This window comes from Lotus japonicus, chromosome 4, assembly GCF_012489685.1.
Source record: "Lotus japonicus ecotype B-129 chromosome 4, LjGifu_v1.2".
NCBI classification, from domain to species: Eukaryota; Viridiplantae; Streptophyta; class Magnoliopsida; order Fabales; family Fabaceae; genus Lotus; species Lotus japonicus.
The window spans coordinates 44,058,015-44,130,103 of NC_080044.1; the positions used below are offsets into that span (position 1 = coordinate 44,058,015).

Genomic DNA, 72,089 nt, shown 5'->3' on the forward strand with positions numbered 1-72,089 from the left:
TTTCCTGTTCTATGTCTTCATCATTCAGGAAATGTTCGGCGACAAAGCTCGGGGGATCCTTAGAGCCAATCAGTCCGGCGGAAGTGACCTTCTTGAACGCCCCCATTGGGCTAAGATTTAGTTGAGGATGGAGGCGCTGAACTTGGGCTTTGGCAAGAAAGAAGCTGTGACCGTGCTCGAAAACGACAGCTGTAGCAGCATCCAACCTTAATTTCTTCTCGAAAGCCTCCGATTCGGATCGGGCTTGGCCCCCTGCCGCGATCAAAGCTTTGTCCTTCTAAACCACTTCGGCACGGAGGGTTTCAAGTTCTGCACCCATAGAGGAAATGGTTTGGTCTTTGGAGACAAGCAAGTCGTCCTTCGTATCAGACTCCAGTTGTGCCTCCTGTTTGAACTTCTCAAGCAAGGTTTCCAGTTCCAAGATCCTTTTGTCCCGGAACTCCAAGCTGACCGCAGAGTGATTGGATTGTTCTAACAGTTTCTTGGAGAAGGCGGCTTCTTGAGAGGCTAGCTGGGCCGATAGCACCTCGCGCTCTTCAACGAACTTGAAGTTGAGGGCGCGAAGGCGACTCACCTCCAGCTGCAAAGCTTCAGAATCTCTGGCGGCCCACTTAGAGCGGTGGTGAGCATGGAACAGTGTCGCCAGGGCGCCGTCGGACACTCTGTCCAAACACTGCCTTTGAACCACTTGCTCCATCCTCTCGACTTGTGCTAACGAGAGGGAGAGAGTGAGTGGCATCCCAAGTTTCTCGGCAATGGGGGATTGAGGTGGCCTATAGCCCAAAGGCGGCAGCTACGTTTGACCAGCGGGGCGTCTTGTGGTTTGTCCGGCGAGCGGCGGGATAACAGCTCCACCTGGGGCGACGGTAGGCTGAGGCCTTTGAACAGCTCGAAGCGGCGTGTCCGCCTGGTGGTGCGAGGTGCTGGCAGAGTTGACTCCAGGGGAAGCTTTGTTGATAGGCTCACCCTGTACGTCAGAGGAAGAGGCTCGAGTCGTTTTTGGCGGTCCGCTGGGCTCACTGGAGGTGGGGGTGGCAACTGGGACGTTTTCTCCGCCAGAAGGGGAAGTGGCGACCGAGTTGATTTTCTTCTTGAGCGACGGTTGAGAGGCATCTTCACCGGGGCTCGGAGGCGCTCGTTTCCTGTTCTCACCCTCAAAGTTAGAAAGGGAAGGTGTCTGGTCGCCCTTCAAGTTGACTTGAGGGGGAAATGGGACATTCTTCTTCTTTGCAAAAGCAGCCAGAAGGTCAGCGCTGGTAAAGTTCATTTTTGTTGTTCAGAAGACAACAAAGAAAAGTTAGTAAACTGTAGGAAGCATGAAGTAAACAAAGCACAAGGAAAAAATCAAGAGAAGCTCAGGCGACCTAAGTATTTGGGAGTTAGCGAATCTCTAGCTCCCTCGATCATACGAGCGCAGTCTAGGACCGGAAGCTTAGCCAAGAAGTTGATAACAATCTTGTCTACCCGGGTCAAAGAACTCTCGGGCGGGTCGGTGATCCTAGACGTTTCGTTTGTCCAGTAAAATGAGAAGCGGGTGGTGTCGTCCCTTGATGTGAAGACTTCAGGGTATTCGTGGGACACAACGATTTTGAAGTATCTCCGGGCGAGGTCATCCGTGATAGCAGTCCAAAGGAGGTTAAAGCGCTTGCGGCCGGGCCTAGCTTCCAGAGACCCAGCTGCGTGGTGGCGACGGTTGGATAGTTACGTCGTAAAAGTAAAAGAAGTGGGGAGGCTCTGGCTCTCGGTGGATTGCGTCGCAGAGAATTTCAAAGCATCGCAAGGGGGCCCAGCTGTTGGGATGAAGCTGAGAAGAGGCGACATTGATGTCCCACAGCCCAGAGCAAATGAAAGGGGAGAAAGGGAGCCTAATTTCCAAATCGGTAAACATGTATTCGTACATGTAGAAAAAACGGAAGTTGCACACGTCATTGTAGGGGCGACGAAACCATGGACGCTCGGTAGCCGAGCAACCACCGTAGTAGAGGATGTTGTCAAGAGGTGTGTCATGGCAAAATCCACCGGACCTTGAGAAGAGGTCGGAAATTAGTCTCCACCTCTCAAAGTAGGATGGTTGGTTGGGAGTTGTTCCAGCCGGAAGGCCCCTCGGGATGGGGGTTGGTAAAGATTCAGAGGACTTAAGTCGGAAAGCGGGAATACCCTCCGTGTCGAGGGGAACTCCCCCAGGTGGGGGAAGGTTGACTGAGGGGTGTACCGCAGAGGAGAGGCTATGGTAACGCCACGGGAAGAGCTTTTGCTTTGGCGTCTTGGTGCCATGAGGAAGGGGAGGTACGAGATCTTGGGAGAAATGAAAATGACTTTGAGGTTCTAAGGAACTCACCGGAAAGCGGATCAACGGGGAGGCAGCCGGGAGGAAGACACGCGTCGTGGGCGCCGGAATAGTGGGTTGTTGCAGAACTTTTTTGTAAGGAAAGGGTCGCTAGGAGTCGGGGTTGCGAAAGTAGTGAGGGGTAGGGGAACAATGTCTTTATAGGAAGGGGGTAACTGTTGAAAGGGGGTGCGTGTAAGGTTTCAGCGGGTGGTTGTTGATGAACGTGGGAAGGTGGTGGAAAGTCGTGCACCATGATGATAGGGGAAATGATTACTGTTGAGAAAATTGCGGATTTTGGGGAAGTGGGAGCGGCGCATTAAATGGGAAGTCATAACGGCTGATTGGTTTAAATTTAGATTGACAAGCTTTATTGAGATTTGAGGGGATGTTTCAAGGGCAGTGGTTGGGATTCTGCGGATTTGCTGACCTTTGCATTTCCTCAGCATATTACAAGCGGCCTACACGTGTCAAGCCACCGTGATTCACTGCGATCGCGGTAGTGGCTGGGCGAGCAAGTCAATCGGTGTCGCCACAAGCCCATTCGTGGACTTGTGGACTCGAAGGAGTCTATCAAGAGAGTCAAAATTTAGCTTTAGCTTTATTTATCACGCCATATTGGCAACCTATCTTGTTCACTAGCCTTGACATTAGTTAGTTTTTCTTGTGATTGTCGCCTTTGTTTTAAAAGACACCCTTAGCCCTCATGCTTCGAGTTCGGTGTCTTGTGGACTTGTGGACTGGGCGAGACCCCAGAGGCCCTCACCCAGTGATGCTCGCCCAAACGCGATGCACAAGCCAAAGGTCTGGGCCTCCTCCGAGAGACCCAACCGGCCCACTAAGGACAGTTAGATATGTCAGGCCCAACCCCTAGCCTATAAATAGGGGGCGATTACCAATTATAAGGGACTCTTAGCTCATTTGATGAATAACAAACTTGAGATTCAGTTACACTCTCTCTCTAAGCGGTTACACGCTCTCTCTCTCTCTAGATTCTCTCGGTGCAATCCTCTCACTCTAGGTACTATACATTCTTTCTATGTTATTGGCCGGAATAGACTTGAACATCAAAATATTCTTGCAAGTTCCACCTGGCGGCGAAGGAGCTGCTCCAAAACATGGAGACTCCGGATTAAGCCATTGTTACTTAGCGAAAGCTCGTCTTTCTTTTTCAATCAACACTCAGATCACATGAATAATTTGATCGGATCCGTCCAATCAAGATGCATCAATAACTTAATAGAAAGCTGATCCCACCCGTTACCATTCTACGTCAATTAAAGCAATAAACCACCCTTTCATTACCATTGCTTTATCTCCAAAGTCTTTCTCCTTGTCACTAATCTGGCTTATATCCAAAATTAGTAGCATGCGTTAGTTTCTTATTCTAACCAGTTCGGTTTGGTCATATCCATGCATAGAAATCTCTATCTGCCAAATAAAGTTGCACACGTCCTTATTACAACAACGCGTGACACCTGCCGGCCGATCTAGCATATTCATTCATCTGCACAATAATGATGTACATGAATATCATTTTTATAACTATATTTAAAAAAATGCTTAAATGAACTTTTGGACCCCAAGTTTACATTTTTTGCGATTGTTGACTTTGATCTTATTTTTCTACGAACCGAGACCCTCTCCTGGCAAAAAGACCAGCCATCTTCTGCATGCAAATTGCCTAGAGAGGGTCTCGTTTTGCAAAAAAATAAGATCAGAGTCAACAATCGCAAAAAATGTAAACTTGGGGTCGAAAAGTGTATTTAAGCCTTAAAAAAAACAGAAATAGCCTTCACTGATACATGTTCGAGTTGAATAGAATTTTAATTTATATAGGAGATAAGATTCTTCCTACTAAGTATTTAACATAATTACATCTAAAAATTCAAATCTGAAAGTTATGCTTAAACTAGAAATCTGAAAATTCTATTTAAAGTAGAGCAACTTGGTACGTTGATCTACACATGACTTGATGGGTTTCATAACTAAACCTTAGTACTATAGATTATTGGGATTAAATATATATATGAATATATTTAATAGATGCACTGTATATTTGCACTATACATTTATCTTATATATGTTTAGTTAAGGAGACACTTTGCTTGCACAAGGGATGTTCTTGCTATGAGATCATGCATGTGAATTTGCTTGAAATCATGTATATATGAATATGAATATGAATATTCAATTATGGTTGATTTCATTTATAATTTAGTAGTTGGTCATATAGAGGCTTCTGATTTCTTTAATTAATTTTCATTCATATGTATGTGTTGTTTTCTATGCTACCTTCTGGATAAGCTCAAGTGTGTCATTCATTCACCAACTCGATCAGAGGAAGAATCTGCAGACTTAATTAGCCAGCTATTGAAATTAGTTAAAAGAACCTTTTTACTTAACAAAGGTTTAATTACACGGTTCAGATATGAAAGCAATCATCAATTTCAAGAACACAACTTTGAAAAAGTGAGCTAGTCATGAATCATGATCGGTCGTCCTTCCATGAAATTATACGAATCTAGTGTGTCTTCTAGTTCTATGGCTCTGTATACCCATGACAGCTCAAACTTGTTTGATCCTTAAGTAAATCTTTTACCCACAAGGAAACGACCAATAACTTATACTATGTTGCTCTCAGTCGCAGTCTCTCACATGAATGACACAGTCTATATTGTCCTTTTTTCCCACATATTTAATTTGCTTTCCTGTTTCAAAAAAAATTGCGTTTCCTTCTTTCCATGGAAATGAAGAATCAGATCGAATACAGATAGCAAAGTGGAGTAAGCTCACATCACGGGATATATACGGAGCATCTTATTGAGATGAGTGTTTATTGTGAGATATTATAAGATTAAATCGGGACCATATACTTCGAGTTATTAATTTGGTCCACCAGCCTCATTCTCTTTAGTCTCCTGACCCTAAATTGTAGTTCCCAAACTTTAAATCCTAAAATCTGGCCAAAAGGAGTCGTGCCGACCTGAATGAGTTGGGCCAACATGAACAAGTAGAATTGACTTCAACGGTTGGGTGACCAAAACTCGGCCCAAAATTATGACACGAAATCGAACATGAGTTGCCCGATAGGTCAGAACATGTCAGACCGACCTAAACCCTAAACTCGACATGATCATGTTGAAATGAACCAAACAAGCCTTTTCGACCTGAAGGAGTCGGGTTGACCTAAACAAACCGGGCTGACATGAATGAGTCAGGTGATATAAATACGATCCTAAACTTTAATCCCTAATCCCGATCTAAAACCTAATCTCTAAACACTTAGCCCTAAACCCGCCCGAGCGGGTTGAGCTGACCTGAAATGGTCGGGCCAACCCTAATGAGCATGCCTAACCTAAACCCTAATATTTAAACCCTTAACACTAAATTCAACCTGTACCAGTTGGTCTGGTGTCAGGTTGGCTGAGTCTACGTCGGGGCATGTAAACTTGGGGGTTAAGAGATAGGTCAGGTGAGTCGACACTGAGCTGGACAAGTCGGCGCAAGGTCAGGCGAGTAGGCACAAACTTAGGAGTATTGACGTTGAGTCAGTGAGAAAAATGGGGGGTAAAATTTAGGGTTTATGACTAATTTTAGGGTTCATTTCAAGTTTAGGGTTGAAGCAGGATTTTAGGGTTAGGTTAGGTTTAGGGTCCTAGGAGGATTTTAGGTTCAACACTGGTCAGAGCAGGATATAACGTGACGACATCGAGTTAGCATGCAAAATGGGCGGGTTTGATTTAAGGTTTAGGGATGAATTTAGGTTCAAGTCGGGTCTAGAGCCGATGAATTTAGGTTCAAGTCGGATCTAGAGCCGATTTGAGGGTTCGAGGTCGATTTTAGGTTCAAGGCTGATCAAGTCAGGTGGGCGTCAAGTCAGGTGGGCAAAATGAGCGAGGTCATATTTAGGGTTTAGAGCCGATTTTAAGGTTAAGGTCAGGTTTAGGGCTAATTTTAACGTGAATGTCAATTTTATGCTTCAAGGCTTGTCGACAAGTCGGGTGGGTCGACATCGTGTCATGCAAATCAACGACGAGTCAAGCATGCAAAATGGTTGGGTCAAATTTAAGGTATACAGTTCATAGATGATTTTAGAGTCCAGATTAGGTTTTGTGCCGATTTTAGAGTTCAGTGTGTGTTGGCGTGGAGGCGGGTTGGTCTGGTCAGCACCAAGTCAATGGAATTAGTAAAATTTAGAAATTATTTTTTGAATTTAAGAAGAAACTAACAGACGAATTTCACAATTAGAAGACACATAAGGAATATTTAACTTATCGTTCTTATCTCCTACAATCAACCTTATGTTTATTTAAATGATCTCCTATTTGACACATAAAATCACTACTACAACCACAATTGATGAGTAGTTGAGAGGGATGAGGGATCCTGCAACATCAAAATAAATTAGATATTTTATATGGTTTCCCTTTGAAGTTGTAGTATCATTATTATGGTGAATGCAAGGTTAAAGTTTTTTTCAAATGACAACCCACACGCCAAACACATATTATTGTATTCAAAGTCTTCTAATAATGTGACCCTTCTCGATCTTTTGCTCTGTTTCTTATCTCACTTTTTTTGATAGCCATAATTTTGACTAAAATTTTATCAGTTTGGTTTTGAATTGAGTTCCACCAATTTGATATGATTGAGCTTCATGGAGAAGACTTCACATCATATGATGATGCCATTTTTGTCCATCTCTTTGCAAGTGTAGTTTTTATTTTTCTTCTTGATCCTTTCGTTGTCCTTGGCACATGACAACGAGTACGAGTAGTCCTTATTTTATTTTTTTCACATTGTCCTAGCTTAATTCCCCCCCCCCCCCCCCCCCCCCTCTTAGAAAAGGTTGTTTCTTGGAGTTGAAACAAAGAGACTATTTTGTTTTCTTTCTGCTGAATTGGGATATATACACGAATTCGTTTGATATAATTAGACAATCCAAATGAAAGAGCCGTGACACAAAGATGAAGGACATTTTTTCTCAGAAATCAATTGAAACTGCCTTTTAGCAGTGTCCTACACTCCTACTAGTGTCGGTGAACTTCAAAATGATTATTAACCTACCTTAATTATTAATTAGGAGTGATTATGAATTGGATTGATTGATTTTGAATTGGATTATTAGCCTACTTTAATATTAGTGAAGTTTAGTTTCAAGTCAAATTATTGTGAAATTGTATTTTTTCACCAGAGGTGGGGGTGTGCACTCTAAATGATAAAAGTGAAATGATTCATATAACATTATAAAAGTGCATTGATAATAAGGGTTGTGTAAATGACCCATGAGAAAGTTTGGGTTAAATAACTCATTATACAATCACATTGAACATAAGTGAGTTAAAATTTCTATATTTTATTTATTAATTTATTTCCAACTCACTTATCTCCAATGTGATTCAATGATGAATTATTTAACTCAAACTTTGTCATGGGTCATTTAGACAACCCCTAATATAATAATAGTTCATTGAAATTGTTCAAATATTTTGCAATTTCATACTAAATTTTGATTCATTCACACGTCTTTTCATTTCTGACTTATTTTCACTATTTGTTTTTTATATCACCTATCATGTCTATTATTTCTCTTTAATTTCTTTTTTCCTATCTTAGTGTAAGTGTAGTCAAGTTTGAGCTAACACTTATTGTTTCACACTTTACCTTTTTAAATATATGTTTTCCTATTCAGATCTTACTGAGAGACATGTTTGGAATCTTCAAAAGCTCAATCTTCCCCATGTTTTTCAGAGTTTACTTAATTGATCCATCTTAATGTCGTAAAGCCATAATGAGAGCTTTCTTATAGCCGCACAATTTATAACTCTGGCAGAACTGATAGAGTTGTTTGTATATAGGAGTGTTGTTTAAAAGAATATTCTCTCTTCTCTCATAAGTCAAGTAGAGGGGCTACTATATTACTTTTAGGGTTTAACATTTTTTTCTTCTAATTATAGTTTAAGTGTGCATGTTTTTATTCAGTTTCTTATGTATATGAGCATTGTTACAGCACACTTAAAATTTTATATTTGCATGTTATATTCCATACATCATTTGAAAAAAAAAATTGACAACTTTTCTACGTAATTATTTGCAAGAAATTAAGTGCACTCTTGAGTTGTATAGTACTTTTTAAAAAATAAAAATATAAACCAAATTGTATACGTACTTCGTATAAATAAATTTTCAGATATTTGTTTTCTTTTTCACGAGATTTAGACGTATTTGTCAAGAAGTGTAAAAGATTTGGTATTGTTGATAAGTTCTTTGAACCCAATTGGGCCTTTAAGGTTTATGCAATGTTGGACTTTGTTGTTATTGACAAAAAGAGAGACTTTATTGTTGATAAACACATTTTTTTTTCTATTTTTGGTATTTAATTATGATTCCCGCATTATTAAAGCACAAATTAAAATTACGGGTTAGATAAATTTTGTCATTTAAAATTCAATGTTTTTTTATCACTATTAAATCATGTATTTTGCAAACTAGAGGGGAGGTTAGTGTAATAATGTTTAATCTCAGGGAAAGTGAGTGCAATTACTCCAAATATAAATATAAAATATTTCACGTTCTAAATTTCAAAAAAAAATATGAAAAATTAGTATCTTATAAACTTCAAGAGGATCTCATTGTTTAATCAAGTTGAGATAAACTTAAATATTAAATTTTCAAAAAGAATAAAAATAAAAAATTTCAATTTTTTCCTCTTGGAAAATGAAATAAAATGATCAAAATAATAATACAATAGTTCCCTTTCATGAATAAAAAATGAAATGATTGACATATTTGGAGATTGATTCGTGAAACACATAAGTTGCATATTATACCTCATAAAAAAATCAAAATAAAGGCTTACGTTTTTTCGAAACAAAGTTTCATTAAAAACGATAGGCTTAATCCTCAAATTGACCCTTGTGTTTGTCTCGCCGTCTGAAATAGGTTCTTCTCCGGAATTTTCTTAGCAAAAGTTCCTCGATTTTGAAGAACATTTCTACTTAGTCCTATCAGAGGCCAGAGCTCTAGTGAGTGATGACATGTCCTGCTGACCGTGTTAATGAGACTTACATGAAATAAAAAAAACTACACATCAGAAATTTAAATTAAATTACCAAAACAAAACCCAAATTCCCCCCAAAATTAACCCCAATTCTAAATCCCTAATTCAGAAACACTCCAAATTTGTAACCCTAAATCAAACACAATCCCTTATCATGTTCTTCCATCTTCATTGCACTGAAACTCCATATTCATCATCTCATGATTATCGGTTTCCTTTGTGCTCGTCGTTCCTCTTCTATTCTTGGTTTCCTTTAATGGTCGTGATTACTCCTTCTGTTTTGCTGGTGTTCAATTGTTTGTCAAAGTACGTAGCACCACACTATGATTTCCAGAGTGTGTTGTGTTTTTGTTCGATAGTGGGTTTTGGTTTTGGGGTTTTCTTGGTTTGGGTTTTCTTGGTTGGGGCTTTCGTGGTTGGGGTTTTTCGGTTGTCTGCATGTCATGTGGGTTTGGGGAAGGGTGTTTTTGGTTGAGATTTTTGTTTGTGGTTTTCATTGCTATATTAGACATGAAACTTGACTTTGTTAGAGTCTGAACAAACTTTGTGGTTGCAGGATGGTGTTTACTTTGGTTGTTTATCATGGTGGCTGGTTTGGAACTGCTCCTTACTAGCATTACTTTGGTGGTGGACAAAGTGTCTATCGTGATCTCGACGAGGATAAATGGTCCTTCTTTGAGATTGTGGAAATTGTCAAAGAACTAGGATACAAGGAGACTGAATTATGGTGGATAATCAATGAGGATTATGCTCGCCATGTATTCAGGAAGTATAAAATTGATAGTGATGCTCTAGAATTGGCTAAGTATGCTGTTCAAAATCGAAATGAAGCCGTGATATTTGTTCAAAATCTATCATAAGCCCCCTATGCAAGTTCGTAATTTTGAAGAGGTTCTCCACTTCTCCTTACCCAAGTCACGGAAAATGAGAAACCTGACAAGAAGAAGGTGCAACCAGTAAAGAAAATAAGTATGAGAAGTTCACATCGCTTGCAAGCAGTGGTGATGAAGTCACAAAATCAAGGCCCTCCTCCTGTTGTTGTTATCTTTGATGATGAGCAGTTGCCTTAATGAAGATGCAAATGAGATTCAACTTAATGAAGAATCCAATGCCAAGGAGGTCGGTGTTAATGAAGAAACCAATGCAATGTGGTTTTTTATTCTATTTTTGGTATTTAATTGTGATTTCCACATTATTAAAGCACAAATTAAAATGACGGGTTAGATAAATTGTCATTTAAAATTCAATGTTTTTAATCACTAATACATGGTTATGGCGCACGTACAGGAGACGTCGGCTCTTCGTTTTGGTATGAGAATTGACTTGGGTCATGGAAGCTTTGCTTTAAGGTGCCATTTGTTCACATTTCAGACACTTCTCTTAGAGTGGCCGATGTGTGGCACAGTGATTCATGGAACCTAGCGACCCTGAGTACTATGCTACCCCTTAATGTAGCCCACCAAATTACTACTGTAGTTGTTCCTAGATCTCCAAATGGGAATGATGTTGTTCGGTGGAGAGCAACCGATTATGGTTCTTACTCTACAACATCCTCTTATGCGTTCCTTGTTGATTTTAATGTGGCTGATGCAGGGCTTTGGAAACACATTTGGTAGAGTACAGTCCCAGAGAAAATCAAGTTCTTCTTGTGGTTTATTGGTAAGGAGGCTCTTACTACGAATGCAAAGAGTCACAATAATCATCTTAGTATCTCAACAGCGTGCTCTCTATGCCTTGCAAAAACTGAAGATTTTGATCATGTTTTCTGCCAATGTACCCGTTCACATAACCTCTGGTCCTACTTCATTTTGACTTTGCCTCCCCTTACCGTCTCTCAATCGTTTCGTCACTGGTTTACTGGCTTATTGCAGCAGCAAAGACTCCTTGCTCTCACGGTCATATGGTGGTTTGGAGGTGACAAAACATCTGTATTTTCTTGGATAGCCCTTGGCCTTTCAATAATGTATTGCAGCTGATTCATATGGATATGCATACCAGCGTCACAACGGCGGGTTCCAGTAGGACTAGTGTTGTCGCGACTCCCTTCGCGAGCACAACTGTCCATGTCGCCGTCAATGGCACCTTCCGTCCTGATTTCAATCGAATAGGTCGCGTAGCGGTTGTTCGGAGCAGTTTCAACCATGGAAGCTCCTTTCTCTCATAGTTGATAGCAGTGGAGCTAAGACTCAAGCACGTTTGGGAGCTGGGTCACAAGGTCATGTCTTGTCCTTCTGGTTGCTTGAAGGTGGTTGAGGTTCTTCTGAATGGTTTGGGAGCTGGTTCACAAGGAATTGCAAGTTCAGATGATTGTTAAATGGGAGTGGGATGTTGTTGTGGTCTATGTACCACGTGAGAAGAACAATGCAACAAATTCTCTCGTTGAGCCTCTGTTCGTGGGCCTCACGAGATCCCCACAACTCCTTTATCTTCAAAACTTATTTGACTCTTCTATTGCAACAACGATATGATCGAATCTTGGACTTAATAACCTCAAGATTTTCTCCATTTTTTTATCCGTGAGAATCTCATTACACGCCTCCATCTCGTTGGAGAGAGATCACACTTCGGTGAATTAATAAGCCATTGTTTCATGTGCCTCCGTTCGCAGCAACTCATATGCTCTCCACATTTGCAACTACACCTTCTTCAATGTATCGCCGACCCAACATTTTTCCAGAATTTTCAAGGCTTCGTTCGAACAAAATGGTGAGAAATCTTATCACAATTTGTAGAATCCACACCATGATGAATCAAGAACAAAGCTTTGCAATCTTTCTTCTTGGATTCACGATGAGAATTCCTCCATGCTTTTGTTGGATTCCCTCCCAATTCTTAAACATCATTGTCCAATCGTGATATCAAAATTTGACACTCATCTCAATGAACCACTTCTCATAATTCTTCCCACGTGAAGAGAAGTTGTATAATTCTAATTCATTGCTGCCATTATGATGCAGAAAAATGATCACCAAAATGGGAACCAAGCTCTCAATCCACTTGTTAGAATACCTCTCACTTAGGTGTAGTGAATTATTTACAAAGTATCACAATTCACACACACGGAGAGAATGGAGAGAGAAAGATTTAATGCAAATGAACGCTCTGTTATCATTTCACATTAGAACTTACTTTTATACTCTGATTTATAGAAAGTACTGACAATGCTACGACTTATCGTACACAACTAACCATTGACATACACCTTATTAACCACCTAGTGATCATAACTGAATTAATTGCTAACTACAACAATAATAAGAAGGACACAACATCTTGTAAAAAAAAAACTTAAGATGTTAGATGTATGCATCTACTGAACAAAAATATATTGTCATCAAATATAAATCTTTTTAACCACACACGACACTCCAACAATCTCTTTTGAAGTATGAGCCCATCCATTTGTCTAGTATGGCTCACCCACAAGGGGATACCTTTCATCGACGGGCAAAACTAAAGGCAATCGCAAACCTAACAATATCATCACCCACAACTCAACTTCCCAAAATACCCTTAAGTTTTCAAGGTAATTACTTCAGAATTCGGTTTAGGTTTTGAAAATACCCTCTTCTATAAGATTTTTCAAATTTTAAACACTAGATTTTCAATCAACATTGTATTACAAGTAAAAGAAAACTATGGATCTAATAATTAAGAGATTTACCGTTAAATAATATAACTAATCTACACTCAACAATGCTAGTGATAAAATATTTGCGGGATGAAACCTAACCACTTAATATGATTTCCAACGCAAGAATTTATTTATCAGAAGAATGTGCCATGGCCTTTTCCTACCCAATAATTGGAACCTTGAGAATGCAGGCAGGCAACCAACTTCAGTTAAAAATAATAATTTCATTGCATCTGAAACTACTTTCATTCTAGCTGTGCAAACAAAAACCATGTCTAATCTAATCTAATGCCTTGCAAGTTAAAACTTGTTACCTGCATGCACACGCATACACATACATTACCCCTCAAATTGACAGGTGAAGAACCAACCATACTTACCTGAGTGATGCCATTCATGGAATCAATGAAAAGAAAAGGCAAACATCCAATCTAACACGCAATTTTGATTATTCCCAACAAACAAACAAGCATCACTCTCACAAGCACGCTGAATCAACAAACCATTCTCAATACTCTGCACCATTTTCGACCATTGACATTATAAAAATTGAGTGAAAGAAGCCATCATCATCATCACCATCATCAGGGTAACAAAGAAACAACACCCATCCAATTAATGAAAGAATATAATATATCAATAATATATATAATTTCTGATAGAGAAATAACAAAAATAAATAAATTAATAAAATAAAAGAAAATCCCACTTCTACCCATGTGGCCATGTACATCAAGTGAAGGTAAATCTGCTACAACCAGATTTCTTCAAGAAATTCATAAGAGAGAAACAAAAATGTAATTTTATTAATTTTGTTTTTTTTTATATCAGAAAATTTGTGGTGATTTTTTTAAGTACTATGGACATTGATGTGGAGGGCAATTTGGTAAATTCATGTTGCTAAGAGAGAAGGACCTCAACTGTTGAATTCTTGAGGGTGAGGCAAACAGGGCATGCTCTGAAATGCGCATCGCATTCTGCACAAATGCACATGTGCCGACAAGGAAGAACCACCACCGATGCCACGCGCCGCTCACACCCTCTGCATTTCGGACGCGCCGCCGCCACTCTGACCGGGTCCACGTGCGCCGACTCGCAATCCTCCGCCTGGCCCTCCACAGCGCACGAGACACCGCCTCCACCTCCTCCGCCGCCGTTGTCGTCGCCACCGCCGTGGCACATTATTGTCTGCTGAAGCTGTGCCTGGAGCGACGCCGCCGTGATCTCTTGCGCCCTGGCCTTGGCCTGCCACACCTGCGCCTCCACGCTCAGCTGCGCGGCGCGTGCTTGTAGCTCCGCGTTCCTGCGCGTGGCTTTCTCCACCTCGGCTTCCTTCTCCCTCAGCCGCCGCACCACCGTCTCCTCCGCCGCTTGTAGCAACGCTCGGTAATGCCTCTGCCTCTTCTCCGCCAATGTCCGCCGCAGTTGCTCTCCCTGGTATTCCCACATGACACCATCACTCTAAAATTCCTAATAAGGAAGATTTGATTTTTCTTCATGGGCTAATCAGAATGAAGAAAAATTCATACCTGTGCTTGAAGCAATTGGTCTATTTCATCCCTCTGTTGTTTGATTTGTGAAGCAAAACCTTCAGATAATAGAGATAGGAATGCAGAGGAGTGACACCCATTTTGTTGTTGATTTTGATGAAGTCTTTGTTGTTGTTGATTTTGATGGTCATGAAAGGATAAGCATAACCCAGTTGAAACCCCATTTTGTTGATGATTATGGAGTTGAGAGAGGTTTATAAGTTGTGGAGGCTGAGATTGCAAAGAGAATTGGTTCATGATACCATTACTTGGGGTTGTTGATGTTGTTGTATGGCCAATTCCTGTGACTTCTCTGCCTCTCTTGCGGGAATTAGTACCTGATATGAAATGAAAAACATGAGATAAGACCAAAGTTTTGATGTAGAAAATTATTTGGATTGTGTAAATTGAATGAAAGAGAGGGTCTATATCCAACTATTACCATTGTTATTGTTGTTGTATAGCATGTGGTGAGATTGATCAATTAGTCCTCCAGGTTGTGGTTGTAATGAGTACTCATGATGTGCTTCTTGCCCGTTTCTAGAGAAGATAGATGAATTGTAATCTATAGAATTGAAAAGGGTACATGAATATGCAAGGTGAAAAAGAAGAAGAAAAATGCAAACCTGTTGTTTAGAAGGAGGACATTGGATGGATATTGAGCCTGAACGGCCATGAATTCAACTAAGCAGCAAAAACTATGTTTTTCTTCTTTGATGTTTGTTGTTGTTTTGAGGGAAAAGAATGAAGATAGAAAGATGAGATGAGATGAGATGAGAGGGTAATGGTATAGTAGAAGAAGAGGTGGGGATGAAATAGAAATAGAGATGCGAATGAAGCGAATCAGTCCAAGAGAGAGGCACCTTAATATTCTGCTGGCTCTCTCTTTTCTCTTCTTCCTCGGGTGGAGTTGGCTTTTCTTTAGAAGTGGTCTCTCTCGTGTTTGTTGTTGTTTCCTTCCTTACACCAATAATAATATCATTTAAATACTTTCCCTCAAAATATGCCCATCAATTTTTTACTATAATTACTTACTAGTTACTACTTACTACCACCATTTACATTCACAAATAAGAATTAATTTGATCATCATAGTAAATTAATTAATAATAATAATAGACAAAGAAGAAAGAGAAAGAGAGAAAGGTGCATGGGATTGTGTGTGTGAATCGTTGGTAAATGGGTGATGTATTGTTGTTGGGGGTATGTATGCAGGTTTATGCCGCTACCGCTGCCGCTGGAATTGTTTGTACTACATGACATGTCCAGGGAGTTCTATAACAAAGGTGCATTCCCACGTGGAATGAATAATACTAGTAGATCTCTATCCATGGATAAAAATTTAATCACTTATTTTGAGGATTTTTACTAGATTCCTTAAATTTATCCTCTTTTTATATATAATTCATTAATATGGTGTGTATTTTTAAACAATTAATAATATGGTTTAAAATTATACTCTATGATTTACCTTTTGTTCACGTAAACCTTATGAATGGTGATAATTAATCATCAAAAATGAAATTTTGTTACTGTAATTAAAATTGTTGACTGTGATTTTATGCTTTTAATGTAATAAAATGAGAATTTTTTTTTTTGGTTACAGGAGGAAAATTAATAATTGAGACTGTTAATATTTTCAGCCATATAAAATTAATTAGTAGTATCTAAAATTTTCTTGCCAATCATTCAACGTGATCTAGTCCTCTGAATCAAATTCTGTTCCCCTGTAAGACCTTTGTTTCATAAAATTTTGAACGAAAAATCCAATCATTATTTACTTGGGATAAAAAAATATATTATCAAGTAATTCAATGAAAATATAGAATTAGGTTAGAATTCTTAATATATATTCCATATGCTTTTAAAATATTTTTATCAGATTTTGAGAAGACTACTATTGATGAATCAAATCAATTTTCTTATTTAAAGCATGGAATTTATTAGATATTTAGAATTCAAAAGTGTGTGATTCAATTTTCTAATATAAGGCATGAAACTGATTAGGTATTAAGAATTTTCTGTTATTGTTCGTATAAAAAGAAATACTTTTTTCCCTTTATGTTTGTCCAAAAAAAAATATTTCTTTCCTTTTTTAATGAAATCATACATACATTATCAATAAATCAATTATAGTTGTTTTATATGTTAGCTTTTGTTAATATCTAAATACACTATTAACTAGAAATTAAACCCGTGCGTTGCACGGGTTCGTTTTTAATTTGTATTTTTTAATTGTAATATTTAAATTTGCAGAAAGGTAAGAAATCTATTATTTAGAAGAATATTTAGAATATGTGTATAATTAAATATAATTGAGTTATGATATTCTCACACTTTCTTTCTCTAATAAGGGAAAAAAGGATCAAACAGGTAGAATTTTTTTTTTGCTTCATCGGAAGAAAAAATAGGTAGATTTCTATTGAGATTGAAATGAGAGTAGTTTTTTTTGATATAAAAGAAATTTAATTACTTAATTAGATTAGTATTGAAATGAACGTGGTAGTCTACTATTTTTTTTCTAATATTGATTTAGTCGTTGCAATGATGTTATCAGTTGTGCTAATTTTTTTTATCAAGATTGATGTGGTTGTTTACCATTGCTGATGGCATAAAAGTTCTTTTAAAATCACTTTCACGAACATAAAAATAGATTCTATCTAACTGCAAGATGGACGTCATTTGTTCCCTTTGAATGATTAAGTTGCTATTTTTTTCCATAATATGACAATATTGAGGAGTGAAAGATTCCTATTTCTTATCAAGAATATAGTGAGTACTACATTTTACACTTATCTTTCTAGTGCAGTATATAAATTTATGTGGCTCACACTTTGTTACTGATTTGTGTCATATAAATATATAAATGATGATATATTTGTATGATTTCAATTGAATGAGAAGAATTGTTTAGTAAATTACCATATATGTGAAACTCACAGTTTTATTTTCCAATCATCTGCAACGGGGATATATCACTAAGTAATGTGTGTTTCTTGTTGTTGATGATCTTTCTCATGCAATAAAGAAATAAGAATGAGTAATTTAAAAAAAAACAATTTTGAAATTAACTAAAATAATTAAAAATGACATACTTGTTGAAGTAGTTAGAGACAATTGTCATTTTTTCTCACCAGCAGCTGAAGTCCAAGAAATATGAATAATTTGAGTTTGTGAGTGATTTCACTGGTTTGTTTATATAGAGATATAATAGATGCATGGTTCAATATAATACATTTCATTTTTTATTTATTTAATGTAGATAGTTGAATAGCCTCCTGACATTAACAATTTTATTCAGTTTTTGACACTGGTATTGCCATCATGCTACTATTTTTAATTTAATGTTAGTTTTTATTCGGAGTTACTATGTTAAGGAATTCTAAGAGTTTGTGAATTTAAGAAAAATAGACATATATTAATGTAGAAAATTGGACAGCAAACTAAGACCATTGCATATCAAGATTAATTTTGGCGGAAGTATGCTTTATTGTTAATAGTTTTTTTTTTTTGGACTAAATTGATATTAGTTAAAAATTAACATTAAATTTGATTTTAATTTAAGGTACTATGCTAAAACCATTTGCAGATATAACTTTGTGGTCTGTTACACTTTTGGCATGGATGTTACTCTTTTGCTTATACATTTGATATTTATTAAGTTTAAAACTGAAATCATTAGTGCACAAGTTTCCACTACCTGTTCATTCACTCACTAAGCTATCTCATTAAAACACCAATTTTTTTACTAATGTATGTAGGTTCTCACGTGTATTTGTACTTAATACTTAGCTCAAGTGAGCTTTACTAATATATATAGATAGATAGATATTTTTTTTTTGGAAAAACCAAATATATATATATATAATTACTTTGGGAAATAAGAGCCCCAAGTACAATATAGATAGATATATATTGATTGATTTTTTTTTATTTTAAAAGTATTTTATCTAAATTATTCATTAATAAATGTTATTTTGTTTTTTATTTTGATTTTTTAAATTTGTCAAATGCAAAACTCAAGTCAATTTTAAGTCTATGAATGTTGTTATTTAATGTAAGTAGTTAAATAGGATTTTATAATACAATTTTTTTCAGTTTTTAGTTTATTAAATTTTTTATTTTTTAATGTATTTAATATAAAGGTATGTGAGCTTTTATGGTTTAATACATATGTGTATTTGTACTTAATACTTAGCTGAAGTGAGCTTTACTAATATATATAGATAGATAGATATTTTCTTTTTGGAAAAACAAAATATATATATATATATATAATTACTTTGAAAAATAATAGCCCCAAGTACAATATAGATAGATATATATTGATAGAAATTTTTTTATTTTAAAAGTATTTTATCTAAATTATTTATTAATGAATATTATTTTTTTTATTTTGATTTTTTAAATTTGTCAAATGCAAAGCTCAAGTCAATTTTAAGTCTATGAATTTTGTTATTTAATATAAGTAGTTGAATAGGTTTTTATAATACAATTTTTTCAGTTTTTACTTTATTAAATTTTTATTTTTTAATGTATTTAATATAAAGGTATGTGAGCTTTTATGGTTTAATACATTAATTGCATGCAAAAATACAAGTGTGCTTTACATATATATATAGATGAGAACAACCTTCTCATTTAGATAATTGCATTGGGTCACAACATACCCATATCTGTTGTTCCCTACCACACCCTTGATTTGCCAAAAAGTTTGTCACAGTGTTTCCCTCACGCAATACATGCACCACACCAATACACTGAATTATAGACATCTGATGATCTATATGATTAAATACATGTTCCATTTTCATGACCTCTTATCTCCCCTAGACATTCACCCAACCACTAAGGAGGATTCACTCTCAACCACCACATTTGAAAATTTAAATTGCTAGAAAAATAACAAAGCATGTAACACTATTTGAACCTTCGTCAAAAGCCCACAACTATTCAGTTTTTTTTACAAAGTATCTTGAAACATCCCCTTCTTGATCCCTCAAAACCTTGTCAATACCACTCACCACTGGTTCCCTTTCGACGCCCCATCCACATTACACTTCAAAAACAGTGGTTGGCGGTGACTCCCAATACATTGTACGTGGCATCTTTTGTTTTCGTGACCATTCTTTACGCTCAAAGCCTCTAGCAAACTGTTCCAAATCATATGGACAATCATTCTACTTCCCCTTAACCCACCAAAACACACAAACCAAGCAATAGTCTTATATATGTTCAAGAGAAATAACTTTGTTATTAAACACTCATGCATTTCTCTCTAGTAATTGATATTAAATAATTAGCCCTGAAGTAGTCTTAATATTTTATTCATTTTAAAATATAGAAATTCATTATGTGAATTTGAAATATATTCAAGTAATAAGTTTTTAATATCATAAATAAGTTATAGTGACATATTTTCTTACACTTTATATCCACAATGAAGTAATTTTAACTTTAATAATTATAATAAGAAATGATTTTTTAGTGTAAATAATTATTTATTAAATTAAAATTTATTGGACTTTGGTCATAGTTATTTTACTTTGTTATTCTTTCTCAATCATTTTTACTAATATATAATAGATCAAAAATTATATTTGAAATTTTTTTTCGACGAATACACACACATTATAGTTAATGGTAAATACCTATAGAATGCCACTTTTTATTTAAAGACTACTCTTTCTTAATTATTTTTAATAAATATTATTTTATTCTAATTAATTTTGACTCTCAATATTTTTTGTATATCAAAATATTACTTAGTTTTATATTAATTTTTTCCCCTTCAATTTATGATTGATAATTAATATTCTAACATTTTTAATTACTATTGAATAAAATATTTTCTTATAAGTAACTAAAATTTATAATTAATAGTTAATACAATTAACACAAACATGAGTTTTTTATTATTTAAGGAATTTTCTATTTTTACTATTTAATATATAGTACTGCCATTTGATTTAATGTATTTTTTTTTTATAATTGATGATTTTTTTCCTGAAATAAAGAAATAATTTTATTATTTAATATAGGTAGCAAAATAGTCTCTAGTTAATTTCTTTCAGTTTTCAATCTTTATATTTAATGTATTTAATAAAAAAATTATTACATAATTTAATTCAAAGGTTACATCATATTGGCATGTGTAAAGTCAAAAAACAAAAAGATTGACATGTTTCAAAAGTTACATTATATTGAAAGTTGAATAGAAATTTAATTTGTTTAACTTTATTTTTTAATGCATTTAATACTTATAGCTCAAGTGAGCTTTACATATATATATAGATTGAATGAATGGAGAGTGGAAAGTCTTGATAAAACGTTTAATCTAGAATTTTAAAAGTCACTGGTAGGATCTAATTCAGCTACCATCATTACACACACAAAACAGACTAATCTTGTTAGAAACATTTTTTTTTGAACAAGTTAGAAACACATTATATTAGGCTTAATTTGTGATCGTCCAAATTTAACTCAATTATTTAACTTTCTGTCCCTCATCCTCCAAATGTTATATTTAACACTTAAATACAATGTTACTGGTTTAGCTGAAGTGCAATTTTTACTGGGTCTGTTCAAATCCTTAACAGCTGTGTTTTCTCGTGTTAATTCTTTCTTAGAAAACTGTGTGTAAGTATTTCCTATCTTTGTACAAAAAAAAAAAAAAATTTCTATCTTGATGCATGTTTGGAAGAACTATATTGAGTTCTTGTTCTTTGCTAATTTACTTGTTGATGGAAAGGAATTTGCTAATTAAAAGGATTTCATAGACTATTTCAATATGACCTAAAACTAAAGTAGGGAAATTCAATCCCCAGATCAATAGCGCATAGCATGTATAAGAGAAGAAACTTTCAAACATGACATAATTTAGTTACAAATTATACAAAATTGACTGTATAATTTTGTTTTTTTTTTCTAATTAATAATTTAGAATTCAGACATGGATACTGCCTTCACCAAAGGATTAGATTTCATTGATTATATCTGTAATTTAATTTTCTTTCATTGTCAGGCACCAGCCGGGGCCATACTTATATATACTAAACTATGTAATTATGTTTGTAATTACAATAATAGGACTGATGATAAAGAAAAGATACATTAAAAGGAAAAAACTAATAAAACGCACGATTTTCCTCATGCCAATCTTAATAAAATCGCCCTAGTAAAATAGACACACCAAACATGTTAACTGGAACCGAAGAAATAAAATTAAAGACTGACATCACGCAAATATTATTACTCCGATCCAAACATGCATCTTGTGAAAGCATAACTCCAAGGAGTCATTACCAATCCTCGTGTCAGCCTGCAGACCCTAAAAAATTTAAACAAGAAACGACAGTACTGCTAGGTTAGTATCATGATTTCAAGTTTGTGTTTGAATTTCAGTTTGAACGAATGTAGGTTTGTAAAACAGAGTTTGGGTCAAAGTGAGTTGGTTGTAATGTGATTTATATTTGGATAGTTTTATTTTAAAAAATAGAGTTTCTGATTGAAAGTATGTTAGGTGAATGTAGAAGTGACAATTTGGGGGGTTGAGATGAAAATTCGTTGAGCGTTGAAAATGGTGAATGTGGTTCTTAGTTTGCCAAACATCGTGCACAAAGTTAAATAAGACTCAAAAGTACTTTTGAATGCTAAAACTGAAAAACAAACATATATATACCCAAAAACAAAAGTGAAGATTACTTTTTCAATGTATATATAAGAAAACATAGAATTCATGGCAATTTGATTCCAGTGAGACAAAATAAAGAATTGAGTTTTTGAAACTGATTTAATTCACAAACAGATGCTAGTACAGTAGTGCATCAAGCTGGATCTAGGAAACAAGCCTCTTAGCGACTTTCTTAATCCAAATAAAATCATCCAAAAACAAAAGTTTGGCCAAATCACCCATCACGAAATTATTAGCTCTACGAACAAAAAATAAATGAACAAAATCAAATAAAGAAACTAAATCATTTCAAAACAAAAAAATAATAATAAAGAAACTAAATCATGACATTATCGAATCATATAAGTTAAATAAAAACGTCTCAGAAAGGTATCTTCCAAATCTGAAAAAGGAGCATACAATCCGTCTCAAAACAAGCTAGACGGAACGAAAGATCAGAAGCTAGAGATAGAGCCCACCGAAAACAAAGAGCCTCTGCAAGAACAAGATCGAGACAAGATTGCCAAAGAAGGCGAGGTCGTTGTATCAAGGGCATCGCCATTAGAACCCCGCGCAATGAAACATAAACCAGTTGAATCACAAGCAGAAATAGAGGCATCAAAATTAACCTTCACCATACCGAGAGAAGGTCGTTTCTAGACAGAAGAAAACACCCTCGAAATTGTTTTGTCTGAAGAATTCGCAGCCACCAATGATGGCCGCAAAGTAATAGCTCGTAGCAACAAGGAATCCAGCGCTACAACAGATTCGTGGTGGAGCAACATATTACTCTGGTCATCCCAAATGGAATTAAACAAAGAAATAAGAGTACTTGCACTACCAATATCAACCTAGGTCAAGAAATCACACATAAAATCTTGCATAGATGTAATACAATCCACTCTAACACTAAGATACAAAGCAAACAAAAGAGGCTAGAACATCACAAAAGCACATGGTGGGTGGTCTCAAGAGTGGAGGAACCTCAAACACACCGAATCCATCTCCACCACACGACTAATTAGGTTTGATTGCACAGAGAGAAGATTCAAACAAGTACATCAAATCATTTCCTTGCAATGGGGCAAAGAATATGTTTTCCACTATTCTTTCCAGGAACGTGCAGGCAAGGAAGACGATCCTGAAAACGACACCACAGTCTCCCGCCCCTACTGCCCAATAAAATGATAACTTGTTTTGCAGAGTATTGCTCATATGAGGAGAGAGGCCAAAAGAAATATCCTCTTAATTATTTAAAGGGTAAGGGAATATCCATGACTTTATGTGTCCTAAGAGGCCAAAAAACAAACTCCTTCAACTTCTGGTTCTAGAGAGAATTTCATGTGCTGTTAAGCTTAATAGTGATGCTTTTGAATGACTTGAGCCTAGTCTTTTTAACTAATTAAGCTTTTAAAAAGCGTAAGCCTTGTTTAGGAGCCTGATGTGGGTTAGGCCATAGACCCCAACAAACAACTTGATTTATTCGCACCCCTATTGACTAAGTATGTGTTACAAATTTGAATTTTCAATTTTCATAAATTTACTGCAATCATGATTTTATAACTGTTTGATCAACATCTTACCGCTTAGGCCTTTTTAACTATATAGGCTTATAAAAAGGTCTAGCCATTGTTTCCTTATTAATTTGGTCTGGTCTGATCATAGTTTGACGTAGGATAGGTCATAGTTCTCTACAAACATTATCGCCTATTCCTGCCCCTATTGATCGAGTATGTAATGAATTTGGATTTTCAATTTCCTTAAATTTACTGCAGTGATGATTTTATCGATTAAAGATCATACAGTTTTGATTTAAAGAGAATGATTATACCTTTTAAATTGGATTTTAAATTTGAATTGTCCAAAAATGACCCGATGACTATAAAACAGTGAACTACAATAAATTTAGAAAAATATGACTGTTGCGAAGTCGAGTTCATATGCAATGGTAGCAGTTAAAAATTGTGGCAGTATTTGTTTTTCTTACTATAGATATTTTTTGTAGGAGAATAAAAACCGCCATGAAGAGTTAAAAGAAATAAATAAAGTGTTTGGTGGAGGTTTTAAACCTTCCGAAATCAACTAATTTATGCGAATTTAATAGTAAGAAAGTTCATAAGAAAATTTGATGGTAAATTTTGATAGTAAATTCGCAAGAACTTTTTGAAGCTAAACAGTAAAGCATATGTTACCCATATATCCCTTGAAACTGTTTTTGCACCAAGGTTTTTTTTTCTCGATAAGCAATGATGTATAATGATACGAAGTAGAAGATATATTTTAACCCAATACAAGTAGACAACAAAGGAAAAATAAAGAGACAGAAAAATTTACAAAATGGAAGACCCTTCGCTAAGATAATATTTTTTTCATTATAGAAGTCGAACTTAGAATCTTATTAAATCTGAGTTCAAAAAAAAATCTTATTAAATCTTAAAATTACTTGTAGTAAAAGATAAGGTTTGTAAATAAATCCCAAGAAGAGAGATTAAAGATTGATCATGCCGGTGTACATTGGGTGATCTTCCCCAAAACCAAGAACGATTTGTAACTTTAATTAATGAAAGGAGAGGGACAAAGAAAGAGAGAAGCCACTAAAAAGGAAAGTAAAAGAGAGGAAGAAAATGTGAAAGAGAGTGCTTGGAATGGCATCACGCGATTTGTCTTTGCACTAGGTCCCAACAAGAGGGTCGGCTACCTCACTCACTCACTCCTCATATCCTTTTTATTTGGTTTTTTTCTCTTATGCTAATGTTACAACCTAGCACGGCAAATAAGACCTTCTAATAGTACTATTAATTAGACATTGTTTTCTTAACACTCTTAATCAGGACAACCCCACTTTTCTCCTTCTGTTAGCTCCTTGTATTGTTTGTTTATTGTTTCAGTACATAATGTTGTTGCTTATGCACTTAATAGGGGCAACAACTTGTCTTCCTAATTGCCTTGTTTCCTTCATAAATTCTAATCTAATGCATCAAATGCATACCCTCTCGTGATCTCTTCTTTATTTTCCTTACTTTATTTTTTGGTCCACCAACAGAATATAGCAAGTAGCAACCCATTCTCTTCTTTAGCTTAGCTAGCTCCATAATAACGCCTCCTTAGTTATCATCCTCAATTACATATTATCTATTTATTTAAAAAAAATGAATTTTGGTTTTAAAGACTATAGATTCTATATTAGATTTATAGGTTTGACAATTATTACCCGGATTTATGGAAACTGTTGTCCAAGAAACAAGATTGGACCAACACCCTAGTTGGTTGACCTCACATTGTACGAATAATCTTGTGTTCACAATTGAGCGAAATTTTCAATTATTCAGGGTTAGGTAAAGTTAAAGGCGATATGATCCCCATGATCCAAGATTGCATCTAGAAAAGTTTAAATGTGGCATTAGCTTGAGAATAATTGATCGAAGTGTTAGAAATTTGAGTTTGTTATCTTATCTTTAGTTTTAGACTTTTAGTTTACATAGATCACTTTGCATTCTGATATTATTTATCTTATCTTTATCATTTAGATAGTTTTATTCTTTAATTAGTTTTAGTTATATTATTTACCAAAATAATACATTGAAAAAATAATTTACCAATATGGTCATTTTTTGCCATGTAAGAATTTGATGTGGCACTACTAGAAAATACGAGATTTAGCGATTGATGCACAACAGCGGTTGCATATAACCGCCTCTAAAATATAAACTTCACGTCGGTTGCTTAACCAATGTTAGATTACTGGCCTTTTGAGTTATTACTAGCGCTGTCAAACCCCAGGAAACTACGACATCGCAAAAATGATTTTATTCCCTCTTTTATTTCGCGCTCATTGTTCTTATGGAATGTAAGGAAGACAATTGAAGTTGATAAGAGTAGCACAATAAGGGGTGGGGGGGGGGGGGGGTTTGTATTGTGCCTTCTAAACAACTTGGAATTCCAAACGATATAAATTAAGATTCATCATCTTCGTTGGTATCGTTTGGTGCAGCGGAAATGTATAAGCAGAGAAGTAGACGTTGCACACCAGCGATTTTATCTTGGTTCACCCCTAGAACAATAGGGCTACATCCAGTCCTTGGCATCGCCAATATTTCACTAAGCTCAAGTATCAAGGACTTCCCTATACAAGTATTATTTAGACCTCTTCAGGCAAAACAAGTATTCTTTGTCCCTGCCTCTTCAGGCAGACCAAGTATTCTTTGTCCCTGCCTCTTCAGGCAGATGAGTATTCTTTGGCCACTGCCTGTCCAGGCATTATTGAGTATTCTTTGGACGTTCCCTCACTAGGAAATCTGAGTATTCGTAGAACTCCTCCTTACTAAGTATTATCAGGACTCCTCCTTTACAACAAGTTTAAATGACTTCTCCTCAATTGATCTTTCTCAAGATCATTTCATCTACATATAGTCTCTTTTAAAAATAGTGTTTGTAGATACACTTAAGCTTATGAATCATAAAGTATTTTGTATGGGATTTGACTCTAGGAGTATACTTTATGTTCTATTACATGAGAGAGTTACAAAGGATTTGACTCTTAAGAAAAATAACTGTCCATGTTGAAGCAGATGATGTTGATGATCATCTCTAAGTGATGAGCACTAAGGCTTCTTTTCACACTTAATTGGTTTGAGCATGGAAGCTCAATCTTTGTGAGCATAAACACTAGTTCTTCAAGTCTTCACATCTCCCCTTTATACTTCTGAATCTTCTGTGAGATGAATTTTAGCCGTTGGAGCTTGGTCTTCATGAAGATTCTAGCCGTCAGATCAAACGGTACAAAGTGTACTTGAATTAGAGCATAGTACTGTTTGATTGAGACATTTTGCCTTCAAGATGTAACCTGTCATCTAGCAGATAGCATATGTCTGAACATCTATCTGTTGGTGTACAAATATGACAATATGATAGTGACATCACAATTCATTTATCTTCATCATAGCATTGTGTCAGATCTCGAGATTTTATTTTGAAACTTCTGCACAAAGCTTCCTTGGCTTCTTCTTCAACAGTAAGTGTACTTGCTTTGAATCTGAAGCTTACGTTGAGTGTGAGCTTGATTCTTCAGATGATCTTCTGCTACTATCGTCTTCATTCTACTTCAGACGATCTTTCTTCATTGTTCTTCAATTCTTCAGTTGATGATTTATGCTCCAGTCATTCTGCTTTCTTTCAGATGATTTGACTATGAGACATATTTTTCTTTCTTTTCTCTAACGCTGCAGACTTCGTTTCATGATGGACGTTGTTCCTTTCGGAAGTTATGCTTCCATCATTCTTTTAAGATTTGCAGACGATGCTCCTTGCTTTGACCAAACTTTTCTTAGAAGATTTATCTGTTCAACGCATGATTCAATTCTTTCTTCAATTGGTCATTCAGAATGTGAGTGATAACTTTGACCAAGATATTCTTCATCTTTAGAAATGGATTGTCTTGTTTTGCCTAAATTAGATTGATGCTTGAAGACGTAGACAATAAGTTTTCTCCATTTCTTCATTCCTTGCTTGAGAGAGAAAGATGAAACTTTTGATGTTGACATGTTTATACTTGTTTCCTTGGTCAACGTGCTTTGTTGTGTATTACGTGACTTTTCAGCACTTGACTTTCTCCTCAAGAATGTCAGAGATATTTCCATTTGAATATGACGTTCTTTTCTCTGAACATTATTTTCCATGATCAGCCTTAAGATAGACGAAGTAGTAGACGTTGTGTGCAGAATTCTCAGACGATTTGATAGCTTCTCTTGATCTTGCATGTGTAGTTTTGAAACTTGAATTATTGGTTGTGTAGGTGACCCTGATGCTTGAGCTTTTCTTCTCATGAAGACGATCTTCTTCAGCTTGATAGGACTAACAAATTTGACATTTCCTGGCTAGTGAGGTTGCCTTGCATTTTTTTATCATCCTTAGCTTAGTCCATGGCGCGCCTTGATGCTTTGATCATTCTTCTTCTTCTTCTTCTTCTTCTTCTTCTTCTTCTTCTTCTTCTTCTTCTTCTTCTTCTTCTTCTTCTTCTTCTTCTTCTTCTTCTTTTTCTTATGGTCAGACTATTCAGTAGATATACCGTTCCTTTGCTTGTATTGTCTTCCTTGATACATTGGCTCCTTCCTTGATCCTCTTGTATAGACGATGATGCATGTTTGACTTTTTTCACTTGTCTCGTCTTTCTTTGATGCTCTTTGTCTTTTCTCTTCTTTGCTTCAACATCTCTTTATGTAGTCTTATACTTTGAATAATAGACAGTAGGGAAATAGGGAATAAGTGTGATTTCCTGAAATACAATTCACATGTTATATTTAATCTCATCATTCACATTCTTGAAAATTGTTATCAATTGAAACATGATAGAAGATATGATTAGCGTTTGAAGATAACAATCTCCACCTTTTTGACGATGACAATTTTTAAATAGAAAAACAACAGAAAATCAATATTTTGAAAAACAATAGAAAAGCTCCCCCTGTGTTTTCTACTTGGTTCTCCCCCCTCACGTTTGGACTTTTTCTCTTACTCTCCCCCCTTTGGCATTATCATAAAGCATTTTCATGTACGCAAACAATAAACATAAAAGGTAAAAACAAACGATATGATGATTTAACAGATGAAGATATATCAAGAATAATCAGTCAAAACTGTGCAAGATCAGTATGACATGTATAATGATCAAACAATAGCATGCATAAGATAGACAAAAGGGTGACGAAGAACTTCAAACAATGCTATGATAGATATAAATGGATGACATTATGCATAAAGGCAAAAAACATGGCAACCAAAACCAAATTGTCATAAAGTGAAAGCAATGCATAACAAATAAGGAGTAGAAGGCATAGAGATCTGGCTTCAAGCACGTTTCTTCACGAGGATCTGCAAAGTCTTGAAGATGGCATCCAATTTTTCATTTACTTCTGCCTTGAATTCTTTGTAGTCTTGAAAAGGGAACGACATGAATGCTTGAGCGTAGTTGTTGTCTAATTTCTCTGATTCTTCTTCTGGGAGCTCCTTGACTCTGACTTTAGAAGTCGTTGCTTGAGTAGTTGGCACCAATGGCTTGTTCAGTTGAAAATGAGGCAGCGCTAATCGAAGATCCTGAGACACTTCTGTTGGATCTGTCTGGACTTCCCATGAGAAATTCTGAAGGACCCCTTTCATTAGGTTGACTTTTAGGCCTAGGAATCTTGTAGGAAACAAGATGAATGACCAGTGTGTCCACGGTGCTACAAGCATAGATCTTTCCTTGAAATATTGATGAGGGGATCTTCCCACATAGTCCTGATAGGTTCCTACTTGCCATTGAGAGTAATCTGGTGGAGGAGGTGGAGGAATATTCTTCCGACCATACAAGATATACTTAGAGCCAAATTTATTTTTCAAAGAGAGAGTGACGTACCCAGATTCTGAGCTCTCGACTCAATGTGCCAAGCTATGCAGACGAGAGATCCAAGATTGTAAGACCTGGATTTACAGAACTAGCTACTTTTCCGACTCACGTATAGAATCAAGTGTAAGCGTGACAGGAGTTTGTTGTTTGAGAAATATTAATGAAGAAGAAAGTTCAGGAATTGCTTGAGGAATGTTCATAGTCATTTTAGGAGTTAGTGCGAGTCGTCTGCACACCTGCCTTATGGCGAGAGTGTCCAGAATAGGCTAATTTCGCTCTTAAAGCAACGTTTAAGTGAGATTTCAAATTCTTGGAAAAATAAGAAGTTCTCGTTATTTTTCCCTCGACCAGCGTTTCATTTCGGAACTCTGGACTGTACACACGATAGGTTTCAATTCTCGGAAGTCCGACGACGCTAATTTCTTTGCTTCAAAACCCTAAATTCAATCACTGAATGAAGACTTTTTCTATTTGGAGCTTTTAACGAAGTTTCTATCCGCGTGGCCAGACTTTTTTCGATGTTTCCAATCTTTCTTCAGAACGATGTTTTGTCGTCCGACCTTCACAGCAAAAAGTAGTTTTTCGGGACAGATTAACTTACACCGCTTTTGGGGTTTTAGAGATCGTTTTTTTCCTAATTCTAGAGGTTTGTTTTGAGTTCTGAAATTCTGTCGCCAGAATCTCGCTTAGAATTCACCGATGAACGTGCTGCAAAAATCGGAATCGCGAAATTTTCATTTTCCCGCGATTTCACCTTCCTATAAATAGTAAAAAAATCAAAATATCTCCTCATTTCCACCATAGAGGCCGCGGGTTTGAAGGGGAGGAGAGGAAGGGAGATTTTCGCCGAAACTCGACCTATCTTCGAGCTGTTTGTTCCTACTTCAAGGTATCGAGGTAACTAGCTTGATTCTTACCTCTGATCATTGTTTCTACTGCGTTTCTTTAGCTATTTCTGTGCTCAAAGTTTCGAGCTTTTCGTAAAACTATCCGTTTTTCTTGATTTTTCGCTTGGGGTATCTTCTATACTTGCCCAAGAGCCTAGAACACTCGCCGTTGTTCCCCGATTTTGATCGAGTTGTCAAGGATCTGAAAAACTGATTCAAAACCCTTTTTGTGCGCATATCGAAACTTTAATGTCGAAAAGTCGCAATCCGACTTCGTGCTTTTAGGATTAGTTGCTAAAAATGTCGTTAGGAACATCGCTATCAAATTTTTTTTCCGAAGTTTTAACTTTGAGTTTTCGAGCTTTTATTTTGGACCAAAACGCCCCTGAATAGCCGTATTTCGATCCGATCGTCCGAAAATTTTTCCGACAGTTTCTTGACCCTAGTTTTACCCTAAAACTACCTTGTAATCAGATTAGATCGAAGAAAAAGAGCCGGAGCTCTTTTCCTCTTTTGGCCGAGAGCATGTTAGTGAGGGGGGAGAGTTTTTCGTTTTTGAAAACTTGTCTTTTCGTACTCGATTGTTGTATTCTGAAGCTTCAATGCTTTGTCTATCGTTAATGAGTTGTATTGTGATCGAGCTAATCGATTTTGTTTGAATTTCTGCTTTGTTTTCTCCGAGGTTCAGTTGAAGGAACTTTGGGTTTCTCAGAGCAACTGTGTGTGGAGAACCTAGACCAAGAGACTGGAACAACTCGAGGTTAGGGCAACTTACTTACTAGCTAATGTCACTAGGTGTCGAGTCACTAGGCGTCGATTAATTCGACTTGGTTATTGTGTTGATATTGAATATTGCTTTGATTTGATTATTGCTTGGAACTAAGAAAATGATTTCTGGAGGCTTCGGCCGAGTGAACTTATATGAGACATGTGTCTCCGTTTTCTGAGAGGCTTCGGCCGTTTACTGGTTTCTGTCTTATCGCTTTCTAGTGGATATGACAAGGTTATGTTTACAGCACTGCCATATTGATTTATCGCTCGATAGAGCTTGATGTATTTGCGTTTATGATTAAATTGTGCTGACTATATTCGTGCATTTTGATGCCACTTTTGGAGTGTAGAATACACTTATCTTCGTCATGGCAATGACGGGTTTGTTTCGGGAATGTTTGTTAGGTCGAACCAAGGTTCGAACCTTTATTGTTCTAGGGGATCTGGTGTTTTCTCGGGGAGTTGTTTGGGTTTGATGGGAACTTTGAACTTATAGAGTTTTGGACCGAAAATAATCATAATCTGTTTCATGTAAATAAATCCATAATATATTTATTAAGAATATAATTCTTTTAATTAATGACGATGATTCAACGGAAAAGACTTAGGAATGAGAGTGAGTTTGGAAAACGGGAATGGGTCGGTGATCCTAGCGTTGGGAACTTTATTTTGAAAGGTGTTGGAAATGAAAACTGAACTTTGGAATTAACGACATAATGGACTAACTTACGATGGAACATTTTACCTAATAAGAGAACTGTTTTAAGGGAACTCATTTTATGGAAAAGAATTTGAAGACGGGCTTTAGCCAAGGGTCTGGGCGTTAGTAAGGTACCTAGTAGAGTACTCTTGGCACAACAGGAAGTGACGGTCAGCCGCGTAGAGCTGTATCGTGCCTGTTGATGTCTGGCGTAGCAAGCAGGATGGTTAAACCCGTGGGGTCACAACCGACTTGACTATAGCCTAGGTTTCTCGTTGTAGAAGCCTTTGGTCAATGAACCAATTTTTACCTGTGAGGATGAGTCGTGGTTTTGCTAATCATATTGCACATATGCATATACGCGATGAAGTGCCAAGTGGAGTACTTCGGTATAGCAAGAAGCAACGATCAGCTGTGTAGAGTTGAATCGGTCTTGACTATACCTGGCGCAACAGGAAGTAACGATCATCCATGTAGAGTTGTATCGCTCCTGTTGATGTCCGGCATAGCAAGCAGAAATGGTCGAACCGTGTAGAGTTGGATCGTCTTGACTATAGCCAAAGGTGATAAGCGACGCCCGAGCAGAAATGGTTAAACACGAGGCCAGTGTTACGACCGTCTCGAGGTGCCCAGCCTTTAAGTGGCAATACCGTTGGTTTGTCCCGTCGCCAAGCAGAGTGACGTCGTTGGTTTGTTCCGTCGCCAAGCAGAGTGACGTTATTCGGGTTTGTGTCAGCATATTCTGCATTGGCACACAGTGCATCTTATTATGATTGACGTTGCATGACATATCATGCACTCTAACTATAGTTGTTGAGATCTGATGATTTGATGTTGATAAACATCGTTATGTGTTTTGATGATTGAATTGTGTAAGAGATTCGATAACATGCTATGTATATACCTTAGGGTAGGCAATACATAACTTATATGTATATATACAACATATATATATATACTCCCTTTATCGCATGTTGATTGTATATCTATTGTATTCTGTAAGTTGGCCCTAGCGCCTTGGCTTTGTTTGTATGTTTGTGTTTGGGCGGTCGGCCTGCTGCCAGGCGTCCGTCAGCCGGTTCGTGATGATTCGTTGTGCGGGAAAGACCCGGAGCGAAAAGACTATTACTAAAGCTTTCGACGAGGACCCGGACTTCATGCCTGATCGAGGGAGGGTCGATGATGGTAGTGTGGGATATGGGTGGTTAGAGTCTTTTGAGTTGGTTGTTACTGTCATAGCTCTGATTCGTCATTCATATTTTGGGGAAGGGTAGGTCCCCGACACGTTACTTTCGTGTGGTTCTCCGTAGTTGGGAATCACATGGAGTAGTCGGTTGTAGAAGTCTAGAGGAGGCCATCTGGGGCTGACTATTTCCTTCTGTCACTTGTATAATATCTCGAACTAATTATGCTTTCTGAAAACTTGTAAACCTTGCCGTCACTTGAGGATACTCGTGACGATGCTTTTAGTTACAGCAGGACTGTAATGGTATTGTATATTAGTTTATGTTTATCGTATTTTGGGGTTGAGTCTTAGTTTTAAATGTTCTTTATTCTAAAAGAAAACGAAAAAATATACCTGCATTTTCCGCTTTGTTTTATTTTCAAGTTACTAAGTGACACCCGGAAATCGGGGTGTTACAAAGATGGTCTTACACCATATTTTTTCTTCTTCTTTTTCAACATTGCTTTTACAACCTACTGTAACAACCTCATTTTGGCCTTCTTAGCTGATGAAGTCCCCTTGAAGTTCTTTGAAAAAGATGTTTCAAGAGTAATATGTGATGAGGTGGAAGAAGAAGTCGATTCAGATCTACTACTCCTAGAGATTTTATCAGTCTTTGGGCTTCTTGAGTTGACAGTGTCTGAGAAGTTGTTTCGTCAGTACATTTTCCTTGACCTATTGGTGAGAGTGAAGTCTTTCCAGGAGTAATAAGTGAAGTTGATTGTCTTCTGCTTAAATGGCAGTGATGGTCAGACGAGGCAAATATCCTTGAAGCCTTGGGACTTATAGACCTAGCGTTGTTGAAGGATTGAAGAGTTGAGGCCAGATCTAGCAAGGTGATGTCATCATTCTTCTCATTTCATCATCTAATTCCCCAATAACATGTTGCTTGGCATACCGTGGGATTGAGATTGAGAGTTCAGCAGTGAACAAGTCTTGTTGGTGGTCTGACCATGTCGTAGTTGACTCTTGAGCGAGCTCTCTATTGGCCTCAGGGGATATGATAGGGATTGACTGAGTAACTTCGTTTTCAGCATCGTCTTCATCATCCAAGTAGACTATGAGTTTCCTTTTGCTGGTCTTCAATGATGCAGAGTGTTTTTCCTTCATTACTCATGTGGCGGACGAATGTATAGTTCTACGTCTTGAAGCAGTAGTCTTGATCCGACTAAACTTCTGTCGTTCTTTCAGATGCAGTTGGCGACGTTATGCTTTACTTTCCACATCTTTGAAAATCATTCACCTTCTTTAAGATTGACATTTAGAGCTGTCGCCATATCACGAACTGTGAAACTTGTGATGGTATTATTTACTCTGGTAGTGACTGACAAGGACTTCTCCAGTTTTGCGCTATATGTAACACCCCGGTTTTCAGGTGTCACTTAAGTAACTTAAAAATAAACTTTAAGCGGAAAACAAGTATTTTTTTTTCGTTTGTTTCTTTTGTTGAAATGAAAACGTCATAAAGATAAAGACATAATCTCGCAATTTAAACCTAACCGATGTACATCATATAAGCAGGTACAGCCTCAGCTGCACTCCAACGTCACGCGCACTCGCAGTGACTCCCAAGTAGTGTGCCCACAGGAAAATATTTACAGATCCAAAACGTGAGTGACAAAGTTATAATTACAATCCTCCAGGAGAAAGTCGGCCCTCAAAATGGCCTAAGCAAAGACCCGTACAGTCCGACTAACTCTCTGTGATCCCTTAGCAAGAGAACCACACAAAAAGCTATGCGTCGGGAACCTACCCTGTCCCAAAACAAAACGAATCAGAGCTCTACACAAAATATGACTCCTGCCTAAACTACCCTCCGGTACCGCTCAAAGCTCCTCCTCCTCGTCGCTCGCGACGTAGTAGTCGACGTCAGTGTCAGAATCAGAGTCCACCATGATTATCTCCGCGTCCAAGTCCACGACCTCCCCCCTGACTGTCCTGCGTACGACTCTAGTCGAACCCACCTCAACATCTACCTCCTCAGAAAGGACATCCTCCTCCACCACACGCACCAGGGGTTCCACGCGGTAGCCGCGTGATGGAGTAGACGGAAAACAGCGAGAGGCAGACGGAACAACATGCTCCCTCTTTGGCTCCACGAGCCTCGAGGATGACGCAACGTCGGTAGAATCGACGGTAGTAGCAGGAAGTGGCGCGACAGGTGCCTCAGTATTAGCCTCGATCTCAGATGGATCCTCTTCGTCAGATGAAGATGAAGGTGGTGAAGGTGGTCTACGGCCAGTGCCCGGTCCACAGCGCACCGAAGGTGGTAAGTTGAAGATCAGCTCCATGCGTCGTAGAACTCTTCTCGTCAGACGTCCCGCCCATCAGTCCGGTCCTCCATGACCCTTCCCCGATACGTCGCCCAATGATCCTCAGGATCGATCACCCAAGCGGTCGGGGCATGTCGATCAACCAACTCAAACCTGATCCCCCCGAGGGAGAGACCATCGAAAATCAATCCGCCATCGACATCTGGCAGCAGGCCGACCGCCCAAACACAAACATGAAACCAAAGCCAATGCGCTAGGGTCAACTCACAGAATAGAGTAAATATACAAACAGCATGTGATGGGGGTATAGATATATATATATATATATATATATATGTTTATATATATTCCTAGCATGCTATCGGCTCTAACAATAATTCAATAATGCAAACAGCACACGATTCCAGTTAGGGTACATGTATGCGTGAAAGGCAATTCAAAATGATCCGGATAATTCAATTGGGATGGGCACCATCGAGTCAGTCCTAACACCGGCCTAGTGTTTAACCATTTCCGCTCGGGTGTCACTTACAAACCCATGCATAGTCGGATCAATTCTAACCCCTCCAGGTTGAACCATTTTTACCCGCTATGCCGAAGATACACTCTTGGTGTTCTTCGATGAAGGCCATATTTCGATTGTCTCAACCTTCGTGAAGCCGACCGAAGCCGTCTCAACTTCACCGAAGCCCGATCCTCCGATCGTCTCAAGCCCCGAATGTATGCATGATGCAATATGGTTAGCTAAACATGGTATCGTCCTCACCATGTAGTGTTTAGCTACGACTCTTATTTCAATAATACCCGAAGGTCAAAGTCGACTCTACAACTAGGTTGTAAGAAGCCGGAGTACGCATCGTACTCAATGACGTATCTCTGGTCATTATGGTTCATCCTCGTGGCGACCATCAAATCCCAACAGCTCCAAGACTTGTCGACATTTCCCCGTCTTTCGCAATCATTTCTCCACTTAAGTTCCCTATGGTTTTATTCATTAATAAAAATATTTCAAGTTGGATTAGTCAAGTTATGAGTTTCATTCTTGAAAACTAAGTTCCCTGAGGTCTTTAGTTCCAAATTCTAATCATTTCAAGTTTGCCAAAATCCCCCTAAATGTAAGCCCCGGGGAAAGGCTTAATCTCAAACCTCGGGTTTGGACTCGCCTAGGGTTGTTCATACAACCCGAAATAATACAAGTAGGACGTTCCATGATTCCACACTCCGTAGTCGCGACAAAGCGCACATTTCAATAACATTATCAATATAACAATAATTCAGTGCGAAAATCATAAGACGAAAACCAGTAAACGACCGAAGCCTCTCAGAAAACGGAGAGACACGTCTCATATAAGTTTACTCGGCTGAAACCTCCAGAAAACATTTTCCAATTCAAGCGATAGACAATATCCCAGCAATATTCAATATCAAACAATATTGAAGTCGAATTTATCGACGCCTACAATACAAATAGCTAGTAAGTAAGTTGCCCTAACCTCGAGTTGCTCCAGCCTCACGGTGTAGGTTTTCCTCACAATCTAGCTCAGTAATACCCAAAGTTCCCTCAACTGAACCTTGGAGAAAACAAAGCGAAAATCAATCCAAAATCGATTAGTTCAATCACAACAAAGTTAATTAACGATAGACAAAGCTTACGAAGCTTGAGAGTACAACAATCGAGCACGAGAGGACGAGTTATCGCGAAAAACGAATTTCTCCCCCCCCCCTCAAAACATGTTCTCGACCACTCAAGGAAAATAGGGGTTCCAGCGCTTTTTCTTCGATCTAATTTAATTTCTAGGTAGTTTTAGGGTAAAACTAGGGCAAATAAATTGTCAGAAAAATTTTAGAACGAACGGGTCGAATTACGACTAGTTAGGGGCACTTTGGTCCAAAATTAAAGCTCAAAAACTCAAAGTCGAAACTTTGAAAAAAAAATTTGATGGGGTCGTTCACAACGACATTTATAGCAACTAATCCTAAGGGCACTAAGTCGGATTGTGGCTTTTTGAAGATAAAGTTTCAATATGTGCGTAAAATGAGTTTTATACAGTTTTTCAGATCTTTGGCGACTCGATCGAAATCGGCGCGCATCGGCGGGTGATTTAGCTTGTTGGGCAACTATAGAAGGTAGTTCAAAAGAAAAATCGGAAAAATCGAACAATTTTACGAAAAGCTCGAAACTAGGAGCTTAGAAAGAGATAAAGAAACATGATATAAAAGATGATCAGAGGTGAGAATAAGCAAGAGTACCTCGATGTCGCGAAGTAGCAACGAACAGCACGAAGATCGGTCAAGAAACGACGAAGTTCTCTCCTCTCCTTCTTCTCCTCAAGCTCGCGGCCTCAATGGTGGGGAATGGGAGATATTTTGTGTTTATTCTTCTATTTATAGGAGTGAAATTGCGGGAAAATGAATATTTCGCGATTCCAATTTTTGCAGTACGTTCATCTGTGAATTCTAAGCGAGATTTTGGCGACAGAATTTCAGAACTCAAAACAAGTATCTTGAATTTGAAGAAAACGATCCAAAAGCGGTGTGAGCTAAAATGCCCCGAAAAATTACTTTTTGCTGTGAAAGTCGGATGACAAAACTTCGTTGTGAAGAAAGATTGGAAACGTCGAAAGAAAACTGGCAACGCGGATGGAAACTTCGTCAGAAGCTCCGAATAGAAAAAGTCTTCATTCAACGTTTGAATTTAGAGTTTTGAGATAATAGAATTTAGCGTCGTCAGACTTCCGAGAAGTGAAACCTATCGTGCGTACAGTCCAGAGTTTCGAAATGAAACGCTGGTCAAGGGAAAAATAAAGAGAACTTCTTATTTTTCCAAGGATTTAGAATTTCGCTTAAACAATGCGGGTGTGCAGACGACTCGCACTAACTTCTAAAACGACTATGGTACTATCCTCAACCAATTCCTGAATTTTCTTCTTCATTAAACTTTCCCAAACAACAAACTTCTGTCACGCTTACACCGATCCTACGCGTGAGTTGGAAAATTAATTATTTAATCCAGTTCCGAAATCTGGGTCTTACACTATCCTAGAATTCTTTCACCAGGGGAATGTGAATTTACCTTTTTGAAACAGTGTATACCGATGTCTGGAAGAGCTTCACTTCCGGGGAGAGTGGCTTGAGAAAAGAGTTCCAAATCGATGAAGCGAGATGAAGCAACAACAATATCTCCTAATCTTCCACAGAGAGACACTCCAATTTCCCTGATTTGTGCATGTTGTTGAGCAACAACTTGTTCTCTCCGAGTTCTTCTGATTATTTCTTGTTCTATTGTTCGTTCTGGTTTGATTCTTGTAGAAGGTAGAATCTATGGAGAAGGCTTCGAAAGGCATTGAAAATTTGAGAGAGTTGAGATCTTTTGACTTGAAGCAGAATAGTGATTATGGACAAGAAATTTATGATTAAGTGAGAATGTATAACTAGAAAGTTGGTTCTTTGGAAGACCAAAAGATGAAGCACAAGGAGAACCTTGTGTGTCTTGAGAGCCGCTCAACATTTATTATGCAGAGGTCTTTGAAGAGATAAAAGAGAGAGAGGATGATAACGTCGCTTGTCGTTTTAACTTCAACTGTCTTCATTAATCGTTCTAGAGATATAGAACTCAAGACTGTCTTCAAGAGTGTGGGAGAGTTTCTCAAAGAGAAATATAAGCTGGTAGTAATATTCAGAGCTTCTCATGTAAAAGCAGTCTTCAAATAGTGCCGTCAATTCCCACTAAGACCACTAAGACTATATACAATAGTTTTCAACACTTAACACCACTTTTTCTCTTCTCAACACCCTACATTATCTTCTCTTTAATTCAACACTCATTCAACTTTTACCCACTCCAATAGTTTTTCATTCAACACCCAACCCCACCACTCATCCTACCCCACCACTTTTTTATTCCATATTTTTATTTAATTTTATATTTTTGTTTTTATGATTACATCAAATTACAATTATCGATTTAAATTAAATTAAAATAATAAACATTTAACAATTTTTTTAATTATAGAAAATAATATATTTTATTTTCTTAACTTAAAATGTAAGACAAAGGCTAATAGAAAGATAATGAGATGGTGAGAAAGATAATAAAATGGTGAAAAAATCTAACAAACCAAGTCTCTATTTATAGAGGGAAAAAATCATGAATTTTGGTATAAAAAGTTTTTTCGGAAATTTTATTTTTCAATGAAATAATTGAGTTCAAAATATTAAAAAGATAAAAATCCAGCGACCCAATCAGGAATCGCCACATGGCCTGGCGGCCCCACTCTCAACATGTTAAATAAACTCAACACCTCTCTCCTCAAACTCAACACATCCCTAAACACCATTACAAAACCCACTCAACACTAATTACTAAACTCAACACACCCATTGTAAATGGTCTAAAGCTTAGACCATTATTTCTTCTTTTTCCTCTAGAGGCTTCTGACTATGATGGCTTCAGCATGTGATCACGATGTCTCCTTTGGTTGATTGTCTTCAGCATTACTAGTACTCATTTACCAATGAACCTCTACAATAGAAACCGTAAGAAGATAAAGCCAGTAGGTTTGGTTGGAAACTAACTAGCATATTTCCTATCAACCAAAAAGGAGAAGGTCTTAAAAGTGAAATTTCTACAACACTCCTATGACATTACTTTTTTGGGAAGCAACCTTTTCTGAATCTATCGACTGTCACATCCCACTTATGCAACACGAAAAGTTCTGACGTTACAGTCAAGGCAAACTCAACTCGCATTACAAGAGCCGAAGGTAAAGGCAAGATGAAGCAAAAGAAAACCAATGAAGATGTTCTGTATTATTGACACTCAATCGTCCATCACTGTACCTTATGACTCTATTTTAATAGTGTTTTTAACGTCATTTCTTTATTAGTTTTGAGTTTTTTTGTTGAGTCTCATGTAGTGTTTCATGCATTCTCATGCATTTTTATCTTTCTTTGTGTTTTTACTTTGTTTTGGTAATTTTGTAGTTTTATAGGGACTTTTCTTACATTTTAAGTAAGTTTAGGACTTGCATATCTTTTCTATTTTAATTGAGGGTTCTCTTTGCTAATAAACTCTTGGAGCTCCTAGATATTTCCTCTGCTTTGTGCTTAAGTTACCAGGTCTGAAACTGATGAAGAGAGAAGGTTAAGAGGCTTGGGTAATTGAAGGGAGTCTTAAAGAGGAGTGAAGAAGAAGTTTTAAAGGTTTTTCAGCGTGCTTGGAACGCCTAGGCGTGCTCCATTGGCACCTAGGCGCCAATTGTTCTGTTCCAGGGTTTTGGAATTGGCGCCTAGGCATGCTTAGTTGGTGCGTAGGCGTCACTTGCATTCCAGAAGCCATGTTTTCACTCTAAATTGACACTCAGGCATGCTTTATTGGCGCTTAAGCGCCCAGACTCGTTTGTTTTGCCTATAAATAAGGCTTTGGTCATTTTCTTCGTAACATTTAGACATTTTACTCATTTTGGATCAAGTTTAGAAGTTAAGGAGAACCTTGGGGCTTGTGAGAGGCTTCCATCTTGTTATTTTTCTCAGGTTCTTTACATTTCTTGTATAGATTCACTAGCAATGAGGGGCTAGTTTTCTTTATGCTTTGGGTTTAAGAGATTCTATGAAACTCTAGCATGAGTTCTTGATTTAACCTTGTATTTCAATTCCATTATGCATGAATAGCTTGAGTGCACGCTTGCTATAGACTAGATTATAATCAAAACGGAAGTTTGTTATGATTTAGGGACATGAATTGAAATATATCCTTCTGTGCTTGCTACTAGGAATAGAGTGAGGGTTGAGTTTTGTTGGCCTGAATTTATATGCTATAAACCTCAAATGAATGATTAAGTACACAATGAATTGGACATATCTTTTAGTTTGAGAGAATTGCTTATGTGAGGAATCAATAAGTGAGTACATAGGCTAAAGCAACAAGGAATGAATCAAGGTTTCACATGCATAGTGTAACGCCCCGATTTCTCGAGTGTCACACAGTAACCAACTTAGCCATTTTCACAAAGAATTTTCGCCGTTCAATTATTAATCTTGATTTATTGACCAAAAATTCAATTATTGCGAAACTTAACCTTTACGATTAGACTTTGCGGAATAAAGACGACAATCATTTATGAATAAGATATTCGTAATTAAAAGAAATTATAATCTCAAGTACATAAATAACCCTTGGGCTGAAGCCCTACATCAAAGTACGTCAAAATAAAATCCTGGAAATAAAAAGATAGTAATGGTTCAATACGGACTCTCAGTCCCACAGAAAGGAAAACTCTAAACCAGATCCCGCTTCTGAACATCAGCTTCCGCTTCACGCGCTCTCTTCTTGGACTGCTCCAGCTTTATCACGCTTTTCCAAGGTCCCACCCTAAAGCAACTTGGACGCCCAGGAATACGCTGTGCACAGACTCCCGGCTTGGCCTCTGGTGGTGAAGGCTCCACTGCCTCCTCCTCCTCGATCAACCGTGACTCCACTGTGGTGTCCTCTGAAGGGTCTTCTGTCGAGTCCTCCGAAGGGTCTTCTTCTTCCTCGTCCCCATGAAACCTAGCTGGAGGATGCGGAAACATAACTGACCCATCCCTGAGGATCTGCCTCTCTATGACCGTCCCCGTTCTGTTTCTTCCCAAGAGCACCGCACTGCCGACATAGATCCTCCGAACTCCGGAATTGTCGGTCTCCCAGAGCCGGTCTTCCTCTGGCCTATCCAGAACGATCTCCCACCTCGTGATAGACTCAATATCCTTGGAATTCGGCATCTACCGCCCCCCCCAAATAAACACATAAAACAAATAACAGTGTCAGGTCCAACAAAAATAACAACAACAAAATCGACAGTACACAATATAAGTACGTTATATGTCTTTTATGGGAATAAAATCAGTTAGTCAGTTACTAACGAAATCTCACATCACACAAACCACCAAACCTTCCTTGGTCAATCACATACATCCGCATATGTACAAATCACGTGGAGCTGCAATACTTCACAAAATCTCATGGTGACCGCAGTCAACCAAATCATGTGGAGCTGCAATGATCCACAAAAGTCTCACGGTGACCGCAGTCAACCAAAATACATGGAGCCGCAATGATCCACAAAATTCTCCCTTGCGTGCAAGCCCATCGTTCTCATGGACCATAGTCTACACCGACCTATGTGCAATTAATTAAGTTCACTTGCAAGCGAGTTACATCACAACAAGTCTCATTTACTTGGTTTTCTTGGCTCTAATGTCAAACCTAGAGTCTTATTTTTCTATTTATACAACCACATTCATTGCATAAATACAAAAATAAAGCGATCACAGACACATCGGGAATTACAGCTAGATGAGCGACCATTTGAACAATTATTCGGATAAACAACATCAACACAAGTCCATGCGTGACATATCATGGCAAATTCCTTAGAAGACTTGACTAATGACCCGTGCATGAAAAGAAAGGAAAGAAAAATGCCCCGAACCCTTGAAAATAGGGTTCGGCCGAACCTTAGCAAGGCTCTAGGGTTTTCGAAAATAATTTTCTTTCCTTCTTTTCAACCCCACAAGTCTTAGTCTAGCCCCCAAACATCCATATGATCACCCAAAAATTTCAGATTAAATCAATCATCAAAGATCATATTGGAACAAGTGAAAAGCAAGCCAAACATAGCAAGTTGTCATTTGAATTTCACATAAAAATCATAGATTCATAGCATACAGCCCAAGTAGAGATTAGCAACATGGTATCTCAAAGCAAAAGTACAGCAAGCATCATATTCTCAAAACTCAAGCAACAACCATCAAGATCACATCTTATCTCATGCAATTTTCATGGTAAAATCCTAATATACTACCCAAAACCTAGGACCAGCCCTACCTTGAATAGAAGTGAAGAAAAACAGAAGTATGGTGATGGGAAAAAGCGTCGAGAGATGCTGTCCAAGGTCTCGTTCTCCTCCCACTCGAGCTCTCTCTCTCTCTCTCTCGCGGCCTCCTCTCTCTCTCTCTCTCGCGCGACGCACAACGGCGGTGGTGGCTAGGACGGCGGCGGTTTCCCTTCCTTCCCCTCTCGGTTGCTCTCCCTTCTCTCTACTGTGTTCTCACGTGAATATGGTGTGGGTGCACTCTATTTTCTGATTGTGAAGGAAATAAGGGTTCCCCCCCCCCCCGCCTTGACTATATCCCCATGCAATCCAACATGTGGGCTAGGGTTTTGTTTTCCCCTTTTAAGCCCAAATCACATAAACCTTTGACCCACTAATTAAAAACCCTAACCAGGTCTGAACATAATTAAAACCCAACTCTTTTTAATTAAAAACCCAACCAAATTCGGAAATAAAAGAAAAACACATCAATTAATTCGCTGGCACTTTACAGCCAGAACCTCGCTCGGTAAAATTAGAATATCTCGAGCTACAGAGGTCGGAATGACCTGATTCCACTTTGGGAATTTTCTAAACTTAAAGGGCTACAACTCTCATGAAGGAAGGTTTCCTACATGTGGTTGCTAAGACCCTCTAAAAATTCACACAGGTTGACAGCTATAATCTGTCAATTTTCAAACTTGGCCAAAAACCTCATTTTATTCAGTTTTTCACTTGCACAATACAACATGAGTTCAGGGCCTTACACATAGGATAGGTAGACTTGAGTGGATTAGATGATCGATAACCCAAGGCATTACCATCAATTGTTATTTACAACACTTTCAATATTGCTCTTTTGCAAACCTTTTGTCATCAACAACCAAAATCAATTTCAGAATTTTATTGCTTTCAAAACTTGCGAACTTTAGGCTTAAATCCACAATTCTCACTCACAATCCCTATGGTTCGATATTTTAAAACCCGGAGGTTTCTGTACACTTGCAGATTGACCAAGAGTACCCATTAGATAAAAAAATCCGTTAAGACTATATGCTGATTTAAAGTGTCAAATACAAATAACAAAACGAATAAAGCCATTGAAGCTACTATTCCAATGGTCACATACTACCTTACCTGCAAGAAGAAGAAGAAGAAGAAGAAGAAGAAGAAGAATGAGAAAGTGGAGGAGGTCGAGGAGGAGGAGGCAGGAGGAGGAAAGAGGAGGAGGAGGCAGGAGGAGAGGGAGAGGAAGGAGAATAAGAAGACATCAAGAGGTTGTTAATTAACATGCATCATGCATAAACACCTCAGCCAAAAGAGTACTAGCAGAAGAAAAAAGGTTCAACCCAATCAGCTATCCAATGAGTAGAAGAAGAAGAAGAAGAAGAAGAATGAGAAAGTGGAGGAGGTCGAGGAGGGGGAGGCAGGAGGAGAGGGAGAGGAAGGAGAAGGAGAATAAGAAGACATCAAGAGGTTGTTAATTAACATGCATCATGCATAAACACCTCAGCCAAAAGAGTACTAGCAGAAGAAAAAAGGTTCAACCCAATCAGCTATCCAATGAGTAGAAGAAGAAGAAGAAGAAGAATGAGAAAGTGGAGGAGGTCGAGGAGGAGGAGGCAGGAGGAGGAAAGAGGAGGAGGAGGCAGGAGGAGAGGGAGAGGAAGGAGAAGGAGAATAAGAAGACATCAAGAGGTTGTTAATTAACATGCATCATGCATAAACACCTCAGCCAAAAGAGTACTAGCAGAAGAAAAAAGGTTCAACCCAATCAGCTATCCAATGAGTAAATAATAGAAAAGATGTAAAAGATCTTATCAATTATATGTGCTTCATTATACATTCACATAGATCAAAATCATAGAGATTAAGATTGAGAGAAAATGCACCTTTATCTATATCTGTAAATACTCTAGAAGGTTTCACACTAGTAAAGATCAAATGCACCTTACACAAGAGTATAAAATGAGCACGCATCTCATCATTGATGAAAGGGAGGAGTCCCTGTCCAAAAATCAACTTCCTGAAGAGGCAGAAGCAAAGAACACTTTAAGATGAATCTTGTCCAAAACTCAACTTCTTGAAGAGGATGGCGCAAAGAATAATAAGCTTGGAGAGGCTTGTACAAGAATACTTGGGGAGGAGTCCCTAGAAGCCAAACTCACTAAGCTTGGAGATGCGTTCAAGATACTCGAAGCCTGAAAAAGCTTGTACAAGAATACTTGGGGGTGGAGTCCCTAGAAACCAACCTCGTAGAAGAAGTCATTGTGTAGGAGAAGTCCTTGATAATACTTAATGAAATTGCTTGTTAGTTTCACATTACGTTTGCCAAGCACATTCTTGTTTGTGTTGCACCCAAGCTTTATTGAATGGCTAAAAGTTTCATTTATCTCACTGAACTTTGATTTATCTCTGCACATGTGATTCAAGCATCCTAATCCTAGAAACTAGGTTTGATCATCCTTTGTGTGATATTGAGGTATATCAACGTGGGACATGATCAATATTTCTTCTTCATTGTCAAACTCGCATAGTTCACATTTTCTTTGTCCCATAATAGACATTCATTATTATAGTTGTTGTTCCTTTGTTATGGTTGTCTACATTTTAGCTAATGTGTTATATGTGCCAAGATATCGTTTAAGATGTTGTAATATCTTGCTGTGACATTTGTCCCTGGGAACGTCCTGTGTACTTGGCTGATTTAACTGTGAAGCTTTGAATTGGTTACGTGTTAACCAAGTTAGGGTTTATTCAAGAAGCTCATGTGCGTCGTCAAGGAAAATATAAAGTGTAATCAAATCTTGTTCAAGTGAATTTGATTTGAAGTATTTGTGGAAGTTTTTATCTACAACTCTAAAACGCGGTTTGGAGATTTTGTGCAGATTTGTTGCTCTTTTTAGTGAAACAAAACTTCCTGATTTGTGTATGAACTCTTTGTGCTTTCAAGCCCATCGAAGACAAGGCCTGAAAGATTGTTACTTATAAGGTCCCAAGACCTAGTTGCTAGGTGTGCTTCGTGTGTGTGATTAGGGTTTATACTAAGTTCATACTGGATGTTCTCTCAGCAGCTTTATGCCTTTGTGTTAAGCTGAGAGTTGTTTTGGTTGTGTGATCTTAAGATCTGTCTTTGCTCTCTTGTACGAGTTCAATTACTGTGGCAGTGATTGTGAGTGAGAAAGTGAGAGAGACTCTCATACTTAGGGGGAAGACTAAGTAATAAGCCACGGGTAGAGATAGGTAGAAAAGGCAGTGAACTGGGGTAGTTCAGTTAAGACCTTTTGTGTACTTGACTTTCTATAATAGTGTATTATCTTTCTCGGGTGAAAACCCTCCAGACGTAGGTGATATTGCACCGAACTGGGTTAACAATCTCTTGTGTTGATTTTATTATTTCTGTCCATTAACTTGCTTATTTTCACGTTGTTATCTGTGTATTAATGTTATACAAGAGGTGTTAGACATCTTGAAAGTATGAAAACCGATAGAAAGGGGGGTTTGAATAGCATTTTACAACTAAAAACTCAACCCACTTGAGATTTAAATAAATCTCTTCAAACACCAATGATAAAAGTGCAGAGATAAGAGATAAGGAAAGCACACAAATGATTTTATCCTGGTTCACTTGATAAATCCCTAAAGCTAATCCAGTCCACCCGTTAACGTGATTTCTTCCTTCTTAGAATGAAGGCAATCCACTAATCAGAGTTTTGTTACAACTACACTTGCTACCTGCAAAGTGACTAACAATACACTGACTTAGCTATCACTAAGATTCACTCTCTTAGTCATCTCTAAGATCAGATCAACCTTGATCTCCTAAAGGTAAATCAAACAACTGTTTGAATGTATTGGGTTTACAAATAAGTGCTTCTTCAAAAGCTGATAGTAAACACACTTAGTTCTATTTGAAGAAAGATTGCTAAGAAGATTTGAAATATTTCTTGCGCGTAAATAAGTTTCTTAGACGACATCTTTCAATCATCAGCCTCTTTATATACTCCAAGGATTAGGGTTTGAACGTGCATGGAGATGCTACCGTTGGAGGGCAGATATGGAATTTCCAGTTTCTGCTGTGGCTGAATCAGTTAGGTAAGGTCGTCAGGAATGGTACAATTGCTTTTGTACTTTGGATAGCGACATGACCTTTAACCTTGTTGATTTCTGATCAGAGTGATGCTTCATCTTGGAACTTGTGAAGCTTGATGATCAGAGTCAGAGGGAAGCTTGGATCCTCTAACCTTTGTACCTTCTGCTTCTGGACTCCGAGGAGAAGTACTTGGTATTCAGAGCCAGCTTACTCTTGGACTTCAGAGTCTTCACTACTCAGCTTCTGATGCTTCAGAGTTTCTGATCCTTTAGAGCGTCTGATTCTTCAGAGCGTCTGATCCTTCAGAGCTTCTGATCCTTCGTAGCGTCTGATTCTTCAGAGCATCTGATCCTTTAGAGCTTCTGATCCTTCAGAGCGTCTGATCCTTCAGAGCGTCTGATCCTTCAGAGCTTCTAGTGAGCTCAATCCATATCAGAGCTTGTGATCTTCAGATCTTCTGAAGCTTGATCTACTGTTCAGATTGAACATAGTATGTGCGAAAGCGTTGCAGAGGTTACTCTTTGAGCATTGTGCTTCTGAATCATGTGAGATAGGTCCAGAGTCTTGGCCTGTCATTTGAACACTCAGAAAACAATGTTAGAGTACCATAATTGTTCATACTTAATAGTTAACTTGTAATCATCAAAACATAGAGTTGTACTACTAGATCAAAACTTGATCTTACAATCTCCCCCTTTTTGATGATGACAAAACCAAGTATTTTGATGAACAATTCTTAAACAATAAATTGAATTCACTCAGAGTTTAGAGAATAGAGATAAACTTATCCTGAGGTGAACGAGTTATGTTGCTCATTCTAAATCCAAGTCACAACTTGATTCTGAGCTTAGCTCCCCCTGAATCTAGGACTTAATGAAAATATTAGTAATATCTAGATTCTGAGCTAAATAATAAAAGAGTTCAGAGTAAGAATGTATGACATAGATAAGATAAAATAATCAGAGCGCATAAGTATTCAGAGTCATTAGCAGAGTAAAAGTATCAGAGTCAACTAGTATCACTTCAAAGGAAGTGAAAATGTATTCCTTGTACCCAGTGACACATCTATGGTCATAAAAGTGGAACTCTTAAATTCTCCAAAAGGAAAAAAAATAATCACACTAGCACAGCTTACACATCAAAAAACTGGGTTATACTCCCCCTTTTTGTCATAAGCTAAAAGCATGGGGTGTGAAAAACTTAGCTTGAAGTACAAGGTACTCCCTGACGAACGCACTGTCGTGATGCGTTCCAAAGTATTCTGCTTTGAATGCAGTACAAGGTGATGAACACCAGGATCGATCTCACAAGGACTTGATAAATTATTAATTGATATTAGAGTAAAATAAAGCAATTAAAAAGGGGATTTTTTTGATTGATTGGATTGAAAAGTAACAAAGCAATAACTAAATAGACTAGACAGAAGAGAGAAAGCGTTAGTCATCAGATTATAACATTCAAGTGCAACAAACCTTCATTGGTTACAAAAGATAAACTCTTCCTTATAAATTCCCTAATTCGTGAGAGTTGATTAACTAAGCGAAAATCAATTCACAGTTTCCTAAACTAAGCGATTAAGAAACAGTTACGAACTAACATGAACTAAGCGAACATGCATCAACTCTTATTTCTAAAACTACGGAATTAAGCAAACCCTAGATCAGAAATAGAGATGAAGAGAATTAATAAAGAAGAAATTTGCATTAAGAACAGAACCTCAAGTTTGCATACACAAGAATATTAAAAATCCTAAGACTAACTATGGAGTTTAGCAACTCATACTAGAAAAGATGGAGAGAGATATTAGGAGAAGGTGGAGGTGGTGGTGGTGGTATGTGGTGAGGTGGTGAGGTCTAACAAAAGCCTAAACTCACTTATTTATACTAATAAATAAACTTGTTCATCAAGTAACAATCTTTGTTATCTAAATCTTTTCTAAATCTTCACAAAATCGGGCCCACATAAAGGAGTAAGCTGCTGAACAATCAGGCATTCGCGGGTCCCACAAGAAGTCTGAATCTTCAATTGAGGTAAACATGAGAGTTGTAGCTCTTTAAGTCATCTTCGCGGGCCTTCAATCGGATCCTAATTCGGAGTTCTGTAGCCCAAGATATGATCATTTTAGTGCAGACTGTTCCAGACTCGCAGGATTAGCGACATCAACTTTGCAAGGACATTCTGAACAAGTTAGAGGCTGATTCTAGAATTGTGCTGAACATGAAAGTTGTAGGGCTTCGCGTTATCTTTCCAATGACATATTATTCGCCCAATTTGGATATTTGTAGCTCCAGGTTCAACCTGTTCTAGCAAAACAGTCACAGAAACTAAAAGTGTAGAATTAAGCACTTTTCCATGAATAATCCAAATAAGCACTAATGGTCAAAACATGGCTAAGTCATAACAATTAAGCACAAAAATGTATATAATGAAGCTTAGAAAGACACACGTAAAGTGCATCAATTATGCGCTTATCAAATACCCCCACACTTAACTTTTTGCACTCCTGGGCAAAACTTAATTTCAAAGAAGATTCAGAAAATCAATTATGATAACAAGTACTTCCTAAAACATAAAAACTCAGCTCACACTTATCTTTGAGAAGTAGAAATTCAGATTTATGAGCAAGAAAACAACCACTTCATTTTCCACAAAGATTAGACAAATTAGATTTCATCACCTACATTCCAAGCCAACAAGAAATTTCAAATTGAACATCAAAGTTGGATGCAAGTGTTTGGGCTTGTGTTTAATCATGCTTAAGCAACTCTCATCATCTCATGGAAACATGCATCTATCATAGGCTTGACAAGATTCTAACACACCAATTAAATTGAACAAAAGCATACAAAGATCAAAGGACTTTTGAAGGTTGTAATGAGGCTAAGGTCAAGGAAAGATTTATGAAAGATATTCAGAGTTAAAACCTTAGGAAAAATAAGAGCAATGGGAAAAAATTCAAATTAAACTTACTCACAACACCAAGAATTAACACATTCTTCCTTTTACAACTTCATTTTTTCAACTTCCACTTCCTTTTCTTTCTTTAGTACCTTCCTTCACTTTGTAACTTCTTTTTTTTTTCTTTTTCTTTTTTTGACATTTGCATATTTTTTTTTTCTTTCAACTTCTTTTCAGCTTGCTTACAATTTATCCTCAAGGAAGGCACCTCTTTTGAGCACCTTAGACCATGCATTCATATAAATCACTTGTTGAATACTCATTCCCAAGTCAATTCCAAAGCTCTTACATTTCCTAAGGTAAGGTATCATCATTGTTTTTCACTTAGGCTTGTAATGAGCTACAAAAGAATAGAGATATTAGGCTCAAAGGGGTTAAAACAAAGGTTAAAACATGCAAGGTAAGCTTTTTAGGCCAATAGCTTATTGAAAAAGAATGCCTTATCACATCAAAGTATGAAAATGAACAACAATTTGAATCAGAATCAAGTCAAGTTCTGCAGTGCATATAAACATGAGGAAACCACACAAGAAAGAAGAGAATCATGGCAAAGATATTACCATTCAAGTGTTTGGTCCAAAATCTCACAAGGTAGTCTCACATGGCAAGCATATAACACAATGAATCCAACAAATCAGTTCTCAATGCAAATCATGATGAACTCAAAATGCAAGCAACTTCATCCAAAAGAGACATGAAACTTAACAGAAAAGTGGTTACATTGCTCACAAACTCAGCATCTCTAAAACTCATTGAAAAAGTGTGAACTCTTTTATTGAAAACAATAAAAACAAAGCAAATAAATTGAAATTGCAAACTATCCTAACTGAAGTTCTACTACTCCTAAATAAGATTTCCACCCCCACACTTAAATCACACATTGTCCTCAATGTGAGGCACAAATTATCAAATAAATTAGACAAGTGTAATAAAAGAGAAAGGTTAGGAAAAACCAGGGATCAAGGGAGCTGGCGAGGCATGAAACCTGGTAATGCTCTGAATCTGCTATCACCTGGATCCGGTGGAGGCCTTGCATTCAGCGGAAGCTCATAGTCTTGAGGCACAACAACAACAATCCACAAGTCGGGTGGTTTTGGAGGGATCTCATCTGCAACAATCTTAACAAACCCAAACTGTTTTCTACCACTGTCAGCACGACTCATGACAATGTTCAGTTTGAGTAAAAACTTTTTTCGAGCATGTGTACCACCTGAAATAAGAGTAAATGAAAAATCAGTACATTCAACAATCAACTCTTTGTCTGGTGGCTTTGGCAAGGGTTTGAAAAAGTAGTCCTCCATGGAAATTGACTCCTTGCAATCAACATAGTCTCCCATAAGCACAACTTTTTCAAAAATATCTAGATTAATTAAAAGCGGCTTATGTGGAAAAATTGCTAATTTAGATCCACGTTCTACATCCATCTTCTTAACTTCATCCCTTGCAAAACACTTATTGAAATCATCCAACAACTTATTCTCTTCTTCACCAGGATGCATCTTTGCATTCTCATAAGTTCTTTGTGGAAGAGGGAGATGTATTTCTTGTTGGTTGGCTTCATCATTAGAATCAGCATCAGAAGCAACATCGACTTCTAAGTCGTTAACATCACCAGAACCATCAGTGCTAGCATCAAGATGAGTATCAACACAAGGATTAACTTCATCATCAATCTCTGCATCAGCTTCATGTTGCAATGTGGGAGCGTGTGCAACTAGCTCGTTAACTGGAGCTTGTAAATTTGCAGTATCTTGCAGGTGTTGATCAGCATTTGCATTGAGATTTGCAGACATTTGGTTCAACATGTCTTGAATTTCTTGCAATAAGGAAGGTTCCTCGTGTCGAGGTTGTTGAAACTGGGCTTGGTTTGCTTCATATTGCTTTGAAAGGTCTTCCAAAAATTGGGGTGGATCATTCCAAGGTTGATGGAATTCCTCTTGTGAATGATGTGGATCATGAAAAGGATATTGAAATTCCTCTTGCAGATAGTAGCATGGTGGTGCATAAATAGGCTGTTGGAATTGCCCTTGTGGATGATAGCAAGGTGGGTCACACCAAATATTTTCAAAATTCTCTTGTGGATAACATTGAGGTGACTTAAACTGTTGTTGATAGCTCTTGAACAACATTTGTGTAACAGAAAATTGTATCTCGTCGAGTTTAGCTTCTAGCTTATCAAGTTTAGCTTCCATCACTGCAAAAACTCCACAAACTAACACTTGTGATCCAATATTATCTTTTTTTTTTTCACCACAAAAAACAAGAAAGAAAAAAACACGTTAGTAAAAAAAACAAGAAAAAGAGTTCAACGTTAGTAAAATAAAACAAGAAAGAAATAAAGAAAACAAAAAAAAATAAAAAAAATTGAACGAGACCTGAAACAATAAAAAAAAAAGTTAGTAAAAAAATCTAGTAATAATAATAAGAAGAATAATAAAGAAGGGAAAGAAGATAGAAAAGATAGCAAAATAAAATAAAAGAGAGAAAAGATAGAGATATAAGAATAGAAGATACTGATATAAAAATAAAAGATAGGAAAGAGAATTAGAATATATGAGATAGAGATAAAAGATATGAGATAGATATATAAGATATAGATACAAAATAAAAACACAAGCTACAATCTAATCTAATAGTATATACGGTATTTTTTTTTGTTTTTTTTTTCAATAGAAACAAAAATTAATATAATAAAAAAAATACTCTAAAACAATCAATAATCACCGAAGTCCCCGGCAACGACGCAAATTTGACGAACGCACTGTCGTGATGCGTGCCAAAGTATTCTGCTTTGAATGCAGTACAAGGTGATGAACACCAGGATCGATCTCACAAGGACTTGATAAATTATTAATTGATATTAGAGTAAAATAAAACAATTAAAAAGGGGATTTTTTTGATTGATTGGATTGAAAAGTAACAAAGCAATAACTAAATAGACTAGACAGAAGAGTGAAAGCGTTAGTCATTAGATTATAACATTCAAGTGCAACAAACCTTCATTGGTTACAAAAGATTAACTCTTCCTTATCAATTCCCTAATTCGTGAGAGTTGATTAACTAAGCGAAAATCAATTCACAGTTTCCTAAACTAAGCGATTAAGAAACAGTTACGAACTAACATGAACTAAGCGAACATGCATCAACTCTTATTTCTAAAACTACGGAATTAAGCAAACCCTAGATCAGAAATAGAGATGAAGAGAATTAATAAAGAAGAAATTTGCATTAAGAACAGAACCTCAAGTTTGCAAACACAAGAATATTAAAAATCCTAAGACTAACTATGGAGTTTAGCAACTCATACTAGAAAAGATGGAGAGAGATATTAGGAGAAGGTGGAGGTGGTGGTGGTGGTATGTGGTGAGGTGGTGAGGTCTAACAAAAGCCTAAACTCACTTATTTATACTAATAAATAAACTTGTTCATCAAGTAACAATCTTTGTTATCTAAATCTTTTCTAAATCTTCACAAAATCGGGCCCACATAAAGGAGTAAGCTGCTGAACAATCAGGCATTCGCGGGTCCCACAAGAAGTCTGAATCTTCAATTGAGGTAAACATGAGAGTTGTAGCTCTTTAAGTCATCTTCGCGGGCCTTCAATCGGATCCTAATTCGGAGTTCTGTAGCCCAAGATATGATCATTTTAGTGCAGACTGTTCCAGACTCGCAGGATTAGCGACATCAACTTTTCAAGGACATTCTGACCAAGTTAGAGGCTGATTCTAGAATTGTGCTGAACATGAAAGTTGTAGGGCTTCGAGTTATCTTTCCAATGACATATTATTCGCCCAATTTGGATATTTGTAGCTCCAGGTTCAACCTGTTCTAGCAAAACAGTCACAGAAACTAAAAGTGTAGAATTAAGCACTTTTCCATGAATAATCCAAATAAGCACTAATGGTCAAAACATGGCTAAGTCATAATAATTAAGCACAAAAATGTATATAATGAAGCTTAGAAAGACACACGTAAAGTGCATCAATTATGCGCTTATCACTCCCCCTTAGAGAAGGTCTAAGTTTAAAAAGATGGAGAAACTAAAATAAAAAGTTAATGAAAACATATTTAATTAATGCATATGCAGAAGATTAAATGAAGAGGTTGAACGTTTACCACCGGCCAAGGAGTTAAGGTAAACTTCATTGATCTTCATCAATGTACGCCATCCAGAGGAACCGAGCGTTTATACCCTTACAAACCGGCTATTAGGCATGAGCCTAAGTCCAGAAGTGGACATCATCCTTAGGAGCTTCCTCAGATTCGTGGAGGAAATGCAAGTCTGCTTCCAGAAGGAGCTGGAGCTGTATGAGGAAATCAGAGCAACAAAGGCTGCTCTGGAGATGGTGGCGGAGGGTCCTTAGAGGCAGGAGCTGCGCCAGAGCTTAGTCCTCTGGAGTATAGGCAGCATCGTCTGGAGCTTGAGAAAGCAGCGATGCGTAGGCAGTGTAGAGAAATGAGGAAAAATTCTCCCTTTTAATGTAGCAATGCTTTGTATGCAATTTCTTATTAATGAATAAAAGGTTTGTTTGTTAGTTAATGAGTATATGTGAAAATAAATTTGTATGATGAACAAGTATTATGCAACACATAATGAAAATAGAATAACACGAAAATAGGTAAAGAAACATAGTTCAAGACAAATAGACGTGAAAAAGAAAAACAGAATTCAGGAAGAAAATAAATCAACACAGATAAAAACAGAAGAGAAGAGAGTTCCTAAAACTAGGGTTTAGGTGTCCTCCGAAGCAGTTATGTGCACATTTCTTTCAAACTCTGAAGAAGAATTTCATGAGAGTTGAGCCTTTGTTCAATGATATCAATCCTTGAATCTGACTGAGGTTGAGCAGACGTTTTAGCTTCATCAGAGTGAAGAACTTGAGCACATGTGGAAGCAGCATCAGTAACTGGAACAATTCTAAGTGCTTCATTTCTGAGTGCCTCAGCTTCAGCTTGTAATATTGCTGCTTGTTCCAGAGCTTGCAACCTTGCAGCTTCACGTTGTTCTGCCTCAATCCGTGCAGCTTCTTCTTCTTGTTCTTTCTTCCTTCTGGTTTCTTCAATAACAGTATAGAGCTGTTCTGTCATCAGCTGTTCAGTCAGAGCTTGTCTTCTTTTGAGGCGTTGAGTTGTAGCTTCAACACACTTATCTTTTACAGCATTTAAAAAACCAACCACCACTGGAACTTGGTCAACCATCCAAGAACACAGACGATCCCAATCCTCAACAACCATGTCTGGATGCTCAGTTAGGTCACTGCGACCATGCACATTGCGAACCTTTAAAGATGCTTCATAATTGAATGAGTTGATGCAATCAAGGAGGGTGGTTGGTCCAGAGTAGGTGTAGGGAACAAGGGAGAGGTTTGGTTCAGGTGATGAAGAGTGATTGCTACTTTCTACCTCAAAGGGAGAGCCAACCTGCAGAGTCTGATGTGCATATATGTTGGTCTCAGGGTTTTGATGAGAGGTTTCAGTCTCAGGGTTTGGTGATTTGTCTGAGGAATGGTTTGAGACTGATTCAGCATTTTCTGGAAGAGAAGAATGAGGAGGAGGAGGTGGAGGAGACATAGAAGCCAGAGGGACGGCTTGGATTGGGGAATCCGGAGTAACCAGAGGTTCTGGCCTGGGTCCAGAGGAGCGGTTTGGACTTGGAACATTTAAAAAATGTTCAGGAATTTCTGAAACTCTTTCTCTGACAAGTTGAAAGAATCGGCGAGAAGCTTCAGATTTATTGGAAGGAGAAGAAAAAAGAACATTGGTACGATTAGAAATAGTGGGACAAGGAGAGAGATCTTCTCTTTCAGAGTGTTCCTCATTTGAGTGATCAGAGTGTTGAGGCTCAGAGTTGGATTTTTCAGGGTTTGGTATCTCTTGATCTTGTGTCTCAGAAATTATTGGTTCAGAGGGTTGTGGATTGTATGGAAGAATAATGGGTGAGGTGGAAGCAGAGGGTTTGTCAGCCTGAAGCATTTTCCAGAGGGGGTCTTCCTCAATGGAAGGTTGGAAGAATGAGGCCCTAGGGGGTGAAGGATGAGAAATTGGTTGATTAATTGGTGTGGGTTCAGGATTGGTTTCATCATGAATTGCATCAAGCTAATTTAAATCATCATCTGAAAGAACAAGTAACTTACTTGAAGCTCTAGCTGCAGATCTTGTGATTCTGGTAGAAGGTGCAGTTCTAGCAGGCTCCTGAGTTGGTTGCAGATGAGTGACTTGAGTTACAATCCTGACCTTCTTGGCCTTCTTCTAAGGCGGTGGTTCATTATCATCATCATCATCACCATCAGAGGGATCCTTCTCCTCAGATGCTTCAACTTGCTTTCTCTTAGTCTTCCTCTTCCTGGGAGACTCAAAGTCTGGAGGATCTTGAAGATTCCTGAAGAATTCATCCACATCAATCTCATAGCCTTGCTGCTTCAGATCATCAAGGTAGATTCTGATTGCCTCTGGGTCATCAGCCTTGGACTAGAGGGGGTAGTCCTTCAGATGGGTTCTTCTTCTTGGTTTTGCATCAGCAATTTTAACTTCAGCCTTTGTTTCTAACAAACCCATTCTCTTCATGGATATGTACGAGTGAAGACATCCCCAACAATTGTTGTCAAGTCTTCAGTGCATCCTAATTTTTGCAGAGCCTTTATCAGTTTGCTCTCTATGAAGAAGTAAGAAAGCAGTCTGCCAAAAGGTATGTATTTGATTGCAGACTTGGGTGAAGCAGTAGTTCTTGACTTCTTGATGCACTCCTTCAGATAGGAGAAGAGAAAGTAGGGATGACAGACTTTGCGGTGCTCCTTGATGAAGAAAAGCAACACCTTCTGGGTAAAGTTGATGTAATCTGGAGAGCTTCCCTTAGGCCTTTGATTTATGTAGTTTAGCAGAATCTCGTGCCAGATTCTCAGATCAGGATGAAGATCCTTGGTCTTGCAATCACTTTTCCCTGGCTTCTATATAAAGTAAAGAGCCATGTTGACCTTCTCCTTGGTGCTTGGTTTGACTTTTGATTCCTGCAACTGGAATCTGTAGCCCTTGCTTGTCTCTGCACCTAGAAGCCTTACAAACGACTTCTCAGAAATAATGATACTCTTTCTCAGAACAAATGACACCACTTGATGCTCATTGCAATCAGCGTGCTTCCAGAATTCATTCACGAGTTTATCATAAACTAGACCATGGAGCCTTTGGAAGTACCCTTCCCAGCCTTAAGCTTGAGCTTCAGGACGAAGATCAACTCCATTGTCAGCAATATTGTCGAGGTCGAATCTCCATTCAACAAGAACTTGGAGATCTTATGGAGGGAAGACGCAGGTAACTGCACATCTTCTCTGAGAAAGGGGAACAACATCTTCCGCATCTTGGACTTGTGCTTGAGCATTCTCAGTCAATCTGGGACGCAGAGCAGGACCCACTTGCCCTGTTGGAAGACCCACAACCATTCTGGGAAATACTCTTCCATCGGTGGAATCAGATCGTTCACCGGGGTCAGCTCTTTCAGAATTTGCCATTGTTGAAGGTAGAAGGTTTGGGTAGATAGAGATGAGTGAAAGCGAGAGAGAATCGAGGAGAACGAGGGTATTGCAAACAGGAGAGAGAAGCAAAAGACGTGAATAATGGAGAACGTGTGTGCGTAGTGGTTTTAGAAAGTAACCGTTGTTGATTGTAAAAGCAAAAGTAAGATCAACGGTTGAAAATTAAGGACATCATTATGAACAATTATTACACACATCACAAGGTGGAGATAAAGCACATCAACACTCATTACAACAGATTGTCAGGACGGGCACAAGGAACGATGTATTAAAGTAACTGACACACGCTTACTGTCTCATCTCAGAGTAAGCACCAATGGGTACTTTTCTTCTGACTAAGTTACCTTCTGAACTAGACATCTTCTGATGAGGAAGTATCATAGTCAGAGGTTCTTATCCATCTTCATACTGGACAAAAGTCCATATTCAGATTTTTCAGTATAAATTTAAATCTATCTTCTGCTAAGGGCTTTGTGAAGATATCTGCCCATTGATGGTCAGTACCAATAAACTTCAGAATAAGTACGCCCTTCTGAACATAATCTCTAATAAAATGATACTTTACCTCAATGTGTTTAGTCCTTGAGTGTAAGATTGGATTCTTACTGAGTGAAATTGCAGCAGTGTTATCACAATAGATTGAAATGTTGCTCTCAAGGATTTGATAATCCTCTAGCTGATGTTTCATCCAGAGCATCTGAGTGCTACAAATAGCTGCTGAGATATATTATTCATCTGCAGTGGATATTGCAATAGTAGACTGCCTTTTGCTTGCCCATGAGACTAGGTTACTTCCCAGAAATTGACAATTTCCAGAAGTACTCTTTCTTTCAGTTCTATCTCCAACATAATCAACATCACAATAACCTCAAAGCTTATACTCTGATGTTTTCTTATACATCAAGCCGAGGTTAGTGGTACCTTTCAGATATCTAAGAATTCTCTTAACAGCAGTTAAGTGGGTTTCTCTAGGATCTGATTGGAAACGAGCACATAAATGTACACTAAACAAAATATCTGGCCTAGATGCAGTTAAGTATAGAAGTGAACCTATCATTCCACGATATAGCTTCTGACATACTTTCCCACTGGCATCTTCTTTCTCCAGAATGCAAGTTGGATGCATAGGAGTCTTAGCAATTATTGATTCTGTCATATTGAACTTCTTTATAAGTTCCTTTGTATACTTGCTCTGATGGATGTAAGTAGCTTCTGGTTTTTGATCAACTTGTATTCCCAGAAAGTACTTGAGTTCTCCCATCATACTCATTTCAAATTCAGCCTGCATAATCTCAGAAAATTCTTTGCAAAGAGATGGATTAGCTGATCCAAATATAATATCATCAACATAAATTTGCACAATTAAGATATCATCTTTGTAAGTTTTGCAAAAGAGAGTTGTATCTACTTTACCCCTTACAACCTAATTTCCAGAAGGAATGAGCTGAGTCTCTCATACCATGCTCTGAGAGCTTGCTTCAAACCATAGAGTAATTTCTTCAATTTGAAAACATGGTCAGAGTTCTTCTCATCTTCAAAACCAGGAGGTTGGTGCACATATACTTCCTCTGAGATGTATCCATTCAGGAAGGCACTCTTAACATCCATCTGATGAAGGATTATGTTGTGATTCACTGAGAAGGAGACCAGCAGTCTGATTGCTTCCAATCTTGCTACTGGAGCAAATGTTTCAGTATAATCTATTCCTTCTTCCTGACTGTAGCCTTGAGCAACTAGTTTTGCTTTGTTTCTGACTACATCTCCTTTTTCATTCAGCTTGTTTCTGAATACCCATTTGGTTCCAATGATGTGAGCGCCTTGAGGTTTCTTGACAAGGTTCCAAACATCATTCTTGGAGAATTGATTCTTCTTCCATTGCCAAAATCCAGTCTTTGTCTTGAAGAGCTTCATCAATTGATTTTGGTTCAATTAAGGAAATCAATCCCTTCAGACTAAGTAGAGTCTCTTCAAAGAGTCTGAATGCTGATCTGGTTCTGATTGGTTCATCTTTGTTTCCCAGAATCAACTCCTTAGGGTGAGAGGCAACAATTTTGCTCTTCTTTTGAGGCTGTGGATCAGAGGGACCAACTTCCTCTGGAGAGTCTTCTTCTGGTTCAGCTTCCTCTGGAGCTTTGCCTTTGTTAGAAACATTAATACTCATATCTGCAAACTTTTCAACTAGCTTTGGCTGATCAGAGTCAAGCTTATCTTCAAATCTAACATGAATAGATTCTTCAATAGGTTTAGCATCAGTATTATAAATTCTAAAACCTTTAGATCGTTTAGAGTAACCAAGTAATAGACATTTAGAAGATTTAGAATCAAACTTATGTAATCTATCCTTAGTACCAGAACCAACAATTTTACCCTTCTCATTTCCTCCAAAGCCAACTTCGCCTCCAGGCTTAAGTTTTAGCTCTTGGAACATACGCCTTTCTCCCGTCATGTGACGCGAGCATCCACTGTCCAGATACCATGATTGGTGTTTCAGTGGAGCGATCAGGGATATCTGCAACATAGATAATCTTATCCTTAGGTACCCATTTTTTGAGTCATTTCTTGTTAGTTATCCTAGAGGTTCTGATGACCTTGGGTTTCTCAACATGATAATATAAAGGGATTTGAGCATGATATTTAAGCACAGAAGGAGTTCCGTTTTTACGAGAGGGTTTAGCAATTTTAGCAGGCAATGATTCAGGCAAAATGGTACCAGAGGGTACGAACTGTTCATGCAGAGGTTTGGCCTTAGGCATAGGAGGCTCATTTCTACTTGGTCCAGAATAGCCAATGCCACTCATCCCATTTCTGCTAACGCCATAGATCATTGAAGCCATCAAGCTTCTATCTACGCTTTTAGCTAGGAATCTTTGAAAGGATTTTTCATATTTAGATTCATTCTTTATATCAGAGGCATCACATGCAACAACTTCTTCTAACTTGATAATTTGGATTTTAAGCACAGAGTTAGAGTTAACTAAAGCATGATTATTTTTTTTAGTTCAGAAATAATTTTCTCATGTTCAGTAGAAGTTTTAGAAACAGCAGTAAATTTCTTTTTCAACCTTTTATGCTTAGTCAAGAGAGAGTTATATTTATCCATGATATCAGACAAAGCACATTTAAGTTCAGTGGTTGAGAAGGAAGCGAATACCTCATTTTCATCGTCAGAGTCTAGATCTTCCTCTGATGCTGATTCAAAATTAGTTGCTTCTTTTGAATATGCTTCTTTGTTCTTGACAATAGCCATGAGTCCTTCAACAACTTCTCCATCAGAGTCAACATCCTCTGACTCTGATTCATCAAAAGTCACCATGAGGCATTTCTTAGCTTTGAAATGCTTCTTTGGCTTCTTGTCCTTTTTCAGCTTAGGACAATCACTCTTGTAGTGCCCTGATTCTTTGCATTCAAAGCATGTGACTTCCTTTGATGAAGACTTCTTCTGACCAGAAGAAGATTCATTCTTTCCTTTATACTTTCCAGAGCCTTTGTACTTGCTCTGCCTGTGCTTCCAGATGCGGTTAAGCCTTCTGGAGATCAGAGTCAGCTCATCCTCATCAGAATCTTCAGATGCTTCTTCAGATTTTTCTTCTTCTGCTTGGAGAGCTTTAGCCTTTTCACATTTAAATTTCAAGGCTATAGACTTCATCTTCTGATCCTGATGTTCAGAACGCTTCAGTTCATGACACTTCAGTATGCTTATGAGTTCTTCCAGACTCATCTGATCAACATCTCTTGTGCGCTCCAAGGAAGTTATCAGAGGCATCCAGCTTTCAGGAAGGCCTCTCAGAATTCTCATGACATGATCAGCTGCTGTGTAGCTCTTGTTGAGAGGTCTAATTCCAGCAATGAGTAGCTGAAATCTGGAGAACATGTCCTGAATGGACTCACTGGATTCCATTTGAAAGGATTCATACTTTCTGATTAAGGCCAACGCCTTTGATTTCTTCACCTTCTTGTTTCTTTCATGGGTCATCTTTAATGAATCAAAGATACCCTTAGCATACTCACGATCTGTGATCTTTTGATATTCTTCGTAAGAGATAGCACTTAGAAGAATGGTTCTAGCTTTATGATGCAGTGAGTAAAGCTTCTTTTGTTCTGCAGACATCTCTGATCTTGAGATCTTCTTGCCATCAACATCAACTGGACGCTCGTAGCCATCCATTATAATATCCCAGAGATCTGCATCAAAGCCTAGAAAGAAGCTTTCAATCCTGTCTTTTCAGTATTCAAATCTTTGCCCATCAAACATAGGAGGCTTTGCACTGTAGACATCTTTTTGCGCTTCAATGGTGGCAGTCGTTTTAGTTTTTCACACCGGCCCGGATCACTAAACACTGTTAGGTGTGGTAATCAGAACTTGCGCTTTGATACCAATTGAAGGTATGAAAAACGATAGAAATGGGGGTTTGAATAGCGTTTTACAACTAAAAACTCAACCCACTTGAGATTTAAATAAATCTCTTCAAACACCAATGATAAAAGTGCAGAGATAAAAGATAAGGAAAGCACACAAATGATTTTATCCTGGTTCACTTGATAAATCCCTCAAGCTAATCCAGTCCACCCATTAAGGTGATTTCTTCCTTCTTAGAATGAAGGCAATCCACTAATCAGAGTTTTGTTACAACTGCACTTGCTACCTGCAAAGTGACTAACAATACACTGACTTAGCTATCACTAAGATTCACTCTCTTAGTCATCTCTAGGATCCGATCAACCTTGATCTCCTAAAGGTAAATCAAACAACTGTTTGAATGTATTGGGTTTACAAATAAGTGCTTCTTCAAAAGCTGATAGTAAACACACTTAGTTCTATTTGAAGAAAGATTGCTTAGAAGATTTGAAATATTTCTTGCGCGTAAATAAGTTTCTTAGACGACATCTTTCAATCTTCAGCCTCTTTATATACTCCAAGGATTAGGGTTTGAACGTTGCTTGGAGATGCTACCGTTGGAGAGTAGATCTGGAATTTCCAGGTTCTGCTGTGGCTGAATCAGTTAGGTAAGGTCGCCAGGAATGGTACAATTGCTTTTGTACTTTGGATAGCGACATGACCTTTAACCTTGTTGATTTCTGATCAGAGTGATGCTTTATCTTGGAACTTGTGAAGCTTGATGATCAGAGTTAGAGGGAAGCTTGGATCCTCTGACCTTTGTACTTTCTGCTTCTGGACTCAGAGGAGAAGTACTTGGTCTTCAGAGCCAACTTACTCTTGGACTTCAGAGTCTTCACTACTCAGCTTCTGATGCTTCAAAGCTTCCGATCCTTCAGAGCGTCTGATTCTTCAGAGCGTCTGATCCTTCAGAGCTTCTGATCCTTCAGAGCGTCTGATCCTTCAGAGCTTCTGATCCTTCAGAGCGTCTAATTCTTCAGAACGTCTGATCCTTCAGAGCTTCTGATCCTTCAGAGCGTCTGATCCTTCAAAGCGTCTGATCCTTCAGAGCTTCTAGTGAGCTCAATCCTTATCAGAGCTTGTAATCTTCAGATTTTCTGAAGCTTGATCTACAGTTCAGATTGAACATAGTATGTGCGAAAGCGTTGCAGAGGGTACTCTTTGAGCATTGTGCTTATGAATCATGTGAGATAGGTCCAGAGTCTTGGCCTGTCATTTGAACACTCAGAAAACAACGTTAGAGTACCATAATTGTTCATACTTAATAGTTAACTTGTAATCATCAAAACATAGAGTTGTACTACTAGATCAAAACTTGATCTTACACATCTGGTAGAACATATGTCCTGCGGTTGCCATAATTTCAATAGTGTCCTAAATTGTGACATTTTTAGCATTAAATTGTGGCTCTGTTGAAGCATTTTCTCACTCTACCTCTTCCCCTTGTGCCATGGGTGTTATCATCACTCACTGGGAGTGCATGCTATGTTGCACTTGTTCTGACAAACTTTTCTCATGAACAACTAGGGCACTTTGCAATTCATCAACATTAATTTTATCAGTGTCCTTAGACGCTTCAATTGAGTCAACAACATAGTTAAACTTCTTGGTAAAAGTTCTAAGTATTTTCTCTGCGACAGTAACTTCCTTCATGTCATCTCCATTAATACTCATCATCTTATTCCATAACTCAAGCAAAGTACTCAATTATGGTTTCACCCACTTTCATCTCTATGTACAACTTCAAAATCCTTCCTGAGTTCTTGTAGAGTTGAACGCTTCACGCTTGATATCCCTTCAAACTTCTTCCTCGTTGAGTCCCATATCTGCTTCGATGTGCTTTTCTCCAGAATTTGTTCAAGAATTTTTCTGTTAATGGTTTGAAAAACAAGTAATTCATAACCTTGAGGTCTTTCAGCTTTAGATCCTCGAATTCCTTGAGAGAATTCACAGGGGCACATGAAGGAGTAATGACAGATTTTCCTTGCAAATTTTCCTACAAGACTCTCTTGCGAACTTCTTTTCAAAATTATGCAGTGTGGAAAAATTCGTAAGAAAATTCGAAGGTGAAATTTGAAAATATATCCACAAGAAATCTTCGAAGCTAAATCCACAACAAAGCGTGCTTCCCTTCGTAGTCCAACTTCCCTTCAAGGTCCAAATATCAGTACTGTTTCAAATACTGGGTTAATGACATGTTTGAATCAACCTATATTTCACCAAAACAATTTAGATACTCAAAGATTACTCATATAAGCTTTTCTTCAGAATTGATTTGAACCTTAAAATTAATTGTAAAATACAAACGAGTGCTAAATCGAACCAATGAGCTTTTTATTATTGATTGCCAAAGTGTAATAGTGTGTGAAATGTTGATTTTTTTTTTCTTCCTTTCTCTACTGTCTGCCCGTGCCGAGCCAAATGTTTCGTGACTTCTACTTCTTTTTTATTCAAACCTTGATTAATATTAACAGTTACATCAACAATATTAATCTGGTCACATCATAATATCGTGTGCTCTCTAAAAGTCTAAACATTCTGGATTGATTAGCTAGCTATCTTTCCCCTTAAAAAAGTGGAAACTACAATTAATAATCATCAATTCTACGAAATGTAAATAAAGAAGACATTAATTATATATAAATGATGAAACTCCAAAATGAAGGAATTATTTTCTTATCAGCTTAAATTAAAAGAGTAGAAGGTAATCCAACTCTTAGCTAAGTACGTGAGACTAGCTTGATATATATTATTATGGCATCAATCAAAATGAAGTTCTTAAAAAATACTCATCTCTTATGAAGAAAAGTGCAAATATGAGATCCCCATCTTCAAGAAATGTCGTGAAAGGTAGCGCATTTCCCTCGGCGATAACAACGTGGCTTAACACATGAGTTTTTTAATTTTTTCCTCATTCATTACCTCTTATCCCGAATTCTTTGACCCTCACATTTCCAACCCAAGCTAAACAAACTCCTTCCATTTTCTAGGGTTTTCCACCACTTTGTCTTTCTTATCATTTTCTTTGGATATGATCACAATTTTAATTTTTTTATGGGGTTCCTTTTGGTTACATGGCACCAACTTGTTTCACCATCCCCACCAGCCCACCACTTCCCCACAATCTAATCCACTACCTAGCTATTCGTTTACCTTCTTTTTGGCAATAATTTTTTTTTCTTTAATTTATCTAATACTGTCCTCACTTTATCACAAGCCAAGTGTTGCGAGCATCAAATTTTCAACGATTTATACCTTGCCGTTTTACAATTTTATTGTGTATTTGCTTTCAAACGTGATTATATTGAATAGTTGATAAGAACCGACATCATGTCACAACAATTTTTAAAAACTATGACGTATTAATCCCGTGTGTTTTATTAAGATTAGTGACTCATATTTGTTTGTGCCCTACACATAATAGTGAAGACAATAATTTCTACATTCTACAAATATAATAGGCTCCTCGGTTGCTTCTTGCGGATAAGCGCGTTCTCTATCGTACGCGTCACTTCGTTTTCGTGTTTTTAAATTTCCATTCAAAGGTGATATATATGTTGTGCTAGTGAAAGACAATGATTTCTACTAATTAATCCAAATCTTATTTGTATATTTGTCAAAATACTTTGCTTGGCTTGATTAATAAAAAAAATAGTGTTTATCTCAAGCAAAAAGCTTTGTATAACAACCACCACCGAGTAGCCACCGCTCCTCGATGCTCGGTGGTGTACCGATACATTACTTGTAATTTGTAATGTAGGATTTGTATTTATATAAAATAAGTTTGTAAATTGAAAAAAGAAGAGTAAAATAGCTGCCCCAAAGTTAGGTGCCAATTCACTGTGAATTTACTATTCTCGTAGCTAATTTGCAGTAATTTGGTATCAGTGTTTATATTCACCATCCAAAAACAAGTAGAAAATGTGGACCGCGCTGATAGATATCTTCTGCGACGCATACTCGACACTTACTATTTATGATGATTTTCTTACCATCATTAATTGCGAAGTTAAAAAAACTTACAACATGGTTATGGCGATTTAAAACCGTAAAGTTTCACGCTCGAAAAACATACGTGAAGTTTCTAACAATTTCATGGCCTATAATCACATTTGTATATTTTTGTTTAACTTTACAATATAATTTGTGGCCATTACCACTAATATTTTTTTTTGATAAACTATGACGATTTATTGAATAGAAGTACAAGAGGTACTTCAACCACCACTAATATAGCATGAGCGAGTTTTGCATCTAAGAAAGTAAATGCGAACAATATTTATTGTTATTGTTGATTCAAATAAATTTAGGTTTATGAAATACTGTATGAGTCGACTGAGAAACTAACATATGATTCTCTATACAAGGGTTTACTCGAGTCAATGTAAGTTTCTAAGATATTCAAAAAAAACTCTTAATGATCGCTAATGAGAGGTTGAGAATGACATAGTTGAAAAGTAAAGAAAGCAATGAAAAAGGGTAATAAATAACTAAAACCGAAGAAGCATAAAACTTAAAGTAAAAGTTGAAAATGAATAAATAAAGGCTAAAATATGGAAAATTGCTATTTCTATACTTTCTTTGTGATGTGTTGGGACACCCCTTGTTCTTCCCATTAATTCTATTGGCTTATTAAAAAAAGAACTAAGAAAAATAAACAGAGAAATGCAGAAAGTGTGTTTGTTTGATTGATGATTTGATTGTTTGTTATAGAGTTAAATAACTCTTCTCCCTATTTATATGAAGAATTTGGCTGACTATAACCGTAACCGACATGTAACAGGTAACAAACATCCTAGATTCCGCCGAAGCCACTAAAAATTTTGGGGTGTTGTGTCTTTTCACTCATAGTCAGTGTTCCGTACTAGGGAGATCTGACGTAGAAGACTGACAGAAAGTAAACCCTAGCAGAGTACTAAAAATATCATAAAAGGAATATTCTCATTAAATGTTCAAAAGGTACTTTTTACAAGGTGTTGACCTCTCCTTTTATAGAGGAAGTGATCATGATGTGGACTTTTACTGTATTTGGGCCTGACAACCGGGGCCCAAGTCTCTATGCATATAAGACAAATCTAAAGGAATCTTCCAGCTGGCGTGTGGGCCTGACTAAAGGAAGGGCGGGATTCGATGTTGTTCCGTGAATCCCGCCAAGGTGTCTTTCGTTCATCTGATTACTCGATTTGGGCGGGCATAAGTATCCTTTATGTCCCACCCATTCCACATGCCCCCAAGACATGAGACTTAGGTTCCTTGAGTCGAGATGTCTTTAATGCGCTGCCTTACAGTATATCGCCATTCTTTGTAGTCGTGGGCCTGTCGCCGCATTCTTGCTTATGAATTAATCGCCATTTTGCTGTTCCTTCAATATGGTGCCATTTTCGCGTCCCTTATTACGTTGATATATCGCCATCATCATAACCGTCAGTCACGTCTTTTCAACTGACGCACGTATCCTTGTTTTCCGGGATTTCGTCATCATTGGCCATGAATGCAGTTTCTAATTGTGCGTCTCGAGGAATTACGTCTTTTCGCTTCGCACCTTTTCAAATTTCAAATCCCACGACTCTTCACGATCTTTCCCACTCGTTCTCTCTCTTCCCTTTTCTTCTATAAAAACCCTTTCCACTTTTCTGAAAACCTTTTTCCTCAGACTTCCTCTGCGATTTTCACCTTCTCCTCTTTGAACTCCGGCGAACCTCCGTCACCCCGGCCGTCGTCATTGCGCGGTGCTCTCCCATAGCCGACATCCTCTTTACTCAATCCTCCACTTCGTCCTCCGGTGAGTCCTTTCTCTTTCTTCTTTCTTGACACTGTTCGTCTTCTTCTTTTTTCTTTCTGCATCTGTTCATCTTCTTTTTATTTTTTATGAAATTTCTCAGTATGTCCACCCAAAATTTCAGTCTTTCTTCCTTAGAACTCTCTTCACCTTCTACGGAGGGGGAAGTTTCTACCCCCATTGGGGAAGTTTCTGCCCCCACTGTTATTGAAATTCATTCCTCGCCTTCAACCCACGAGGATTCCGGTCCCGCCGGCTCCGTAGACTCTATTCTTTCCTCCAATGGAGACTTGTCTTCACCCGAATGGCGTTCCAACGCGCATTTAGTTGAAGATAAATGTCTGTGGCGCTCCATCTGGGGTAGTATTGGAAGCATCAGCTCGCTTCGAATATCTTCTCAAGGGTTTACAAAGATAAATCCCGCCACCTCTAATAACGAAGATCACCTGTTAAATGTTCTTCCATGTGGCGAGCATGATTGTGTTCTTTTACGCAAGGAACCTTCTGATGAATCGCCCGACTTCTTTTTTGTTTATGGCTATTTCTTCTTGGATTTGATTATCAAACTCCCTTTCTCGCCCTTTATATGTCACGTTCTCACCTTTTTGAACGTGGCGCCTTGTCAACTCCAGCCCAACGCCTGGGGTTTTATTCGCTGCTTTGAAATTCTCTGTGAACATTTGAGTTGCACTCCCACCTATCCCTTGTTTTTCCTTTTCTATAAGACAGTCACCACAAAACCTACATCTGTCAAGTGGGTTCCCCTTTTGGCCCGCAAGAACATGAGCCGATTCACCGCCCTTAAAAGCCATTACAAAGTGTGGCAGAAAAAATACTTCAAAGTTATGGAGTCACCTGAAATGAATAACTTATTTCGAGATTCCGATAATAACCCTCTCTTCCCCTTTTACTGGACAAAAAACCCTCGCCGAAAAATATCCGTTTCATACGACGCCTTGGATGAATCTGAGCAGGCCATCGCCGATTACCTTCGCACATTACCAGTAATCTCTGGTCATGACTTGATTGAGGCGTCGAAATCCGGCACTTTAAATCAACTTTTTAGTAAGTTTATAATTTTTGCACAACTTGTTTTTCTTTTTGTTCATGTACCTCGCCTAATTGATGCTTTCCATGCAGCCACGATCGGAAAAAGCAAAGTTGACGCGAACCCCATCAAGATGAAGGAGTACCTCGCCCAGTCTACTGCGGCGGCGAAGAAGAGGGCCGCCGAAGCTGAGCAAAAGAAGAAAAATGACGGTGCTTCGGGCTCTGACAACATCAGGGACCCAAAGCGCCAAAAAACTTCAGGCGCTGCTGGCAGCAGACCTCTTCATCAATCCACACTTGATCCAGCCGGTTTAGCTTCTAAAAGTAATCCGGTGGAAAAAAAAGAAAGGGAACGACGACGTCCCGCCACCCCACCAAGATTCAAGCATTATCAACCGCCCGCCAACTCCGTTTGGCCAAGCTGGCCCTAGTTCAGCCACTGGTGGCGAGGCTCCTCCCCCTTTGCTGAGCTTATCAGATCCTCACTTCAACGGGTTGGACTTTATGACTCGTACTTTTGACAACCGGATCCATAAGGATGTTTCCGGTCAAGGCCCCCCCAATATTGCTTCTGTGGCGATCCATCACGCCCTTTCTGCCGCCAGCACTGTGGCGGGGATGGCTCAGTGTGTAAAGGAGTTGATTTCAGCCAAGAACCGTCTTGAGAAGAAGGCGGCCGATTACAAGACAGCATATGAGCGGGCTAAGACTGATGCTGAGACTGCCCACAAAAAGCTGAAATCTGCTGAGGAGAAGTGTGCTAAGTTAACTGATGACTTGGCGGCTTCGGACCTGCTTCTTCAAAAGACCAAGTCTTTGAAAGAAGCCATCAATGACAAACATACTGCTATTCAGGCCAAGTGTCTAAGGCTGGAAAAGAAATATGATCGTCTGAATGCATCTATTTTAGGGCGCGCCTCCCTCCAATATGCTCAAGGCTTTCTGGCGGCCAAAGAGCAGATAAGTGTGGTTGAGCCAGGCTTTGATCTTTCCCGCATTGGCTATTTGAAGGAGATTAAGGACGGCCAAGTTGTTGGCGAGGATGACGTTAGCCTCGATCTCCTTCCTCAATTTGATGATGAAAGTGAGCCTGAAGAAGAAGCAGATGGCGGAAATGGAAATGGCCAGAACAAGGGTGAGGACCAAGGAAAGGAAGACCCTCAAGTTGTTGCAGGCCAGGGAAACAGCGCCAACAATGATAACGTAGCTTGAATTTGTAATTTGTTTTTATTTTGTTAAGTCAATTTTATCTTTGGGCCTTGCCCTTTTGTTTGTCCTTTCCAATCATGTAATGCTTCGCCACTTCCTTACTTTTTAACAAAGTTTGTTTAAGTTCTTCTGTTGTTTCCATGTTGTTACCTTGATGTTGTTTACCAGATTTTGTTGTTATTTAGGTCTATATACCTTAGTCGATTTTTCGACGAGGCTTGGTTTCTAGTGGCCACTAGACTTGCCAAGGCTTTTAACATTTGATGGCGATACTTTCTTATTCCGAAAGGTTTACTCGCGGTATTGCATACCTTGATACGATTTGCATTGCATGAACTCGTAATATAAATTAAAAAATATAGGCGATTCTGTTGAAATGATCTTTTCATTAATTTTCTTTCACATGGGAACAATTGTCCCTTCATTACATATGTCGCCACATTAAAAACCTTTCCAAAGAAAGGGAAAAAGAGTGCGACTTCATTCACCTTTGTTGTTCTTTGTCTTTTTAACTAAAACATTGCTTCAGATGTGAGGCGTTCCATGTCCGTGGGACCCTCTGACCATTAAGTTGTTCCAACTTATAAGCTCCTCCTCCGACATCGCCTATAATCCTGTAAGGCCCGCCCCAATTGGGTGAAAGTTTGTTGTGTTTGTCGGGTATTGTATTTTTTCGGAGCACTAAGTCTCCTACCCTCATCTTTCTTGGCACTACTTTCGTTGTGAATTTTCTTGCAATCTTCACTTTTCCCGCCTCATTTCTTATGTGTGCCTCCCGTTGTTCCTCTGGCAACATAATTAGATTTGCTATCAGATTTTCCCCGTTGTCATTCTCATTAAACCGAGACACTCGCCAACTTTGGTTTTCTATTTCCACTGGGAGCATGGCGTCAGTCCCATAGGTTAAACGATACAGGGTTTCCTTTGTGCTTGATTGTTCAGTAGTGTTATATGCCCAAAGAACGCCTGGTAATTCCTCCGCCCAACACCCTTTTGCTTCATCCAACTTCTTTTTTAAGCCTTTCAAAATAACTTTATTAGCTGACTCGGCCTGTCCATTAGTTTGTGGGTGTTCTACCGAGGCAAATCTCATCTCGATTCCCATTTCTGCACAAAATTCCCGGGTGACATTACTTGTAAATTGGGTCTTATTGTCCATTACCAAAGCCATGGGAACCCCAAATCTGCACACAATTCTTCGCCATAGGAAATTCTTGACCTTGACCGCCGTGATAGTCGCCACTGCTTCAGCTTCTATCCATTTGGTGAAGTAATCAACCGCCACGATGATATACTTCATTTGTGCCTTCGCTACCGGGAATGGTCCCAAAATGTCAGTCCCCCACATAGCAAATGGCCAAGGTGCCATCATGGTGGTTAATTCCTCCGGCGGGGCCTTATGCAAATCAGAAAAGACTTGACATTTTCCACATTTCTTAACATATTCCAGACAGTCCTTCTTCAATGTGGGCCAGTAGAATCCTGCTCTCAAAACTTTTACTGCCAAGGATCGCCCACCAATATGACTGGAGCGTACTCCTTCGCGGACTTCCGCCATTATTCCCGGGGCATCCTTGGTGTCAACACATTTCAGCATAGGAGACATAATGCCTCGCCGATATAACTCCCCATCCACCAGTGTGTAGAAACTGACCTCTCTACGTTTTGCTCTTGAGTTCAAATCGTCATCCTGTGGAGGGTTCTGTAGAAATTTTTTGATTGATTCCATCCATGAAGGCTCGCCTTCACTTATTGACTTCACTGCTT

At 38.0% G+C, this 72,089-nt stretch overlaps 2 protein-coding genes across 2 annotated transcripts; both read right to left on the reverse strand.

The window, feature by feature from the left end:
- Positions 1 to 13,613: 13,613 nt before the first annotated feature.
- Positions 13,614 to 15,520, reverse strand: LOC130715283 (BOI-related E3 ubiquitin-protein ligase 1-like). The gene is made up of 4 exons (XM_057565361.1): positions 15,179 to 15,520; positions 14,995 to 15,092; positions 14,553 to 14,890; positions 13,614 to 14,457 (listed from the first exon to the last, which is right to left on the reverse strand). The coding sequence occupies exons 1-4, from the start codon at positions 15,226 to 15,228 to the stop codon at positions 13,924 to 13,926; spliced, it is 1,020 nt and encodes a 339-aa protein (XP_057421344.1). The 5' UTR covers positions 15,229 to 15,520; the 3' UTR covers positions 13,614 to 13,923.
- A 35,801-nt stretch (positions 15,521 to 51,321) lies between these two features.
- Positions 51,322 to 52,804, reverse strand: LOC130712783 (uncharacterized). Its single transcript, XM_057562597.1, has 2 exons — positions 51,774 to 52,804; positions 51,322 to 51,572 (listed from the first exon to the last, which is right to left on the reverse strand). The coding sequence occupies exons 1-2, from the start codon at positions 52,552 to 52,554 to the stop codon at positions 51,322 to 51,324; spliced, it is 1,032 nt and encodes a 343-aa protein (XP_057418580.1). The 5' UTR covers positions 52,555 to 52,804.
- Positions 52,805 to 72,089: the final 19,285 nt, after the last annotated feature.

Excerpts from the sequence above, each read along its gene's own strand:
- LOC130712783 (XM_057562597.1), bottom strand. The coding sequence starts at position 52,554 with ATGGAAGCTAAACTTGATAAGCTAGAAGCTAAACTCGACGAGATACAA. Across the intron at positions 51,573-51,773 it reads TAAGAAGATGGATGTAGAAC|GTGGTACACATGCTCGAAAA; the intron begins GTGGATCTAAAT and ends CTCTTATTTCAG.
- LOC130715283 (XM_057565361.1), bottom strand. The coding sequence starts at position 15,228 with ATGGCCGTTCAGGCTCAATATCCATCCAATGTCCTCCTTCTAAACAAC. Across the intron at positions 14,891-14,994 it reads ATACAACAACAATAACAATG|GTACTAATTCCCGCAAGAGA; the intron begins GTAATAGTTGGA and ends ATTTCATATCAG. Across the intron at positions 14,458-14,552 it reads ACCAATTGCTTCAAGCACAG|GGAGAGCAACTGCGGCGGAC; the intron begins GTATGAATTTTT and ends TGGGAATACCAG.